Here is a 60,310-nt window from a genome sequence, read left to right as displayed (position 1 = left end):
CACAATGTAAAAGAGCATATTGTGATTTTTGGTGGGTGAGTTACAAATTGAGAAAGTGGATGCGTAAGGTAGGTTTAATATCAAATACTAGGTCAACTCCAGCAGAATGAGAAACAGAAATACACACTTAACAGACTTAAAACAAGGAAGCCATGCCTAGACGCAGCTATACCAACAGCCTTCTTGTCAATTTAACAGGTCCATGTAGCTGCTGTCAATTATAAGCCACACATTTACCACTGCATTTAGTCTGAACCCCAGAATAAGCAGGGGGACAACATTACACAGGTGAAGAAATTGTAGAAAAAACAGTACATCACAATACTTTTAAGTGTGTAATGGAGTTTGCCCAGGGCTCTCCAACCCTGTTCTTGGAGAGCTACCGTCCTGTAGGTTTTCGCTCCAACCCTGATCTAGCGCACGTGATTCTAATAATTCGCTGGTTCATAAGCTGAATCAGGTTAGTTAAATCTGGGGATGGAGCAAAAACCTACAGGAGGGTAGCGCTCCAGGAACAGGGTTGGAGAGCCCGGATGTATATGCTATCAAATCAGGAGAAGAACAAGTGAAGGAAGCAGCATAGGGAAAATGGGTGAAGGTAGGGTGAGTTTATAGAGATAACATGTAGAGTTCCAAAGTGTCTGAAGTTGAGGAACCATGGGGCATAGAAGGCATAATGTGGAATAAGGGGCAGCTAGAGAGGTGGTTGGCCATTGACTTTTCACTGAACCAAAATATAAATGCAACATGCAACAATTTCAATTATTTTACTCAGTTACAGTTCATATATAAGGAAATCAGTCAATTGAAATAAACTAATTAAGCCCTAATCTATGGATTTCACATGACTAGGAATACAGATATGCATCTGTTTGTCACAGATCCCTTAAAAAAAAAAGTAGGGGCGTGGATCAGAACCAGTCAGTACCTGGTGTGACCACCAGTTGCCTCATGCAGCGCGACACAGTTGATCAGGCTGTTGATTGTGGCCTGTGGAATGTTGTCCCACTCCTCTTCGATGGCTGTGCGAAGTTGCTGGATATTGGCGGGAACTGGAGCACACTGTCGTACACGTCAAACCAGAGCATCCCAAACATGCTCAATGTGTGACATGTCTGGGGAGTATGCAGGCCATGGAAGAACTGGGACATTTTCTGCTTCCAGGAATTGTGTACAGATCCTTGAGACATGGGGCTGTGTATTGTCATGCTGAAACATCAGGTGATGGTGGCAGAAGAATGGCACTACAATGGGCCTCCTGATCTTGTCACGTTATCTCTGTGCATTTAAATTGCCATCGATAAAATGCAATTGTGTTCATTATCCGTAGCTTATGCCTGCCCATACCATAACCCCACTGCCACCATGGGGTACTCTGTTCACAACGTTGACATCAGCAAACCCGCTCGCCCACACTACGCCTACCATCTGCCCAGTACAGTTGAAAGCGGGATTCATCCATGAAGAGCACACTTCTCCAGCGTGCCAGTGGCCATCGAAGGTGAGCATTTGCCCACTGAAGTCAGTTACGAGGCTGAACTGCAGTCAGGTCAAGACCCTGGTGAGGACGACGAGCATGCAGATGAGCTTCCCTGAGACGGATTCTGACAGTTTGTGCAGAAATAATGTGGTTGTGCAAAAGCCACAGTTTCATCAGCTGTCCAGGTGGCTGGTCTCAGACAATCCCGCAGGTCAAGATGCCGGAGTGGAGGTCCTGGGCTGGCGTGGTTACATGTGGTCTGCGGTTGTGAGGCCGGTTGGACGTACTGCCAAATTCTCTAAAACGACATTTGAGGCGGTTTATGGGAGAGAAATTGCCATTAAATTATCTGCCAACAGCTCTGGTGTACATTCCTGCAGTCAGCATGCCAATTGCACGCTCCCTCAAAACTTGAGACATCTGTGGCATTGTGTTGTGTGCCAAAACTACACATTTTAGCGTGGCCTTTTATTGTCCCCAGCACAAGGTGCACCTGTATAATGATCATGCTGTTTAATCAGCTTCTTGAAATGCCACACCTGTCAGGTGGCTGATTATCTTGGCAAAGGAGAAATGTTCACTAAGAGGGATGTAAAGAAATTTGGGCACCAAATTTGAGAGAACTAAGCTTTTTGTGCGTATGGAACATTTCCAGGATCTTTTATTTCAGCTCATGAAACATGGGACCAACACTTTACATGTTGCGTTTATATTTTTGTTCAGTATATATTTTTTCTCAGTATAGTTGACTGCTGTGGCTAGCCATAAAGGACTCGTTTTGAAAGTTGGATCATCTTATCCATTGAGGCTTTAAGTTCTTACACTATGATTTGGAACATTTAAAGCAACTGGGAAACTTCAATGGTAGGCGTTGTCACCTTAGCCTGCTACATAACTTCTGAGTGATAGGAAGCACCACTACCAATCAGCCTACACCACTGCAAACACCCGTCGTTACTATGACAACTAGTGTAGCCATGTCAGCAAATGACTGCTGTCTGAACACACATCCAATTTTGTCACTTGTGGACAGTCAGTATTCCAAAACGGATTTGAAAAACATTAAGGCCTGCAGTGTGAAAAAGGCATTAAGGCCTGCAGTGTGAACAAGGCTATAGTGCTGCTTGAATGTCTTCGGGACTGGGTCTATAGGTCAGGTAAAAAATTGAGGACATTAACAATCTGTGGCTTAGATTGAATTCAAAGTTGACAAATGATAAACTAAGCAATACGATGCAAACAAACTACTACACATATGAAAGACTGTACCACACAGGCCAGTACAATAGCCTACACAGGGAGAGGAACCTAAAGGCTCATACAGTACCAACCAATACCACTCACCCGGCAGACAGGGCAGGTGTGGACTAGTGCTGCCTTGGCTGCAGTCTTCTGCTCCCTCCTTAGAAGCCGCTGCCTTTGCATCAGTCAACAAATTCAACTTCAACATGAGAGTGGTGCATGCGTTATATATCAAGACCATCGAAATGACAATGTACAAATATAAAGTGGGCAGGGCTGGATTACCGAACGGGCACGCAGGGCACGTGCCCCGGCTCCCCTGAGCTCCAGGGGGCCCCCAACCAAATATAAATGTATGTTTTATTACATTTTTGGTTTGGGGGCCCCCGACCCAGATAGCATATGATAGCAAAATGTGAAGAATTGCAGGAAATTAGCTCAAAAACTGCAACATTTTCTCTCTGACCATTACAAAAAGTGTAGAATTGTTGGAAATTAGCTTTAAAACTGCTATTTTCTCAGCCTCATGACAAAATGTCTAGAATAGCATTATAAAACAGCAAAAATTTTCTATGCATGAAGTTAGCTGTTTTCCTCCCAAAAAGATGTTCCTTAAAAAAAACAGAGTTTGGTGCCCCGAGGCCCCAAATGCAGTAGTCTGGTCCTGAAAGTGGGTAGTGGAATCAATAGTATATACAGTTGAAGTCGGAAGTTTACATACACCTTAGACAAATACATTTAAACTCAGTTTTTCACAATTCCTGACATTTAATCCTAGTAAATATTCCCTGTTTTAGGTCAGTTAGGATCACCACTTTATTTTAAGAATGTGAAATGTCAGAATAATAGTAGAGATAATTATTTTTATTTCTTTCATCACATTCCCAGTGGGTCAGAAGTTTACATACACTCAATTAGTATTTGATAGCATTGCCTTTAAATTGTTTAACTTGGGTCAAACGTTTCGGGTAGCCTTCCACAAGCTTCCCACAATAAGTTGAGTGAATTTTGGCCCATTCCTCCTGACAGAGCTGGTGTAACTGAGTCAGGTTTGTAGGCCTCCTTGCTCACTCACGCTTTTTCAGTTCTGCCCACAAATGTTCTATAGGATTGAGGTCAGGGCTTTGTGATGGCCACTTCAATACCTTGACTTTGTTGTCCTTATGCCATTTTGCCACAACTTTGGAAGTTTGCTTGGGGTCATTGTCCATTTGGAAGACCCATTTGCGACCAAGCTTTAACTTCCTGACTGATGTCTTGAGATGTTGCTTCAATATATCCACATCATTTTCCCTCCTCATGATGCCATCTATTTTGTGAAGTGCACCAGTCCATCCTGCAGCAAAGCACCCCCACAGCATGATGCTACCACCCCCGTGCTTAACGGTTGGGATGGTGTTTTTCGGCTTGCAAGCGCTCCCCTTTTTCCTCCAAACATAACGATGGTCATTATGGCCAAACAGTTCTATTTTTGTTTCATCAGACCAGAGAACATTTCTCCAAAAAGTACGATCTTTGCCCCCATGTGCAGTTGCAAACCGTAGTCTGGCTTTTTTATGGCGGTTTTGGAGCAGTGGCTTCTTCCTTGCTGAGCGGCCTTTCAGGTTATGTCGATATACAGTGAGGGAAAAAAGTATTTGATCCCCTGCTGATTTTGTACGTTTGCCTACTGACAATGAAATGATCAGTCTATCATTTTAATGGTAGGTTTATTTGAACAGTGAGAGACAGAATAACAACAACAAAATCCAGAAAAACATAAATAGATTTGCATTTTAATGAGGGAAATAAGTATTTGACCCCTCTGCAAAACATGACTTAGTACTTGGTGGCAAAACCCTTGTTGGCAATCACAGAGGTCAGACGTTTCTTGTAGTTGGCCACCAGGTTTGCACACATCTCAGGAGGGATTTTGTCCCACTCCTCTTTGCAGATCTTCTCCAAGGCATTAAGGTTTCGAGGATGACGCTTGGCAACTCGAACCTTCAGCTCCCTCCACAGATTTTCTATGGGATTAAGGTCTGGAGACTGGCTAGGCCACTCCAGGACCTTAATGTGCTTCTTCTTGAGCCACTCCTTTGTTGCCTTGGCCATGTGTTTTGGGTCATTGTCATGCTGGAATACCCATCCACGACCCATTTTCAATGCCCTGGCTGAGGGAAGGAGGTTCTCACGCAAGATTTGACGGTACATGGCCCCGTCCATCGTCCCTTTGATGCAGTGAAGTTGAACTGTCCCCTTAGCAGAAAAACACCCCCAAAGCATGTTTCCACCTCCATGTTTGACGGTGGGGATGGTGTTCTTGGAGTCATAGGCAGCATTCCTCCTCCTCCAAACACGGCGAGTTGAGTTGATGGCAAAGAGCTCCATTTTGGTCTCATCTGACCACAACACTTTAACCCAGTTCTCATCTGAATCATTCAGATGTTCATTGGCAAACTTCAGACGGGCATGTATATGTGCTTTCTTGAGCAGGGGGACCTTGCGGGCGCTGCAGGATTTCAGTCCTTCACGGCGTAGTGTGTTACCAATTGTTTTCTTGGTGACTATGGTCCCAGCTGCCTTGAGATCATTGACAAGATCCTCCCATGTAGTTCTGGGCTGATTCCTCACCGTTCTCATGATCATTGCAACTCCACGAGGTGAGATCTTGCATGGAGCCAGGCCGAGGGAGATTGACAGTTCTTTTGTGTTTCTTTCATTTGCGAATAATCGCACCAACTGTTGTCACCTTCTCACCAAGCTGCTTGGCGATGGTCTTGTAGCCCATTCCAGCCTTGTGTAGGTCTACAATCTTGTCCCTGACATCCTTGGAGAGCTCTTTGGTCTTGGCCATGGTGGAGAGTTTGGAATCTGATTGATTGATTGCTTCTGTGGACGTGTCTTTTATACAGTTAACAAGCTGAGATTAGGAGCACTCCCTTTAAGAGTGTGCTCCTAATCTCAGCTCGTTACCTGTATAAAAGACACCTGGGAGCCAGAAATCTTTCTGATTGAGAGGGGGTCAAATACTTATTTCCCTCATTAAAATGCAAATCAATTTATAAAATTTTTGACATGCGTTTTTCTGGATTTTTTTGTTGTTATTCTGTCTCTCACTGTTCAAATAAACCTACCATTAAAATTATAGACTGATAATTTCTTTGTCAGTGGGCAAACGTACAAAATCAGCAGGGGATCAAATACTTTTTTCCCTCACTGTAGGACTCGTTTTACTGTGGATATAGATACTTTTGTACCTGTTTCCTCCAGCATCTTCACAAGGTTCTTTGTTGTTGTTCTGGGATTGATTTGTCTCTAGGATACAGAACGCGTCTCCTTCCTGAGCGGTATGATGGCTGCGTGGTCCCATGGTGTTTATACTTGCATACTATTGTTTGTACAGATGAACATGGTACATTCAGGCGTTTGGAAATTGCTCCCAAGGATGAACCAGACTTGTGGAGGTATACACATTTTTTTCTGAGGTCTTGGCTGATTTCTTTTGATTTTCCCATGATGTCAGGCAAAGAGGCACTGAGTTTGAAGGTAGGCCTTGAAATACATCCACAGGTACATCTCCAATTTACTCAAATGATGTCAATTAGCCTATCAGAAGCTTCTAAAGCCATGACATCATTTTCTGGAATTTTCCAAGCTGTTTAAAAGGCACAGTCAACTTAGTGTATGTAAACTTCTGACCCACTGGAATTGTGATACAGTGAATTATAAGTGAAATAATCTGTCTGTAAACAATTGTTGGAAAAATTACTTGTGTCATGCACAAAGTAGATGTCCTAACCGACTTGCCAAAACTATAGTTTGTTAACAAGAAATTTGTGGAGTGGTTGAAAAAATGAGTTTTAATGACTCCAAACTTCTGACTTCAACTGTATTACTGTGCTTGTGTGTGTGTTTATGGGTGTTTTGTGTGTGTGTGTTTGTTTAAGTTTGTGTGTTAAGGTTGTATGTGTGGGTAGTCAGTGCATACAATGCATTCGGTAAGTATTCAGACCCCTTGACTTTTTCCACATTGTTACGTTACAGCCTTATTCTAAAATGGATTAAATTGTTTTTGTGACTCAATCTACACACAATATCCCATAATGACAAAGCAAAAAAACGTTTTTTAGATTTTTTCCAAATGTATAAAGAATAAAAACTGAAATATCACATTTACATAAGTATTCAGACCCTTTACTCAGTACTTTGTTGAAGCGCCTTTGGCAGTGATTATAGCCTCGAGTCTTCTTGGGTATGACTCTACAAGCTAGCTTGGCACACCTGTATTTGGGGAGTTTCTCCCATTCTTCTCTGCAGATCCTCTCAAGCTCTGTTAGGTTGGATGGGGAGCATCGCTGCACAGCTATTTTCAGGTCTCTCCAGAGATGTTCGATGGGGCTCAAGTCCGGGCTCTGGCTGGGCCACTCAAGGACATTCAGAGATTTGTCCCGAAGCCACTCCTGCGTTGTCTTGGCTGTGTGCTTAGGGTCGTTGTCTTGTTGGAAGGTGAACCTTCGCCCCAGTCTGAGGTCCTGAGCGCTCTGGAGCAGGTTTTCATCAAGGATCTCTCTGTACTTTGCTCCATTAATCTTTCACTCGATCCTGACTAGTCTTCCAGTTCCTGCTGCTGAAAAACATTACCACTGCATGATGCTGCCACCACCATGCTTCACCGTAGGGATAGTGCCAGGTTTCCTCCAAACGTGATGCTTGGCATTCAGGCCAAAGCGTTCAATCTTGGTTTCATCGGACCAGAGAATCTTGTTTCTCATGGTCTGAGAGTCCTGTAGGTGCCTTTTGGCAAACTCCAAGCGGGCTGTCATGTGCCTTTTACAGAGGAGTGGCTTCCGTCTGGCCACCCTACCATAAAGGCCTGATTGGTGGAGTGCTGAAGAGATGGTTGTCCTTCTGGAAGGTTCTCCCATCTCCACAGAGGAACTCTGGAGCTCTGTCAGAGTGACCATTGGGTTCTTGGTCACCTCCCTGACCAAGGCCCTTCTCCTCCGATTGCTCAGTTTGGCCAGGCGGCAAGCTCTAGGAAGAGTCTTGGTTGTTCATAAGTTATTCCATTTAAGAATGATGGAGGCCACTGCGTTCTTGGGACCTTCAATGCTGCAGAAATGTGTTGGTACCCTTCCCTAGATCTGTGCCTCGACACAATCATGTCTCGGAGCTCTACAGACAATTCTTTCGACCTCATGGCTTGGTTTTTGCTCTGACATGCACTGTCAACTGTGGGACCTTATATAGACAGGTGTGTGCCTTCCAAATCATGTCCAATCAATTGAATTTACAACAGGTGGACTCCAATCAATTTGTAGAAACAACTCAAGGATGAGCAATGGAAACAGGATGCACCTGAGCTCAATTTCGAGTCTCATAGCAAAGGGGCTGAATTCTTATGTAAATTCGATATTTCTGTTTTTTATTTTTAATACATTTGCAAAAATGTCAAAAAATCTTTGTCATTATGGGGTATCTACTGTAGATTTATAAGATTTTTTTGTTTTTTTAAATCAATTTTAGAATAAGGTTGTAACATAACAAAATGTGGAAAAAGGGAAGGGGTCTGAATGCTTTCCGAATGCACTGTATAATCTCTCCGGTGCAAATAAATAGTATCTAAGGTGTAGGTCTGTGCAGGGAGACAGCTAGGTTGAGCTTTTCAGCAGTCTGATGGCCTGGTGGTAGAAGATGTCTCTGAGCCTCCGATACTGCTTGCCAGATGGTAACAGAGTGAACAGTCCGTGGCTTGGGTGATTGGAGTCCTTGACAATCTTTCAGGCCTTCCTTAGACACCGCCTGGTGTAGATGTCCTGGAGGGCAGGGAGCTCAGCCCCACTGATGTATTTGGTTGGCCGCACCACCCTCTGTAGGGCCTTCCGGTTGAGGGTGAGGCAGTTGCCATACCAGGCGGTGATGCAGCCGGTCAAGATGATCTCGATTGTGCTGCTGTAGAACTTCTTTAGACCCAAGCGCCCATGACAAATTTCTTCAGGCGCCTGAGGTTGAAGAAACGCTGCTACGATAGTGATGTGATTGGACCATGTCAGGTTCTCTGTGATGTGCACGCCGAGGAACTTGAAGCCTTTTACCCTCTCCTCTGCAGCCCCGTCCATGACAATAGGGGCGTGCTTCTCCCCCTGTTACCTGTAGTCTACGATCAGCTCCTTGGTTTTGCTGACATTAAGGTAGAGGCTGTTTCCCTGGCACGGCTCCCTACTCCTCCCTGTACACTGTCAGGCCCACCACAGTCATGTAGACGGCAAACTTAATGATAGTGTTGGAGTCATGTGTGGTCACGCAGTCATGGGTGTACAGGGAGTACAGGAGGGAGCTGAGCATGCACCCCTGGGGGGCCCCCGGGTTGAGAGACAGCGTGGCGGAGGTGTTGTTTGATTAGTAAGTTGATTAGACTTAGAGCTGGGCTGGGACAAAACCCTAAAACCCTAACTTAGAGTTACCAGACTCAGAAATTACAGCCCAAATAAATGCTTAACAGAGTTCAAGTAACACACATCTCAACATCAACTGTTCAGAGGAGACTGCGTGAATCAGGCCTTCATGGTCGAATAGCTGCAAAGAAACCACTACTAAAGGACAGCAATACTAAGAAGAGACTTGCTTGGGCCAAGAAACACGAGCAATGGATATTAGACAGGTGGAAATCTGTCCCTTGGTCTGATGAGTCCAAATTTGAGATTTTTGGTTCCAACCGCCGTGTCTTTGTGAGACGTAGAGTAGGTGAACGGATGATCTCCGCATGTGTGGTTCCCACCGTGAAGCATGGAGTAGGTGTGATGGTGTGGGGGTGCTTTGAGGGTGACACTGTCTGTGATTTATTTAGAATTCATGGCACATTTAACCAGCATGGCTACCACAGCATTCTGCAGCGATACACCATCCCATCTGGTTTGCGCTTAGTGGGACTATCATTTGTTTTTCAACAGGACAATGACCCAAAACACACCTCCAGGCTGTGTAAGGGCTATTTGACCAAGAAGGAGAGTGATGGAGTGCTGCATCAGATGACCTGGCCTCCACAATCACCCGACCTTTGGGATGAGTTGGACCGCAGAGTGAAGGAAAAGCAGCCAACAAGTGCTCAGCATATGTGGAAACTCCTTTAAGACTGTTGGAAAAGCATTCCAGCTGAAGCCGGTTGAGAGAATGCCAAGAGTGTGCAAAGCTGTCATCAAGGCAAAGGGTGGCTACTTTGAAGAATCTAAAATCTATTTTGATTTGTTTAACACTTTTTTGGTTACTACATGATTCCATATGTGTTATTTCATAGTTGTGATGTCTTCACTATTATTCTACAATGTAGGAAATAGTAAAAAATAAAGAAAAACCCTGGAATGAGTAGGTGTGTCCACAACCTTTGACTGGTACTGTATATTCAGAAAATGCACCTTGTACGAGAAAGATTCACACAGTTATCAAAACGTCACGCCAGGATAAGCCTACACGAAACACAGACCTTATTTAAAAGTGGTTCTAAAATACCCTATGGGAAAAATGAATGGTAAAAAAACAATTGGAATCATCCTGTGTTTGACCACTAGGTTTTATGGGTATTATGACTAATAATATGGTACTCTATGAAAAAGTTCCCATATTAATTTGTTGTTACATTTGACGTTTTGATAACTGTGTAAATCTCTCTTGGACAAGATTACTTTTATCAATATATTCGCCTGTATTTACCTTCAAAAAAGGAAATGCTAATTAGCTGCTAATGTGGCTACACATCACTCACCAGGGCCATGATGATCTGGACAAGACTGATGAATCGAGGCAAAGGTAAGAATCTCTGGATTAACTATCTAATGTTAGCAACATTTTTTAATAAATAAATTGGCTAAATTAGTTTAAATTGACAATTCTGTGAACTGTCTTGGGCAAGATTTACATTTACACAATATCTGTTGTCTGGATAGCTAGCTCATTGTTAGCTAGTTAGCAACATTAGCCTGGCTAGATGGCTACATTAGCCATCTATTTGTTTAGCCATTTAAATGCATGAGAAATTCATATAAATTAGTTTAGCTTGCTTTGACTTTTATAAACGAACAGTCTAGCTGGCTAGCTAACTAGCATTGATAATGTTTGTTTGTGTCTGTGGGTGAGGGGTGGGGTGGGGTGGGTAGCCTACTTCAAGTAGCTATTGATTTGTAGCTATCTTAGCTAGCTGTATTATTTTGGTCTGGCTTTTTGAGATGTTTCAGAGATGCTGATTAGCATCCTCATTTGAGTCAACATTGGTGCCTCAAACAGAGCATCATAACGTCATCAGAGTGCGATGAATGCTGAACGCTCGGTTTGTTGTTTCTGAAAAAGTGTTTTCTTGTGAAAAAAAAAAAGTTTACTAGCCTACCTGTTTAATTTGGATCCAGCGACGCGGTTAGCCTCAGTTGCTGGGACCAGCTACTATCTGTCCCGGGATACTGCAAAAGCTCCAACCCAACTTTGCTATTTTGTGATTATTTTGTTATTTATTTTTACTTTATTATCTGGATATGTATCCACTATGCATTCTTACCACCGGCAATAACTTTTGAACCTCAGATCGGCAGTTACTTACCTCAATTCCGCCTTCAACTTCGACTCATCTGCCCTGGGCTCTTTCTGTAATTGTTTTCTCATCAATCTACACACAATACCCCATAATGACAAAGCAAAAACAGTTTTTTTATTATTATCAAATGTATAAAATAAAACAAACTGAAATACCTTATTTACATAAGTATTCAGACCCTTTGCTATGAGACTCGAAATTGAGCTCAGGTGCATCCTGTTTCTATTGATCATCCTTGAGATGTTTCTTCAACTTGATTGGAGTCCACCTGTGGTAAATTCAATTGATTGGACATGATTTGGAAAGGCACACACCTGTCTATATAAGGTCCCACAGTTGACAGTGCATGTCAGAGCAAAAACCAAGCCATAAAGTGGAAGGAATTGTTCGTAGAGCGCCAAGACAGGATTGTGTCGAGGCACAGCTCTGGGGAAGGGTACCAAAAGATTTCTCCAGCATCGAAGGTCCCCAAGAACACAGTGGCCTCCATCATTCTTAAATGGAAGAAGTTTGGAACCGCCAGGACTTTTCCTAGAGTTGGCCGCCCGGCCAAATTGAGCAATTGGGGGTGAAGGGCCTTGGTCATGGAGGTGACCAAGAACCCGATAGTCACTCTGACAGAGCTCCAGAGTTCCTCTGTAGAGATGGGAGAATCTTCCAGAAGGACAACCATCTCTGAAGCACTCCACAAATCAGGCCTTTATGGTAGCATGGCCAGACGGAAGCCACTCCTCAGTAAAAGGCACATGACAGCCCGCTTGGAGTTTGCCGAAAGTCACCTAAAGGACTCTCAGATCATGAAAAACAAGATTCTATGGTCCGATGAAACTAAGATTGAAGTATTTTGGCCTGAATACCAAGCGTCACGTCTGGAGGAAACCTGGCACCATCCCTCTGGTGAAGCATGGTGGTGGCAGCATCATGCTGTGGGGGTGTTTTTCAGTGGCAGGGACTGGGAGACTAGTCAGGATCGAGGGAAAGATGAACGGCGCAAAGTACAGAGAGATCCTTGATGAAAACCTGCTCCAGAGCGCTCAGAACCTCAGACTGGGACGAAGGTTCACCTTACAACAAGACAACGACCCTAAGCACAAAGCCAAGACAATGCAGGAGTGGCTTCGGGACAAGTCTCTGAATGTCCTTGAGTGGCCCAGCCAGAGCCCGGACTTGAACCCAATCGAACATCTCTGGAGAGGCCTGAAAATAGCTGTGCTGCAACGCTCACCATCCAACTTGACAGAGCTCCTCAAATACAGGTGTGCCAAGCTTATAGCGTCATACCCAATAATACTCAAGGCTGTAATTGCTGCCAAAGGTGCTTCAACAAAGTACTGAGTAAAGGGTCTGAATACTTACACTACCGGTAGTGAATGTCAATGTGATATTTCAGCTTTTTATTTTTAATAAATTAGCAAACATTTCTAAAAACCTGTTTTTGCTTTGTCATTATGGGGTGATGAGGGGAAAAAACAATATAATCAATTTTAGAATAAGGCTGTAACCTAACAAAATGTGGAAAAAATCAAGGGGTCTGAATACTTTATCGATCCATTATCCCTGCACATTGTAAATATGGTACTGGAACTGACACTTACCATGTTTTTCTTATTTTTATATCTAGTGTGTTTTTGTTCTACCTTGTTATTTGTAGTATTACATTGTTATTGATTACTGCATTGTTGGGGTTAGGGCTTGCAAGAAAGGCATTTCACTGTACTTGTGCATGTGACATTAAAACTTGAAACTTGACACCCCAACACACACACACACACACATACAATTTACGCCCACACACACATAACATGCTCACACATGCATACAGATGCCACACACATTCACACACGCACACACACACCACATACGCTGCTGCTACTGTCTATTCTCTACTGTTGCCTAGTCACTTTTTAAAAACCTAGAGTCGATGTCCCCGCCCCCGTGGAAATCTAATTAGCATAATATAAAAATCCCCATAAAAATCTGTCTGTTTAAGCTAGAGATATGGGCTGTGTCTCAATCCACCGCATCCGCCGATGTAGACCTTCCGCATTTGCGGTAAAAGGTGGCGGAGCGATGTTTGTCAGACCAGGAGACATCCCGAAAATCAGTCTCCTCTCGAAAACGTCTGTAGCATCCGAACTATTATGAACCCTCTATGGAAAGAGGAAAGATGAGACTCTCATGAAGACAATGGTGTTTTCTGTTTTGCTCTACGACCCCAACAAGCGTCACGGGACTCATCTGATATTGGTACAGCCGATCTGCCAACTTCTGTCTGTAGCGTCAGAACAGTTTGGGCTACACACTAATATGACCCCTCTATGGAAAGCTGAGACTCTCATGAACACATACCTGTTGTTTTGCTCTAGGACACCCACAAGCCTCACAAGACTCGTCTGAAGGTAGCCCGGTACCAGTAAAACATTTTTATGGAAGTATATAGGGAAGTAGTTTAGTGCCTAAAAAAAATGATTAAATATGTCTCTATTTAGAAAATAAAAACATTCTAATCTTTCTTATATCTCTCAGATATAGGACAGACACTTCAAAGCAAACTTTGTTTTGATAAATGTTTTGACTATCTGTTTTTCCATGTATGAATCTGTTATTCATTGCGTTTCTATAGGCTAATAGCAGTAAGGCCAAATTCAGTGTTTCATAAAATAAAATAAATGTGATACCTAAAGGTGTCCTACAATTCAAAATCAAATATCTAAATGATCCTTGGTATTACCATCTTAAAACAATTCCTTATGCAGTGGCGTAAATTGCTTAAGTAGAAAAACTTTACAATTCTACTTAAGAAAGTTTTTTGGGGGATCTGTACTTTACTTTACTATTTATATTTTTACTTTTACTTTTACTTCACTACATTCCTAAAGACAATAATGTACTTTTTACTCCATACATTTTCCCTGACACCCAAAAGTACAGGACAGGAAAATGGTCCAATTCACACTTATCAAGAGAACACGTGGTCATCCCTACTGCCTCTGATCTGGCAGACTCACTAAATACAAATACATTGTTTGTAAAAGTATAGATGTCTGTTGGCCTCTGGCTATCCGTAAAAAAATGGAACAAGAAAATGGTGCCGTCTGCTTTGCTTAATATAAGGAATTATAAATTATTTTTACTTTTGATAATTAAGTATATTTGAGCAATTACATTTACTTTTGATACTTAAGTATATTTATAACCAAATACTTTTAGACTTTTACTCAAGTAGTATTTTACTGGGTATTTATTCCTCCTGTCACTATTTCTATTTTTTTGTTGTTGTCTTTTTTATATTTGATTTAAAAAATATTTGATTAGATTTTTTTTACCCCCTTTACTCCCCAATTGGTAGTTACAGTCTTGTCCCATCGCTGCAACTCCCGTACGGAATTGGGAGAGGCGAAGGTCGAGAGCTGTGCGTCCTCCCAAACACAACCCCGCCAAGCCGCACTGCTTCTTGACACAATGCACGCTTAACCCGGAAGTCAGCCGCACCAATGTGTCGGAGGAAACACTGTACACCTGGCGACCGTGTCAGCATGCATGCGCCCGGCCCGCCACAGGAGTCGCTACAGCGCGATGGGACAAGGACATCCCGGACGGCCTAACCCGGACAACGCTGGGCCAATTGTGCGTCGCCTCATGGGTCTCCCGATCGTGGCCAGCTGCGACACAGTGCCTTAGACCGCTGCGCCACTCGGAAGGCTATATTTGATCTTTAACTCTACATTGTTGGAAAAGGACCCATAAGTAAGCATTTCATTTTTGTTTACGAAACGTGAGAAATCAAATTTCACTTGTTTTTATTTCATTTGATTTGAAAATGTTGCAGTTTTACAGCTAATTTCCTGTAATTATTTTTTTTAATGTGCAATGGCGTATGACGTGTTCATATGCTATCTGGGGACCTGCAGGGATGTGTGGTAAGCCAGTGATTTGTAGTCTTGCATGATGTCTACTTTGATGTTAATTAGCATTTTTTAATCTGAATATATTGATAAAAGTCACCTTGTCCGTGAGAGATTTATATAGTTATCAAAAAATTAAGCCAGAGAAAGCCTACATGAAAACACAGACCTTGTTTGAAGTGGTTCTAAAATCCCCCATGGGAGAAATGGATGGTGAAAAAATGATTTGAACCCTTTCCATGTTTGACCGCTAGGGAAATTATTCTGGAATGCACATATTGCTGAAATTGAATGGACCTAAGGGTCCCAGAGATAAAATGTAGCATAGTTTTGTTTGATAAAATCAATTTTAATATTCAAATGTAGGAACTGGGTTCTACAGTTTGAACCACTGCTGTCTCTGGCTCCACACCCACCCCGCCCGGCCATCTAGATGTGTGAAAGTTAGTGTATAAGCTAATGATCCATCATGTATGACAGTCCTGGGAGTGTGTAAAGTGACATTTTGAATTACCATATAATTTTTGTATGTTCTCTATAGTTATGTACTTGAAATTGTATCAATTGACCAATTCGGCACATTTGGGCAGACTTGATACAAAATAGTCCAGTATTGCAATGCTTCACTGGATCAATCTGAAACTTTGCACACACACTGCTCCCATCTAGTGGACAAAATCTAAATTGCACATAACTGCAATATTATATTGTAGCCTTTCTCTTGCATTTCAAAGATGATAACAAAAAAACGTTTTTTTTGTGTGTTTTTTTTGTATTATCTTTTACCAGATCTAATGTGTTATTCTCCTACATTAATTTCACATTTCCACAAACTTTAAAGTGTTTCCTTCAAATGGTATCAAGAATAGGCATATCCTTGCTTCAGGTCCTGAGCTGCAGGAAGTTAGATTTGGGTATGTCATTTTAGGCGAAAATTGAAAAAAAGGGTCTGATCCTTAAGAGGTTAATTCTTCATACACAAACACAAATATTTTAACTCTGTGCCTAAATGCTATATTTTTATACTTGAGCTTGAATATCTATTAAAGTCTATAGAATTCCCCTACCCTCCTCTCCTTTCCTCCTCCCTTGTCTCCCTGCAATAATATTCTGACAACAAGTGGATAAGAAGAAGTAACATGGAGAGAGGGATACTATGTTAGCTAGCTGGCTATGGCTATCCAACACTGGAACTCTTCCAAGTCAAGGTAAGCTTTTGGTTCTATTAATTTATTGCCACCGGGCCCATCGGTGTAACTGCTAAACTGCTTTCTGACTTAACACTGTACTGCATAATAGTAGCTAGTGGGTTTACTAACACGTTAGTTCTAGTAGCTATGTTGACTATGACGTGACAACGATGTAGGCTGTGTGTAGCGGTTAGCGGTCATAAAATGAAGGTTTGGCTTGGAAAGGTTTTTTCGCCTGGTCACAGACAGCTGATGTGTTGTGCACTGAAGTCCACAAGCGAAGGGAAAAGGTGAGAGGAGGAGAGAGCTTATATACTTGCGATAAGGAATTATATATACAACGAGCAACGTGATCACGCTGTTTTTATGTGGCTGCTATGAAAGTGAACTACTGTGTTTGCGTGTGATCATGGGTGTATTCATTCCGCCAATTCTGTTGAAAAACATTTCTTAAATGGAACAAAACAGAGATAAAAATACCTGAATTCGTCCAATAGAAATTCACATTTGCAACTGTTGGACTAATGATTACTCCCTAGATCAGCTAGATGCAGGCAAGAGTGTGCAAGGCGGTATTGAATGTGGCACTGTCTGTACTGTCTGTCACCTTGAGTACTCAAAATTCTCTACACTGTAAACGTTCATTCATATGCTAGGTTGTAGTAACCTCATGATGGGTACAGGGGAAATTCGAGTATCATGTAGTAGCCTAAACCTGTCGATGTTCCATTGAGCTGGGTGAATGGAATAGGAATGACTGTCATCCAATATGCTGTAATAGAAATAAGGCCATGATCATAACAAAAATAATAATCCTCCCTAATCTGAAATGGCACCAACCGCCACTGGTTGGGAGGGGATGAGGGAAGACTAGAGAAGAGAAGAAGAGAGGAGAGGAGGAGGATACAAGATTGAGACGCAGCCCAGGGGCAGTCTCTTTGCAGCCCAAGCCCCGTTTTAAAACACGCACTCACGCACGCGCACATCCTCCCTTCCTCCAGTCTCCTCCGTGTCTAGAAGCGCCGTTAAACCGACAGGCTCCCGCCCATGGCACGCGACGGATGGGATTTTTGCATGCTTGATCTGTTCCCATCATTATAGCTGGTGTTATTTTGTTGATTACGGCAGATCGATCGCTTTGATTGGCAGGTAAAATCGGATTATTTGATTTCATTTTATTATAGACACGTTTATAAAAACATTGCATTTGAAAATCAACTACGGCTATAGGCCTGAGTGTTAAGGTCGTCCGGGAAGGATAAATAATAATGTATATCCTATAGGGGCTGATAAGCACATTTCATGTAAATAATTCAAGCACATTGTTTTGCTACGGGCGCTCTTTGTCTCATTCCCCTTCGTGCGTATTTATCGACGGAAAGCCGTATGACGTGATTATTATAGTCTTATTGGATAGAGAGCCTATAATATGATAGGCTTACATGATGTATTACTAATACACTATAACCTAAATGAGCCTATGTTCATCTGGTGCGTCGAACATGTTTATCTATTTTGAGGCTATATTGTTATAAAGCTTTATCATAGCAAATATGACTCCATGAAAGCGACACCATACTGTATCTTTAATCAGACAAGGGCACCAGCCAGCCCACTCGGTGATGATGCATGCTGCGCATGTTTACGCGGCCCCTCTATGGCGAGCTCCACGCGTTCAAACCAGGCCAGCCATCTGACCGTGCCTAATTAGACCTTGTGTGTGTTTGTGCGCGCGCGCGTGTGTGTGTGAGAGAGAGAGCGAGAGAGAGAGTAATGTTTACTGTTAATTTCTGATTGTTTATTTCACTTTTGTTTATTATCTATTTCACTTGCTTTGGCAATGTAAACATATGTTTCCCATGCCAATAAAGCACAGAGACAGAGACAGAGAGAGAGAGAGAGAGAGAGAGAGAGAGAGAGAGAGAGAGAGAGAGAGAGAGAGAGAGAGAGAGAGAGAGAGAGAGAGAGAGAGAGAGAGAGAGAGAGAGAGAGAGAGAGAGAGAGAGAGAGAGAGAGAGAGAGAGAGAGAGGAGAGAGAGAGAGAGAGAGAGAGAGAGAGGGGAGAGAGAGAGAGAGAGAGAGAGAGAGAGAGAGAGAGAGAGAGAGAGAGAGAGAGAGAGAGAGAGGTTTTGGGAAGTGGCCATGTAGGATGTGGTTTTAAAGGAAATTCCTCTGTGAGCAGGGTTGGGAACTTGAGTCTGTCAACAAGGGCACTGTCCACAAACAAACAACCCTTAACCCCTAACCTGTAAGCACTTATGTTGATCTGAACAAATTGGATAGGTATAAGCAATGTAGCAAAAACAATCTAACTTGCCTATAAGAGGGCAAGGTGGAGCTATTACCCTCTAGACTAGACCCCATCTATAGTTTACTGTAGCGTCTGCGGCCTGCCTGCTCCCTATAGATCTCTTAACCCGGATCCATTCTCAGAGCAACAGATCCCAGGCCCAATCCCAATAGATCAATATTAATCTGCTCACACAGTTGGCAGAGAGCTCAGAGCTGCCACACACTGCTGGTTACACACTGTATCAATGTATGTGTCTGTGTGTGTGTTTGTGTGAGAAAGGCGGAAGGAGGGAATGGAAGAGAAAGAGGGGAAGAGACAAAGGGAGAGGGAGAGAGAAAGCGAGAGGGAGAGAGAAAGCGAGAGGGAGAGAGAAAGCGAGAGGGAGAGAGAAAGCGAGAGGGAGAGAGAAAGCGAGAGGGAGAGAGAAAGCGAGAGGGAGAGAGAAAGCAGGAGGGAGAGAGAAAGCAGGAGGGAGAGAGAAAGCAGGAGGGAGAGAGAAAGCGAAAGAAAGGCCTCTCCAAAGTGATGTTCCCCAGTGAGGGGAGTGTAACCGTGGTGATGGCTGGCTGGGCGTCGGCCTGACTGGCAGGACTGATAAACAATTCAGTTAGAGAGAGAGAGAGAGAGAGAGAGAGCGGGAGGAGGCAGGAGAGGGGGAGGGGGTGGGTGAAGGATGGAGGTGGGTGCCTGAATCTTTAAGGAATGTACTGGTGTAAGAAATATGGCAAACAAGTGCACTTCAGAGAGAAGGTGGGGCAAACCAGAACCTAGCCGGGGAGAGGGAGAGAAAGGGAGGAGGGGGGAGTAAGAGATGGAGGGGGAGGGAGAGTAAGAGGAAGAATAGATCCTTCAGCAGAGGATTTTATCCCTCTAACCCCCACTCTCCTCCTTCACTCTCTCTCCCTCTTTCTCCCTCCTCTCTCTCTCTCCCTCTCTCTCTCGATCTTTCTCTCTTTCTTTAACCCCTAGAGCCAATGTCCGATCCCCAGTGCAAATCGAATTAACATAATACAAAAATCCCCATCAAAATCCGTCTGTTTAAGTTAGAGATATCTGTTTTGTTGCATTGGATGCGTCTCAATTTACCGCATCTGCCGATGTTGCCCTTTCGCATCTGCGGTGAAAGGTGGCAGAGCTACAGCGGTGTTTGACAGACCATGAGACATCACGAAAATTGGTCATCTCACGAAAACGTCTGTAGCGCCCAAACGGTTTGGCCTACAAAATATTATGACCCCTCTATGGAGTCTCTCAAGAACACGTACAGTACCAGTCAAAAGTTTTGACACACCTACTCATTCAAGGGTTTTTCTTTATTTGTACTATTTTCTACATTGTAGAATAATAGTGAAGACATCAAAACTATGAATAACACATATGGAATCATGTAGTAACCAAACAAGTGTTAAACAAATCAAAATATATTTTAGATTTTAGATTCTTCAAAGTAGCCACGCTTTGCCTTGATGACAGCTTTGCACACTCTTGGCATTCTCTCAACCGGCTTCAGCTGGAATGCTTTTCCAACAGTCTTGAAGGGTTCCCACATATGCTGAGCACTTGTTGGCTGCTTTTCCTTCACTCTGCGGTCCAACTCATCCCAAAAGTCGGGGGATTGTGGAGGCCAGGTCATCTGATACAGCACTCCATCACTCTCCTTCTTGGTCAAATAGCCCTTACACAGCCTGGAGGTGTGTTGGGTCATTGTCCTGTTGAAAAACAAATTATAGTCCCACTAAGCGCAAACCAGATGGGATGGCGTATCGCTGCAGAATGCTGTGGTAGCTATGCTGGTTAAGTGTGCCTTGAATTCTAAATAAATCACAGACAGTGTCACCAGCAAAGCACCCCCACACCATCACACCTCCTCCTCCATGCTTCACGGTGGGAACCACACATGCAGAGATCATCCGTTCACCTACTATGCGTCTCACAAAGACACGGCGGGATTGGAACCAAAAATCTCAAATTTGGACTCATCAGACCAAAGGACAAATTTCCACCGGTCTAATGTCCATTGCTCATGTTTCTTGGCCCAAGCAAGTCTCTTCTTCTTATTGGTGTCCTTTAGTAGTGGTTTCTTTGCAGCAATTCGACCATGAAGGCCTGATTCACACAGTCTCCTCTGAACAGTTGATGTTGAGATGTGTCTATTACTTGAACTTTGTGAAGCATTTATTTGGGCTGCAATCTCTGAGGCTGGTAACTCTAATGTACTTATCCTCTGCAGCAGAGGTAACTCTTGGTCTTCCTTTCCTGTGGCGGTCCTCAGGAGAGCCAGTTTCATCATAGCGCTTGATGGTTTTTGTGACTGCACTTGAAGAAACTTTCAAAGTTCTTGAAATGTTCTGTATTGACTGACCTTCATGTCTTAAAGTAATGATGGGCTGTCGTTTCTCTTTGCTTATTTGAGCTGTTCTTGCCATAATATGGACTTGGTCTTTTACCAAATAGGGCTATCTTCTGTATACCTTGTCACAACACAACTGATTGGCTCAAACGCATTAATTAACTTTTAATAAGGCACACCTGTTAATTGAAATGCATTCCAGGTGACTACATCATGAAGTTGGTTGAGAGAATGCCAAGAGTGTGCAAAGCTGTCATCAAGGCAAAGGGTGGCTACTTTGAAGGATCTCAAATCTATTTGGATTTGTTTAACACTTTTTTGGTTACTACATGATTCCATATGTGTTATTTCATAGTTTTGATGTCTTCACTATTATTCTACAATGTAGAAAATAGTACAAATAAATAAAAACCCTTGAATGAGTAGGTGTGTCCAAACTTTTGACTGGTACTGTACATGTTGGTTGTTTGGCTCTAGGACGAACACAAGCCTCACAAGACTCGTCTGAAGGTACCCCGGTACAAGTTGAAAAAATGAATGGAAGTATATATGGAAGTATATATGGAAGTAGTTTAGTGCCTAAAATAAAGGGTTAAATAGGTGTAAAAAAATATATTGTTTCCTGATCTTTCTTATATCTCTCAGATATAGGACAGACACTTCACAACAAACTTCCTTTCTATTTTTTTCTGGACTATCTGTTGTTCCATGTAGTGAATCTGTTATTCAATACGTTTCTATGGGCTAATAGCAGTAAGGCCAAATTCAATGTTTCATCAAATACTTTTTGAATATATATTTTGTTATACCTTAAGGGATCTTAAAATAAAAAATATCCTTGGTATGACCATCTTAAAACAATTCCATATGTTAGCTTTGCATGCCAAGGGAAGCCAGGCTTCCCCAAAAAATTGACAAAGAAAAATATTGAAAGAATCATATAAAATAATTTACCTTTTGTCTCTCTGTGTTTCATAATTTTCCTTCAGTTCGCAGGAGGTTGAATGTTTCTCACCGTAGAAAGCATCTGAGCGAGCGAAACAGCACCCCTCTGTCTCTGTATGTGTAGGCCATCTATCTGATGCTATCTGGTCAAAAAGAGTATGACATTGTTGCTGCCGGTAGCATTGAATGCAAGGGAAGCCAGTGAGCATTTGGCCTCCCTTAATTAAAAAAGTATAGAATAATTGCCAATCAGCGTTGAGCTAAACTGAATGAGCTCAACTGTGAATGGTCCTGGCGCACCAAAAAAAGGGTCAAGGGAAGCCAGTTTGGATTTGGCTTCACTCCAATCACATTACATCAACAGCAGTACGTCATTGACAGAAACATCTTGAATTGTTGCATCTCGTTATGCTTTGTGGACTTCACTGGACAGAAGTTGCTCTCCGGTTTTGTGATGAAACAAAGGTGTGGTTGAATTTATTCTGCCACTGTGTCTTCTTATTGTCTCGGCCTTAGGCCTATATATCACGGTCGATAGGCATATGAACTAACATGTTATAGAGTAAACAACCCAATTATGACAACACATAGGTTGTAATATGGCTTTTTTTTCTGGCTAGACTTCCCCAGTGATTTTACCCACGCAACGCTACTGAAGATAATCTTTGTTTTCATCACATACAGCCAGAGGGTGTGTGTGTGTGTGACACACTATGTCGAGTGACTATTGAGGGCACTGGTTTTGGGCAGTGTGAGTTGGATGTTGTTGTGAGGAGCTTGTGGGACGCAGTTCACAGTGGCAACAATATCCTCCATCAGAAAGAAGGGCTTTATGAATCTTGGTCCTTATCTACATCACTTCTACTTCTGAGTTGTTCTGAGTTGTTCCTCTCCTCCTAAACCTCCTCTCTTTTCTCTCTCAAAGCCATCTGGTTTAAACCACAGGAGGGATTTTCGCCATCATGCAGAAGGTAACACGTACACACACACACACGCACACACACACACATACGTCTTCCTCTGTGTAGTTCGAGGGAGGGGTTAGGTATGACTTATAATGTGTGTGTTTGTGTAGGTGGAGGGACGGCCAGCCCCAGGCAGCATATCCTCCTCCTTGCGGGGTCCAAGTGCTCCTGGCTCACCCAGCATCATGGTAAGACGAACACTCTCTCTCTCTCACACACACACACACACACACACACACACACACTGCACCAACACACTCTTTCTTGCTATCCTTCCAGGCCCGTGTGAATGACGAAGTGGTGGAGTACAGGGATCTTGCTGCTCTGCCCAGAGACAAAAGTATTCTACAGGTAGGGTCTGTGTGTGTTTGTGTGTGTGTGTGTATGTGTTTTTTGTGGGGTGTGTGTGTGTGTGGTTTATTGGTGCATGTGTGCATGCGTGTTTGAGATTCACCGCTGTCTGTGCTATTCTGCAGGTGGAGAGACCAGATTTGATGACCTACCAACCCCACCTCACCTTCTCACCGCTAGAAGCGCTGCGTACGCCCCGTAGAGAGGTACACACACACTTCGTGTTAGAGTAAGTAACTCATACAGGCTGTATAAAAAGGGAGGAGAGTGTGATGTGACTGTGTTCTCCTCTTCCTTCTTCAGAGATCCCTCTCTCCTTCCTCCATCTCTCCTCCTCCCTCTCCTGAGGTAAGACACTTCTGCGAACCCTCTCTCCTCTCCTTCTCTCCTCTCCTTCTCTCCCTCCCTTTATTTATCTTGTTGGGTAGGTCTTTCTTTTCATCCAGTTACCCAGCAGTAGTAACTCTCTCTCTCTCTCTCTCTCTCTCTCTCTCTCTCTCTCTCTCTCTCTCTCTCTCTCTCTCTCTCTCTCTCTCTCTCTCTCTCTCTCTCTCTCTCTCTCTCAGCTGAAGGAGTATAGAGAGGGGAGAGAGTCTCCAGGAGGCTCCACACTGCAGCTCCGAAAGACAGCCACCCCCCTACAGCAACACTTCCACAGGCCAGGTACACACAAACACACTTGCACACATGCACACACACATCTACTTTTCTAATTCTGTGTTTTATTTTAGATAATGGTGCCAACATCTACAAGAAGCTGCCTAATTTTAAACAGGGTATGGTATATTTGTGTGAGTGTGTTTGATGTGTCTAAGAGTGTGTGTGTGTGTGTGTCTAATTTTTTCTCTGCCTGTCTGTAGAGGTCAGCAAGCAGCACGTGATGGGCAGCATCATCCAGTCGTCTATGTTCCCAGCAGCTCAGAAACCAGACCCCAACCTGCCCTCAAAGATAGAGACAGAGTACTGGCCCTGTCCTCCCTCACTGGCTGCTATGGGTAACACATACACACACACACACACACCTGATTGGAGAGGTACTGGTAGTGTGTGGTCTGATCTCTCCTGTTGTTGCCACAGAGATCGAGTGGAGGAGGAAGAAGGAGGAAGAGGAAGAGGGGAAGGATGAGTTTGAAGACCTGACTGATGACGCCAAGACACTGCAGGAGCAGGAGCTCCATAAGGTAACTCTTCCCATTGATACCATCTTCGTAATGTATTATGTAAGTGCTTTTATAACGCCTTTTCAGGTATGTATAATGCATTATAATGCACAACATATTATCATAGGAAGTGTAACCGTCTTCAATAATCAATATTTGTTGATTGATGGTATGTATGTCTGCATGCATGTGTTTGCTTGTGTGTGTGTGTGTGTGTGTGGCGTTGGTGTGCCAGATCAAGTCTAACCTGGGCAGGCTGATCCTGAAGGAGGAGAAGGAGGAGAAGGAGAAGGCTCTACTTGGCATTGGACGCAGGAAGACTCAGTCACTGCCAGACAGAACACACATGCACACCAGTAAGTTACAGTCCAATGTGAGTGTGAGTAAGAACCTGATTCTGATTGGTTGCTGATTGGTTGCTCTGATTACTACAGGTTCCTCCTTGAAGTCCTCCTCCCGCTCAGGTCTGACCAGGGTGAGTATGTGTCTTTGCGTGCGTTGCAGTAGGTCAACGTGTGTGTGTGTTTGTGTGCGTGATGACTTATGCGTGTTACCTCTGTGCAGATGCAGTCAGCAGAGTTCGAGGGAGATCAGGGCAGAACAGGTAAGCTAGTAGCATGTGTTACAAAAGCACTTGTTGTAGTGAAGTAGGGCCCACACAATAAATTTCGCCAAAATATATATATTTAAGTCTATATTTATGGCCTTTTATATGTATGAATATAACTATTTCCCTCTCTCCTTTTTCTTGTCTCTCCCTGTCGTGTTATGCAGCTGAAGAGGTAAGGGTAGTGTTAGGCCGAGATTCATTCCGATATGCGCTAGATCTGCGTTATAGCATGCTTGACCTTTTAAAGGCAATTTCTAATTGAGCCGACGACTGCAGCGGTTACCTTGAATGCGATCTCCAGGAACGCAGGCGGTAACATTGCTTTTAAAAGCTGCATTGTTTCCAAGCACGATCGGATTGAATCCCGGACGTATTTTCAAAGCGACTCTTCCCTCTGCTCAAGTCATATCTATCTACCTACAATGCATTTTTGATTTCACTAACGGTCTGTGTGTCTAGAATGGAGAGGCACCACGGGAAAGGATGGACAGAGGAAACTCACTGCCAAGTATGCTGGAACAGATGGTGAGCACTGGTGAACACGCATCACGCACGCATGCAAAGACAAAACCCCACTAAAATCACAGTGAGATTTCTTTAAGATACTAAATGCTCTATTGCATGTTTAAAAAACAATACCCAGCCAGCACTGTTTTCTCCTCAGATCTATCCATATGAAATGCTCATAGTCACCCATAGAGGGCGCTGCAAGCTGCCGCCGGGCGTGGACCGTACCAGACTGGAGGTGTGTGTGTGTGTGTATGTACATATGATGTCATATGTGTGTTACTACTGAAATGTGTGTGTTAGTTTGTGTGTGTGTGAATATGTGTTACTAAGTGTTTGTGTGTTCTCTCCTCAGAGACACCTGTCTCCTGAAGACTTTGAGCGTCTGTTCGGAATGCCCATCGCCGAGTTCGACCGCCTGTCGCTATGGAAACGAAATAATCTGAAGAAAAACGTTCAACTTTTCTAGCAGGAAGTGACCTTATCCGTCAGACAGGAAACGGGAACCGCTGCACTGCCTAACGAAGAATACCCCACAACACCAAACTATCACGCCCTAGCTAACCATATATCCATGTCACATTCTAACTCTAATCCTATATCATATTGTAGACATATTATTCTATCGGTATGTTATTTCGTATCCTCTAGTCGCCACTGACAAGCCTGACCCTGACTCTAACCCTAACCAACCCTATCATATGCAATGAGAATCTCCTAGTATCTACTGCCTCCCCACCCCCATACACACAGACACAAACGCCTACACATACAATAATTATCACTGCTTTTAATACACCCAGAAACTGGAAATATTATTTTCATGATAAATCATTATCAGTGATTTTTTTAAATGTGATTTATGATTGACCGATTGGGATCTTTGTCTTCTGTAATGTATTAGTTGTTTTATTCATGTTAATGTATTCCTGGTGTTAACCATGATTGAGGTTGACTCAGAGATTATTTATTTGAAAATGATTGATTTTATTTATTTGAATATGATTACATCTCTTAGTCCCGCAAAACAGTAGAGCCTTCTTTTTTTTTCTGTGGTTCTTCTCAAATAAAAAAAAAAAGGTTCTAAAAGGTTGTGACCAGCAGGACATGCATGGCGTCAAGCACATCAGAAATTACTAACATTCCAATCCCACATCGAACCCAAGACCAGACCCATAACCCCTACCTCCCAACCCTACAGTGTATATGCTGAATTTAGAAAATGAATAAAATATATGAATAAAATAGTTGTTGTATTTTGTTTTAAATACAGCTAGGTTTTTTTGTAGTATGCTAAATGTATATAAAAAATGTTTTTCAACAAATTCTACGAGGTAACAAAATCGTTTCTTTTCAGTTTTTTATTGAATGGAGTGATACATCTACAGAAATCAGAGGCCTCGCAGTACAAGTACTTGACAAAAAACATATATTTTTTATTCAGCTATTAAGAAAAACCTTGATTAAACAATCTCTGTACATTCTGTGAGATATGTTGAGGAGCTGGAACAGAAGTCAGAAACAAAATGAGGCCCCGGTCCCCCTCTCCCACCCCCTCCACACCACGTCAACACCATTCTCTATTAACGCCCCCTCCACCCCCAATACCTCCACCCCCATCCAAAAACCCACACACTCCAAACAACCACTCGTCTCGCCTCTACTTAGTCATCATCCACCTACCACCATCCTCTCCACACACACACACACACCTTTCACTCATACCTCTCTCTCTCTCACACACACACACAATCTATTTTCTACTCCTCCACTGGTAACTGATTGACATCCTCAAAAAGAGACAACTCTCATCTTTACCTCACCCCTCCCCCTGGCTGATCTAGATATGACGCCTAATTCTACTTTTCGTAAAAATAAAAAATAATAAAAACAAAATCACATTGAGAGAAGGGAACATTTATAATGTACATATATAATATAAATGTAAATACTCTGTCACACTATCATTGGCATAAGAAAGGATGGATTTAACGCAATAGAGGTTCCAATCGATTTTTCTCGTTTTTTTTATTCAAGTGCTCTTGCTTGCTCTTTTTGGGTGGGACACGAACAGACACAGCAAATGTACTTTTAAACTTTATATCTTAGGCACCATAGCGTAGGTACTTCATATCTTAGATGAGTAAAGACCTTTATATGAGTTACAGCACAGGTCTTCCTTTGCCAAGCACACAAAGTAGTAACAGATAAAAATGTGATCTGAATATTATCCCAAATATCAACTCAAAATTACAAAATGGATTTGCCTTTTATTTAATATGGCAGTGATGCCCCAGCCTAGGGCCAGTCCACATAGCAATGTACATTGTAGATTGAATCGTCATGTATCATTTATAGAAATGTACACTGTAGATTTAATCATCATGTGTCATTTGTTCAGAGCCACTTTTAAACTGATGACATTAGATTCATTCTAGATGAAATAAATAAACATGGATGTTGGACTGATTCTCTGGAGGCCAAGTAAGAAAGACCCATCCTACTGCCCCTCAAAGAGAGAAGAGAGGGAGAGAAGGAGAAGAAGAGGGAGAAAAGAGAGGAGAGAAAGAAGAGATGAGGAGGAGAAGAAGAAGAGAGAAGGGGAGAGAAGAGAGCAGAGGGAGGGAGAAGAGAGTGGAGAGCAGAGAGAGGGAGAAGAGAGAGGAAAGCAGAGAGGGGGAGGAGAGAGGGAGAGGAGAGCGGAGAGGAGAGAGGGAGAGGAGAGCAGAGGGGGAGAGGAGAGCAGAGAGGGGGAGAAGAGAGGAGAGCAGAGAGGGGGAGAAGAGAGGAGAGCAGAGAGGGGGAGAAGAGAGGAGAGCAGAGAGGGGGAGAAGAGAGGAGAGCAGAGAGGGAGAAGAGAGAGAGGAGAGCAGAGAGGGAGAGGAGAGAGAGAGAGGAGAGCAGAGGAGGAGAGAGAGGAGAGCAAAGAGAGGAGAGCAGTGAGAGGAGAGCAGTGAGAGGAGAGCAAAGAGAGGAGAGCAAAGAGAGGAGAGCAGAGAGAGGAGAGCAGAGAGAGGGAGAAAAGGCACAAGAGAAAGGGAGAAGAGGGAAAAACAGAGGGAGACAGAGGTGGGCCAGGTGTCTAGGCCTGTGTGTTGGTCCCGTTCTTGTCGGGTGGGCCGCTGGCTGTAAGGTTGTTGGAAGGAGGATGAGCGTCTTGGCGGGGGGGCATCCTCTCATTGACCCTGTCCAGACCTCGGGCCTCCTCAAAGGACTGGATCTTATGCTGCGGGTTGAACCCTTGGATGGCTGGAGGAGAGAGATGTAGAGTTTAGCTTCAGTGCAGGAACCCAACACACACCACAGTTACAGGGTATAAGGAGGGTAAGGGGGATAAAACTCTAGGTTTGGTATGATGCTGGGTAAGGGTGGTATAGGGGTAAAGAGGAAGGATTAGGCTCCAGTTTAGAAGATACTAGGTAGTGGTTGGTAGGGGTCATAAGTAGTCTAATATGGTCATGTTTAGTCTCTAATACATGGACAACTAGTATAGTCTGATATTCTAGACTAGAGGGGTTTAAAATGCAAAAGGCACGCGCACATCTGAGCTATCTTTGTTGCAGGTGCATGGTAACAATTAAATAACATGAGGAAAAAGAAGAAACCCGCACTCTGCTCTTGCTAGTATCACTGTGATACTTTGACAGGGTTATCACTGTGATACTAGCAAGAGCAGTGTGCGGGTTTCTTCTTTTTACTCAGACTAGAGGGGTTTAGTTGTTAGATTTGGTGGTTAGAGGTAAGACACTTACTTCAAGAACATCAAGGCAGCATCGGCAAACAAACGAGAGAGAGAGAGATTGAGACCAGGTGGAGGAGAGAGAAAAAGAGGGAGTGGAGAGGAGCGAACTGGCATAAACAGTCTGATACTTTAAAGGTCAATAGCCTGATATTTTGTGTTACTAGTTAAGCTAACAAAAAATCTAGCATATGTTCCTATATGCTTATGAGAAACCCTGTTTACATGGTGGTTATGTAGATCAATACTGACTAAATGGGCAACATTTTACAAAACTGCACTTAACCCTGTCAAAAATACCAACACCCCCTAGCACCCCCGCGGAAATCGAATTAGCATAATAAAAAAGTTTACGCTAGAGATATGTTTTTTTTTTGCATTGGATACAACTCAAACCACCGCATCTGCCGACGTCGCACTTCCGCATCTGCAGTGAAAGGTGACAGCGCTAGAGCGGTGTTTGTCAGACCATGAGATATCCCGAAAATCTGTATTTTGGGCTACACACTAATATGACCCCTCTGTGCAAAGGTGAGACTCTCACGAAGATGTAAATGTAGGTTGTTTTGCTCAGGGATGCCCACAGGCCTCACAAGACTCATCTGAAGGTCCCGGTACCAGTTGTAAAAATTAATGGAAGTACAGTATATATGGAGACTGTTTAATGCCAAAAATATGGGGTTAAATAAATGTAAAAATAAAACTAAAAAAAACTTTCCTGATCTTTCTTCTGTCTCTCAGATATAGGAGAGACACTTCAGAACAAACTTCATTTTGATATTTTTTTGGGACAATCTGTTGTTCCATGTAGTGAATCTGTTATTCAATGCGTTTGTATGGGCTAATAGCAGTAAGGCCCAAAATAATTATTAATCAAATCATATTTTACATATTTTTTGGGGATACTTCAAGGGGTCTTAAAACTCAAAATCAAATAGCTAAATTATCCTTGGTATGACCTTCTTAAAACAATTCCATATAGCTTAGTAGAACCACCCCCCCTCCCCCAGCTTAGACAGGGCTTAGTCTCTGATGGGTTAAAGGTAGACTTGGTAATATGTATATAAACAACAATAATAAGCTCAAACTTTGGGGAGGGAGGAGGGGAGACAGAAAGAGAGCGAGAAAGAGAGATGAGAAATAACTTGCGTACCTCGTGCCTCTTCTGCCTCTACGGTAGCTGTGTAAGCGTGAGTAGTAGAGCCATGCCAAAAACATACAGAGAGAGAGTTAACATTACCAACAGAACCAGATCAGTGAGTAATCAATGCATTCAGTGTGTTAAACATCATCTATAGTCAGTGAATTATGTTATCAATGCATTCAGAGTGTTAAACATAATCTATAGTGAGTTACACTACATGGCCAAAGGTATGTGGACACCTCTTCAAATTTGTAGATTCGGCTATTTCAGCCACACCCTTTGCTGACAATTGTATAAAATTGAGCACACCGCCATGCAATCTCCATAGACAAACACTGCCAGTAGAATGGCCCGTATTGAAGAGCTTAGTGACTTTCATCGTGGCACAGTCATAGGATGCCACCTTTCTAACAAGTCAGTTTGTCAAATTTCTGCCCTGCTAGAGCTGCCCCGGTCAACTGTAAGTGCTGTTATTGTGAAGTGGAAACGTCTAGGAGCAACAACAGCTCAGACGCGAAGTGGTAGGCCACACAAGCTTACAGAACGGGACCACCAAGTGCTGAAGCGTGTAAAAATCGTCTGTCCTCGGTTGCAACACTCACTACAGAGTTCCAAACTGCCTCTGGAAGCAACGTCAGTACAAGAACTGTTCATTGGGAGCTTCATGAAATGGGTTTCCATGGCCGAGCAGCTGCACACAAGCCTAAGATCACCATGTGCAATGCCAAGCGTGGGTTGGAGTGGTGTAAAGCTTGCCGCCATTGTACTCTGGAGCAGTGGAAACGCGTTCTCTGGAGTGATGAATCACGCTTCACCATCTGGCAGTCCGACGGACGAATCTGGGTTTGGCAGATGCCAGGAGAACGCTACCTACCCGAATGCATAGTGCCAACTGTAAAGTTTGGTGGAGGAGGAATAATGGTCTGGGGCTGTTTTCCATGGTTCGGGCTAGGCCCCTTAGTTCCAGTGAATGGAAATCTTAACGCTACAGCATACAAAAATCAAAACAAATCTATATGATTCTGTGCTTCCAAATTTGTGGCAACAGTTTGGGGAAGGCCCGTTCCTGTTTCAGCATGACAATGCCCCCATGCACAAAGCGAGGTCCATACAGAAATGGTTTGTCCAGATCGGTGTGGAAGAACTTGACTGGCCTGCACAGAACCCTGACCTCAACCACATCAAACACCTTTGGGATGAATTGGAACACCGACTGCGAGTCAGACCTAATCGCCCATCATCAGTGCCCGACCTCATTAATGCTGTTGTGGCTGAATGGAAGCATGTCCCCGCAGCAATGTTCCAACATCTAGTGGAAAGCCTTTCCAGAAGAGTGGAGACTGTTATAGCAGAAAAGGGGGGACCAACTCCATATTAATGCCCATGATTTTGGAATGAGATGTTCGACGAGCAAGTGTCCACATACTGGCCATGTAGTGTATGTTATCAATACATTTAGAGTGTTAAACATCATCTATAGTCAGTGAGTTATTTTATCAATACATTTAGAGTGTTAAACATAATCTATAGTCAGTGAGTTATGTTATCAATGCAGTCAGTCAGTCAAAGATCATTCAACCCCATCCCCAACCTCCCCCAGCCCTCTCCCCTCTCAACCCCGACACAGGAGTAACAGGATTTACACATGACCATCCCAGTCACAGTGGTTAGTGCAGAAGGAGTGCAGGAATGTTCTGGGTTTAAGAGCTTGATCGAGGTTTAAAGATAACTTTGTAGGTTAAAGGAGAATGTGGATTAGGGATAGGTGTGTGTGTGAGTGAGTGAGAGGTAGTGTGTGTTCTGTGAGAGGGAGGGAGAGAGCGATTTAGTAGTGTGGGTGTATGAGTGTGTGTGTGAGTCAGAGAGAACGAGAGAGGGGGGGTGTGAGGAGGGTTTAGTCGGTTTGAGTGCAGGCAAAGGAGAAAACATGATGCCATAGTAATTCAGGTTAGAGTGTGTGAGTGTAGGTGTATGTTTGTATACGTACCGCTCTCCAGGGTCTGCCGTCCTCCAGACAGAACTCCCACAGGCAAGGCCCCAGTGGGGGTCAGCCCCTTCAGCTGTAACACACTCTCATTCTCCTCTCTGTCAACACACACAAATTCCATTTTCAAATTCAAAAGCATGGTTGTTACAAGGGAGGCGCCATACAAAGATTGAAAGCTGAACATAACCACGGCCAGATAGAATCTGTATGCAGGCCTTCTTATCAATACCTTTACAGAGGTTGATTACATCATCAATAAAGCCGTAGAGTCAAACACACACAAACACGTACCGGAGTACAGAAAAGACACGGGCCATTTTCCCGATCGCTCGGATCTTATTCCTGATCACCTCCTTCCTCACAGCAGAAGTTCCAGCTGAGAGAGAGACAGAGAGAGGGATGGAGAGAGAGAGAGAGAGGGGGAAGAGGTAAGGGACTGGTGAACTAAACTACCCTTCATAGTCATACGCACACCACGACACACACGCACACACTGGCAGTGTTCGAGAGCATCAAAACGCATGGGTAAATTGTGACGACTGATCTATAAATATTATTGAGTAGTTATTTATGATGCAAGATGATATGTAGATCAGTCAGTCAGTCTCGACTCACCTTTAAAGTCGGCCGCAATGTCGAACATGCGTGCACCCGCACAAACACGCACACAGCTCAGCTGATACTCAGCTGGCATGTGGCATCAATAGAAACTTTGATAAATTTCTGTTGTTGCACAATATCTTAAGAATGAATAGTGTTTATAGGGCGACTGCACTTCCTGATTTGGCCTCATTTTAGATTTGGTTCATTAAGAAATGCTAGTGGCCATGACTGAATTAAAACGGGAGTTGGTTTCGGGGTGTGGTTTGACGTGGGCGTTTCATGTGTACGTTCGCAGGTGGGAAAAGTTAGCCAAATTATTTTGCCAATTAGCTTCAGCAGGCTGGTGTGCGACCGTGGCAAAGCTGGTTTGATTTTGGATAGCCTACAGTGCCTTCAGGAAGTGTTCACACCCCTTGACTTTTCCCACATTTTGTTGTTACTGCCTGAATTTAAAATGGATTACATTTTTATGTTTTGTCACTGGCCTACACACACACACAATACCCCATAATGTTAAAGTAGAATTATGTTTTTCAAAATGTTTACAAATTAATAAGAAATGAAAAGCTAAAATGTCTTGAGTCAATTAGTATTCAACCCCTTTGTTGTGGAAAGCCTAAATAAAAAGTTCAGGAGTACAAAATGTGATTAACAAGTCACATAATAAGGTGCATGAACTCACTCTGTGTGCAATAGTGTTTAACATGATTTTTGAATGACTACCTTGTCTCTGTACCCCACACATACAATTATCTGTAAGGTCCCTCAGTCGAGCAGTGAATTTCAAACACAGATTCAACCACAAAGACCAGCGAGGTTTGCCAATGCCTCACAAAGAAGGGTACCTATTGGTAGATGGGTAAAAAAAAAAAAAAGAAGACTGAATATCACTTTGAGCATAGTGAAGCTATTAATTACACTTTGTACAGCCTTCATTCTTAGTAGTGAGCATTTTAATTCGTTGTCATGTCAAACACTGTATTAAAAGTGCTCACTATTATATTCTAACTATAGAATTAGAATAATAATTATATTTCCATGATTCCAATAGTTCACCCAAGTGTTTTGCTCTAAATCGCAAGTCAAATCGCAATTGCAACATTTGGTAAAAAATAAGGCCTAGATTGTTTGCCCATATCGTGCATCCCTACGTAGCAATGTGGAAATGATCTCAAATGAGTGCAGGAAATGCAGAAATATATGAAAATGCTGAATTGAACAGCATAAAACAATCATAATGTAGAAAGACCCATTGAAATCACTTAGAATATATGTGTTGCCACCCTAGGGTCACTAACTACTTATGTTTTTTTTAAACGTTTATTTTATATTTTTGTAATATCGCCCAGCCCTAAACCTATCCACGCATTTCAAGGCTGCGTTGAGCTAATGACTTATCAGTGACCCTGAATGTCTCTGTCAATCCTGTTAGCACTGAGGCGGTTTGTCCTAGTAGGAAGTCCACTGTGTGCAGCTCACCCTGCACCATCAGCTCAAACATAAATATCAGTCATGTCTACCTATAATAAGCCTCTCAGTAAAGCAATAAAAACAATCAAGAAACCCAGAAAAGTGCTAAAAATAGCCCACATTAACATACATTATGTAAGAAACAAGGTTCATGAAATCGATAACTTGCTAGTAACAGATAATATTCATATACTGAATATCTCTGAAACTCACTTAGATAATACCTTTGATGATACAGTAGTAGCAATACATGGTTTCAACATCTTCAGAAAAGGCAGGAATGCCAATGGTGGAGGTGTTGCCGTGTATGTTCAGAGTCATATTCCTGTAAAGCTTAGAGACGATCTCATGTCAAATGCTAATATGGCTACAGGTTCACGTGCCTCACCTAAAGCCCATTCTTGTGGGACGCTGCTATAGACCCCCAACTGCTAACAGTCAGTATCTGGATAATATGTGTGAAATGTTTGATAATGTATGTGATATCAACAGAGAGGTATTTTCTGGGTGACCTAAATATTGACTGGCTTTCATCAAGCTGCCCACTCAAGAAAAAGCTTCAAACTGTAACCAGTGCATGCAACCTGGTTCAGGTTCAGTCAACCTACCAGGCTATTTACAAACAGCACAGGAATGAAATCATGCACATGTATTGATCACATCTTTACTAATGCTGCAGAAATCTGTTTAAAGCAGTATCCAAATCCATCAGATGTAGTGATCACAATATAGTAGCCATACCTAGGAAAACCGAAGTTCCAAAGGCTGGGCCTAATATAGTGTATAAGAGGTCATACAATACATTTTGTAGTGATTCCTATGTTGAAGATGTAAAGAATATTAGCTGGTCTGTGGTGTGTAATGAGGTGCAACCTGACGCTACACTTGACACATTTATGAATTTGCTTATTCCAGTTAGTAAATAAGCATGCACCCATTAAGAAAATGACTGTAAAAATGGTTTAATCCCCATGGCTTGATGAGGAATTGAAAAATTGTATGGTTGAGAGGGATGAGGCAAAAGGAACGGCAAATAAGTCTGGCTGCACAGCCGATTGGCAAACATACTGTACATTGAGAAATCATGTGACTAAACTGAACAAAAAGAAGAAACTTTACTTTGAAACAAAGATAAATTATATAAAGAATGATAGTAAAAAGCTTTGGAGCACCTTATATGACATTTTGGGCAAAAAGGCAAACTCGGCACCATCATTCATTGAATCAGATGGCTCATTCATCACAAAACCCACTGATATTGCCAACTACTTTAATGATTTTTTTCATTGGCAAGGTTAGCAAACTTAGGCATGACATGCCAATAACAAATTCTGAACCTACACATCCATGCATAACTGACCAAAGTATGAAAGACAAGCATTGTAATTTTAAATTCCGTAAAGTAAGTGTGGAAGAGGTGAAAAAAATATTTTTGTCTATCAACAATGACAAGCCATCGGGGTCTGACAACTTGGATGGAAAATGACTGAGGATGATAGTGGACGATATTGCCACTCCTAATTGCAATCTCTTCAATCTAAGCCTACAGGAAAGTGTGTGCATACAGGAAAGTGTGTGCCCTCAGGCCTGGAGGGAAGCAAAAGTCACAGTAAATAGATTAATAGATTTTCAGCATGCTTATAGGGAAGGGCATTCAACATGTACGGCACTTACACAAATGACTGATGATTGGCTGAGAGAAATTGATAATACAAAATATTGTGGGAGCTGTTTTGTTAGACTTCAGTGCAGCTTGACAATATCGATCATAATCTGCTGCTGGAAAAAAACTTGTGTTATGGCTTTACATCCCCTGCTATATTGTGAATTGCGAGTTATCTGTCTAACAGAACACAAAGGGTGTTCTTTAAAGGAAGCCTCGCCAACATAATCTATGTAGAGTCAGGCATTTCCCTGGGCAGCTGTCTAGGCCCCTTACTTTTTTCAATCTTTACTAATGACGTGCCACTGGCTCTGAGTAAAGCATGTGTGTCTATGTATGCTGATATGTATGCTGATGACTCAACACTATACTTGCTACCACAGCAAGTGAAATCACTGCAACACTTAACAAAGAGCTGCAGTCAGTTTCAGAAAAGGAGTCCTAAATATTTCAAAACTAAAAGCATTGTATTTGGGACAAATCATTTACTAAACTCTAAACCTCAACTAAGTCTTGTAATGAATAATGTGGAAATTGAGCAAGTTGAGGAGACTAAACTGCTTGGAGTAACCCTGGAATGTAAACTGTCTTGGTCAAAACACATTGATGCAACAGTAGCTAAGATGGGGAGAGGTCTGTCCATAATAAAGCACTGCTCTGCCTTCCTAACAACAAGGCAGGTCTTACATGCCCTAGTTTTGTCACACCTGGATTAATGTCCAGTCGTGTGGTCAGTTGTCACAAAGAGGAATTTAGGAAAATTACAATTGGCCCAGATAAGGGCAGCACGGCTGGCCCTTAAATGTACACGGAGAGCTAACATTAATAATATGCATGTCAATCTCTCCTGGCTCAAAGTAGAGGAGAGATTGACTTCATCATAACTTGTATTTGTGAGAGGTATTGACATGTAGAATGCACCGAGCTGTCCATTTAAACTACTAGCACACAGCACGGCCACCCATGCATACCCCACAAGACATGCTACGAGGCGCACAGTACTACATAGAGCCATGACTACATGGAACTCTATTCCACATCAAGTAACTCATGCAAGCAGTAAAATTAGATTTTAAAAAAACAAACAGATAAAAATACACCTTATGGAACAGCGCAGTGTGAAGAGACACACACGATAACATACGAACTATACACATCGATTTTGTGTTGTATATACAGTGAGGGAAAAAAGTATTTGATCCCCTGCTGATTTTGTACGTTTGCCCACTGACAAAGAAATGATCAGTCTATAATTTTAATGGTAGGTTTATTTGAACAGTGAGAGACAGAATAACAACAACAAAATTCAGAAAAACTAATGTCAAAAATTTTATAAATTGATTTGCATTTTAATGATGGAAATAAGTATTTGACCCCCTCTCAATCAGAAAGATTTCTGGCTCCCAGGTGTCTTTTATACAGGTAACGAGCTGAGATTAGGAGCACACTCTTAAAGAGAGTGCTCCTAATCTCAGTTTGTTACCTGTATAAAAGACAACTGTCCAAAGAAGCAATCTATCAATCAGATTCCAAACTCTCCACCATGGCCAAGACCAAAGAGCTCTCCAAGGATGTCAGGGACAAGATTGTAGACCTACACAAGGCTGGAATGGCCTACAAGACCATCGCCAAGCAGCTTGGTGAGAAGGTGACAACAGTTGGTGCGATTATTCGCAAATGGAAGAAACACAAAATAACTGTCAATCTCCCTCGGCCTGGGGCTCCATGCAAGATCTCACCTCGTGGAGTTGCAATGATCATGAGAACGGTGAGGAATCAGCCCAGAACTACAAGGGAGGATCTTGTCAATGAAAACAATTGGTAACACACTACGCCGTGAAGGACTGAAATCCTGCAGCGCCCGCAAGGTCCCCCTGCTCAAGAAAGCACAAATACATGCCCGTCAGAAAGTTTGCCAATGAACATCTGAATGATTCAGAGGAAAACTGGGTGAAAGTGTTGTGGTCAGATGAGACCAAAATGGAGCTCTTTGGCATCAACTCAACTCGCCGTGTTTGGAGGAGGAGGAATGCTGCCTATGACCCCAAGAACACCATCCCCACCGTCAAACATGGAGGTGGAAACATTATGCTTTGGGGGTGTTTTTCTGCTAAGGGGACAGGACAACTTTACCGCATCAAAGGGACGATGGATGGGGCCATGTACCGTCAAATCTTGGGTGAGAACCTCCTTCCCTCAGCCAGGGCATTGAAAATGGGTCGTGGATGGGTATTCCAGCATGACAATGACCCAAAACACACGGCCAAGGCAACAAAGGAGTGGCTCAAGAAGAAGCACATTAAGGTCCTGGAGTGGCCTAGCCAGTCTCCAGACCTTAATCCCATAGAAAATCTGTGGAGGGAGCTGAAGGTTCGAGTTGCCAAAGCGTCAGCCTCGAAACCTTAATGACTTGGAGATCTGCAAAGAGGAGTGGGACAAAATCCCTCCTGAGATGTGTGCAAACCTGGTGGCCAACTACAAGAAACGTCTGACCTCTGTGATTGCCAACAAGGGTTTTGCCACCAAGTACTAAGTCATGTTTTGCAGAGGGGTCAAATACTTATTTCCCTCATTAAAATGCAAATCAATTTATAACATTTTTGACATGCGTTTTTCTGGATTTTTTTGTTGTTATTCTGTCTCTCACTGTTCAAATAAACCTACCATTAAAATAATAGACTGCCCACTGACAGAGAAATGATCAAACGTACAAAATCTGCAGGGGATCAAATACTTTTTTCCCTCACTGTATGTGGTAGTAGAGTAGTGGCCTGAGGGCATACACTTAATGTGTTGTGAAATATGTTGTGTAATGTATTGTAATGTTTTTAAAATTGTATAACTGCCTTAATTTTGCTGTACCCCAGGAAGAGTAGCTGCTGCCTCAGCAGCAGCTAATGGGGATCCATAATAAATACAAATACAAATACTGAAACCCTGGTTCAGTCTGCTTTCCACCAGACACTGGGAGATGAATTCACCTTTCAGCAGGACAATAACCTAAAACACAAGGCCAAATCTACACTGGAGTGGCTTACCAAGAAGAAAGTGAATGTTCCTGAGTGGCAGAGTTACAGTTTTGACTTATATCTACTTGGAATTATATGGCAAGTGTGTAAATGGGTGAAATGTTTTATTTGATTTTATTCAGGCTGTAACACAACAAAATGTGGAATAAGTCAACAGTTATGAATACTTTCTGAAGGCACTACATCTCCGGGGCTAGTTAGGGACCGTCAATAGAATACACAATGTAAATGAGACAATATTTTCACGTTGGAACACCTTTCAGTTCTCATTAAATGCTTTCAAAATGTGTATATGAATTTCTAAAATATATAGTTGGTTTGAGGTTTTTAAGTCATTGTGTAATTTACCGATGGTCCCTAGGCTAAATTTACCACAGGCATTACGATAGGGTCGCGTGCAGCTGCACTCCGAATTGATCATTACTTGTGTGCTGCCAGCTGGGGGCATATGGCCAGGGTTGAAACAAACCCAACTTTCATTTATCTTGTGATACTGTCACATCCACAAATCTCACAACACTCCGTTTTGGATGAGACTGACTTTATGACCAACATTTTCCTATTTACACTTTGTAGTCAATTCTGACAGTAGAATAAATGTTTCTGACTCATATCAACATCACATAGGACGTTTTCTAAATGAGAAGTTGGTTTTTAGGGGCAGTTGCTCGTTAAAAGCAGACCTTCAGTCTCAAACTTACAATGCTTGTAACCAGAGGAAGAGGCGAAGCGAGAGGTTTCACTCTCGCCAAAATCTGTCCAAAATAAGCCCAATTCGTTTCTATGGGCTTATCTTGGACCTAAGCTTGTCGCCTGCCTTCCCGCCTTTGAGACAACGACTCAAGGGCAGAGTCATGAGCATCTCGTCAATTTTAGGGATGTGCACGGTTCTTTGAATATTTGAACGGATGCTAGTATTCGAATACTTGTGTGAGTATACATTTTAGCAAGAAAAAAAATGATAGGCCTATTTAAACACTGAAAATAATTTTTCTAATAAAAATGTTAATATTCATGTGACATAGTACATGAAAAAATTTAGTTTTTACAATGTGCACGGTGCGCCCCATAAAAAGACTGATGACCGGTAGCCTTCACGTATGTAGCTTGTTTTTGTTGGCCAATCAAGGGGGCAAAGAGGCTCAATGTGTAGCAAGTGGAGTGAGAGTTTACTAATGCAATGCAATGCAAGATGGAATAGAATTACAGAATTAAAAGTTACAGAAATTAGAAGGAGTAGGCTACAACAAGCAACCAACAGGTAGGCTGTTGTTTTATCTGATTGGGGTTGGGGAGAAAGTGCAGCATGTGGCCTCAATTAGCCTAGCTAACTAGCTGAGCTAGCTTCTCTAGGCTACTCCAGCCAAGACAGGCACTGTTAAATGGGATTATAAATTACATTGTGGCTGCTACAAGTTAGCTAGTCTAGGCTGTAGCAGAGTTGCGCTCTCGCTTTCTCTCTCATAAGCTACAAACCGGCCCAGCTGCAGCGCGCTAGCCTTTATCCCTCGGCAGCAGAGCTCAGGTTAAAAACGTACGTTTAAAAGAGTCACATGTATTTCGAATATCCGGCAAAAAATGAATGATTCTATTCCAATAGTGAAATGATTTAAAACCCCCATCCCTAGTCATTATATACAGATCTTTATTTTAACTACCCTAGATCTGTCTATTTACCTTCACATCTATTGTTGCTCTGTGATGAGCAATAATGCACTTCAGTCAAAAACAACTTAACTTCCTTAAGTTTCAGTTCCTCTTTGAAGAAACATGTTGCTGCTATATCAGCCTTTCTTCATAATTTACTTACATTGAAAGTCAATATAAAAGAGTTCTTAATAGTGTGTGTGTTTTTTTACCCTCGCAGGTGTCGTCTCCTTCAGACATGAGCTCGTCGTCAGAGCAAATGTTGAGCACGTTAACCAGCATCTCTGTCACTGTAGGAACATACACAAGGTTACCACACACACCATTATTACACACACACCCCATTATCTCACAGGTCAGTTTTGCAAAGGTAACATGGAGCCCAAAGTTATCACATACACACAAAATAATCTCACACACACAAGGTTTTCACACACACTGACCTTTCTCGCCTACGAAGGGCAGGGACCAGGTGAAGACGTCCATGAAGTTGGGCAGCCAGTAGGGGTGGGGGGAGCAGTTGAACTGGCGGATGTTCATCACATTGTTCTCATATTTCAGCACCGCCGCTACAAGGACACACACATTATCCATCTACCCTGTGTTGCCATCGTTTCTACTCTGTTGTCATGGTTTCTACCCTGTTATCATGGCTTCTACTGTGTTGTCATGGTTTCTACCATGTTGTCATGGTTTCTACCCTTTTGTCATGGTTTCTACCCTTTTGTCATGGTTTGAAATGGAGTGTGGACTTGGTCATTTGTTTACCTTTGTTGTTGTACACGTCCAGGTAATTCGGAGCAGAGAAGATCGTGATCAGAGAAGGAAAACCTGTCGTCTGGCTTTTCCTGTACATTCTATACCTGAAATACACATTCAACAGGAAATATAAAGTTTATATCACAAAACAGTATTATATTACTACTACTACTACTACTACTACTACTAATAATAATAATAATAATATTATAATTAATTCATTAATATTATGGATAATACTCACCCAGCGTCCTGGGCTTCATGTGCTCTTATTACTGACAACAGATTATTGTTCATCAGAAAGTCACATACTGCTGGGTAACTGTAGAAGTAGGAGCAGCCTCTAACAGAGTTATGAGCAAAGTGTTCCTGGGACTTCTCAGAGCCGTAGTCTTCTCCAGGGTCCGACCACAGCAGGTCACACATGGGTCCGAACGCAGGGGGCTCCTTAAACCGATCCAGCTGGTCAACACAGAGTTAAACAAAGTTTATCTACAGGGTTAATCCAGTTAAACACAGTTAAATAACACAGGGGGATCATTAGACCAGTCAAAACACTTAATAACATAGCCAGCTAAACCAATTAAAATGATTAAGACAGAGTTAGACAGAGTTAACCCAGAGCAGGCCAGGAGTTAGAGGTCAGGGGTCATACCTTGCGTATGTCGTCCAGGCAGGTGATTTCGGGGCTCAGGCCTCCGTGGACACATAGGAACTGCTGGTTGAGGAGCGCAGCCAAGGGAAGGCAGTCAAACGCCTCCATACACGCATCATACACACTCTCAGAGTACTTTATCTTACCTACAACACAACAAAGAGGACATTATTACTATTACACCCATGCCCCCAACCACACAGGCGCACACACACACAGAACCACCCACAACAGGCGCACACACACTAAATACACAAGGACCACTCACACTCCTGTTTAAAGGTGAAGTACTCTGTGAGATGTCGGCACTCATGGTTTCCTCTGAGTAGGAACAGAGTGGTGGGGTGGTTGATCTTCAGAGTCCACAGGAACAACACACACTGAAGATAGAAAGAGTGTGTGTGAGATCCCTCTCATTATGCTAACGTTAGTATCATAATAAGAATCATAGCTATATTGCTAACGATTGCATAATAAGAATCATAGCTATATTGCTAACGATTGCTATGATTCCTATCGTAATGCTAAGTTGCTAACATTAGCTATGATTCCTATCATTATGCTAATGTTAACCATGATTCCTATCATGATGCTACCGTTAGCTATGATTCCTATCATGATGCTAACGTTAGATATGATCACCACAGTTAGGATAAAGGCCAACTTTCCCTACATTTTCCTCCACGTGGGCCAGCCCCCTAGAAGTTAGAGTTCTAGACAACGAGCTTCAGTTCCTCGCCATTTGAGTGACAGCTAGCAAGATGCACACAGAGCAGAACGAAAGAGAGCGCAATGACGTGGTGCGCATATCTTTACATACAGTATGTGACGTAGCACGCAATTTTCAGGGACCACTTGTCTCTAAAGCGCTACTTTCAGAACTACTAGCTTAAAGGATTACAAAAGTACCCGAGTATCTCTTTAATTCATTAGAATACATGCTATTTACAGCCTTCCCACAATATGTTTTAAAGTGGGACACAAAACCCAACAGTGTGTGTTAGGTTGGGGAGGGTAGTGTGTGTTTGTGTTTGTCTGTGTGGGGGAGGGCGGTGGTACTAGCTAGTGTGCTTCCTGTCTATTTAAAGACATGCTCCTAAGCCCTGCGACTCAAGGCTGTGTAACAGGCCACGACTCTAAATGTCAGATGAAACAGCAGATGCTGAAACACAAACTGACCTCGATGCTGAAGTATCCTCGATCGACATAGTCCCCCAGGAACAGGTAGCGGGTGCTGCTGGGCGAGCCGCCCACCTCAAACAGCTTCATCAGGTCAAAGAACTGGCCATGGACATCCCCACACACTGCAACAGACACACACGTTAGAGGTCAGTCTGTCGGAAGATGTTAGGGGTTAATTAGAGGTTAGGGGTTACCTGTAATAGGTGCTTCCACCTCCAGCATGCATTTCTCTTGTCGCAGGATGTTGGCTCCATCAGTGATGATGCGTAGAGCTGCTTCCTCCTCCAGGCGGCCCTCCTTAACCAGATGGCTCTTCAGCACTTCAACACTGGGCTTCCCGTCTACATACAAGTCCTTTACAGTCAGCCTTGAGCCAGGGGGGTAGGGCACCGCTACAACACAATACAACAACATTAACATACAGAACACACACTACTAACACTAACTAGCTAACTACTGTAACTAATTGGTGCACCCTCTAGAATCTATTGGTCAATTGACCTCAGGACCCCCTCCATCCACCCTCTAATGTATCTATTGGTCTATTGAACCCCAGGACACACCCTCTGGAGATCTCAGGGTGCCCATCCTTTCACATGAAGATGTTTTGGCTCTAGAGAAAGACAGAGAGCGTTTATGATTGTGTTGCATGGCTGAGTGAGTGGGTAAGAATAGAGCTTTGCATTTGCATTAGGACTGGTAGAAATGAGGAAGCTCAGGTTTGACTGGCAAATAACCATCTCTATCTGTCTATCTCTTCTGTCTGTCTCCGGGCTATATTAAGGTGTTAAATCCTAGCCACATGAATAATCTACCATTCATTCATTCACTAGAACCCAGTCTTTTATGTTACCGTTGGCGTGGCACCAGGTATTGCATCCATAATTTCCGCTATGAAAATAGCAAACTATAATATTTATTCCCTTCGGCCCAGTGATCTAGTTAGTGTAAAACTTCAAAACAGAAGCAGGTCACACAGACAGACTGAGCAATCATGTCATACTAAACTAGTTCATCATATCTAACCCATACACCACATACTCTACACTGGTTCATCAAATCCAGAGTGACTCCACACTAACACACTAGTCCCGGGCAGAGCTACTATACATGATAGGGCCCAGGGCAGAACTCCGTGTCAGGGCCCAGGGCAGAACTCCGTGTCAGGGCCCAGGGCAGAACTCTGTGTCAGGGCCCATATCCATACATACATGTATGAAGACAGCGTCATTACACAGGCAGAGCAATGCAGCTGGCTGGCCTGATCAGGTTACCATCGGTAAATAAACCAAAAGGTCAAAACGTCAACCCTCACACACCTCTGACCAAAACTGATTATTGATCGCAGCCAATTATTTTAAAATGTCTGTCACTAATCAAAATATTAGCATGAGAGATGCCAACTTACTATTTTATTTTCCGTGCTATAAAATATATTTAAAACTACTGGTAACATCATCAGATTAAGCACATTTTGATTTACACAAGTGAATCAAGTATGTGTTTATCATTATTTTATTATTTTTTTTACATGTAATTGAAATTGTACTATGACAGCTAAAAGCTGAATTAGAGTAGACTAACACATACAAGAAACATTTCAATTAATAAGATGAAATACAACAAAATCAAAACATAAGGGGTTTGAATGGAGGTAGAACGTTCTGAGCGGTGGAGGGAGGGGGGAACATCTTGGTCACATTCACAGCCAGGGAGGTCAGTGGTCATATCAGAGTCATGCCATAGACCTATGTATGAGTGTGTGAGGGCTAGCAATGTGATCGTGTGTGTAGCCTAGAGCTGTCTGTAGGATGATGGTTAGCCTGGCAGCGTCTGAGAGATGCAGGTATAATGACCTCATCAGCTTTATGCTCCTAAGCGCCACTTACCCATTGAGCCTATCACTCACTCACACACTCTTTGGGTCCACAACAAAGGACATTGTCATAAAGCCAGAGGTCACAGTTGTTGGAGCAACTCAGTCCACTACTTACTCCTCATCACTCCCTGTGGCCTAACCCCAAGTCCATGAGTCCTGTTGTTATTTTCATAATATAGATCAAGGTTACAATTAGGGTTAGATCATGCTACACACAGTACCTGCTACCATCCATAAATATACCTGCTACAGCTGAGACAGAGCATTATCTATGCACTGTTAGGCCTGCCATCTGCATGCTGTACCATTCAAGTCCATTACAAATAGAAGCAGATACTTCAAAAGCAAATGTTGCAATTTGATAGCAATTCCACCCCCCCTAATAGGCCGCCCAGGCTGTAAATCAAAAGACCCGCTCCATGGCACTCAATCCACTGACAGTCATTCAGCATATGCTGCAGGAACCCTGTGTGTTTGTGTGTGTAGACCATCACACACACACACCTCACCGGTCTACTGAACCAGACATACATCAAACAGACAGACACTTGCGAGAACACACACACGCTTCCTCCAGTTCAGTCAGATACAACAAAAATATAATCAAGCTAGGACTAGGAGGCTCAAAAACATTTGACTACCTAGTTTGTTACTCCAAGATTGGTGGCCAAATTAAGTTATTTGGTGTCAAATATTTACTAGCGAGCTGCTTGACATTATATCATAACATGACATGTCCTCTTACTATTACTGCAGGCTAACAAACTAGCAAGGGATGCTAGGAAATAAACAGATGCCATATTATCCCACTTGCTCCAACCAAGCCAAATACAGTGAACAACAATGATCTAACTAACTAGTAAGCACGAAGCATATTTTCCTTACTGGTGCATCGACTACAGCCAAGCTAGCTAGCTAAATTAGTTAGCTTGATTGCTAGTTAACTAGCTAGCTGTATTAATCGTGTAGATAGCTAGCTAGCCAACGTTAAATTCCCTGCAACCACTTGCTGAATTAAAAGAGATACGATTGCATGCATACCTTTAATGGGCCGCTCCGTGGTGGACAGTTTGATTGGCGTTTGGTCTTTCGTCACCGACATCTCGGCGTATCTGCCCCAGCAGGAAACAGCTAGCTAATGGTGTGAATTCCTCGGCGTAGCTAGCAGGCTAGCTGGTGAAATGAGCTAGCCGTGCTGCTAGCTAGCTAGCTCGAACAGCACCTCCGGATCCGCAGCCTTCCTCTACGGCAGCGGGCTAGCAGACTGGGGCAGTGCAGATCAACTAGGCAGGAGCGTAATTTAGTTAGCTAGCTATATATGTGGCGGGGGGAGGGAAAGGGGAAGATCACTTTAACCACTAAATTAAAGCTTTTTTCCTGCCTTGTCTCTCTGCCCTGCGCTGCGGAGGTAGCTACTAGTCAGATGCTGTCAATTTCTGTCAGATGAATCGACCGCTCCAGTCCAGGAAACGATTTCCAACCAATCTCACTGTCAGCCAATTTGCTCAGGTTTACACACCGCGCATCAGTTCATGTCTTAATTTCATCTGTTTGTTCTTGGCTGTACCTCATTTGGTCCAGGCCTCTAGGTTTGGGTTTCAGTCGTGATCAAATGTATCGTCCAGACTCTGCTGTCGGATTACTGTAATCCACCACAAACGGATTTCCTACAACATGGCTGTGTCTGTCTAACGCATGGTGTTGTGGGTAGTGTAGTATTATTGTCATGCCGGGACACACCTATGGGACACACCTATGGGACACACCTATGGGACACACCTATGGGACACACCTATGGGACACACCTATGGGACACACCTATGGGACACACCTATGGGACACACCTATGGGACACACCTATGGGACACACCTATGGGACACACCTATGGGACACACCTATGGGACACACCTATGGGACACACCTATCTGCATGTAGGCCGCCCACACACACACACACACACTGGTTTTCCTTCAATACCAACATATTATTGTTTACTTGAGGTCAAGTTTCTTGAAAATTTACCTTCGTGCACGCTGTTAAGGTTGTTTGGACATTTTGCTCTGATGGTATGTATACACTATTTTTTATGCATGGGGTGGACATGCTATTGGAGACTATATGTTTTTGGACATACCGTACCTACATACCTAACCTGCTGTGTCACTGTCCCTTCACCTCTTTTCTTCACCAGACAATTCACCTCTCAGAACAGTTGTGTTTTAGTGAATATACTCCTCGAACACTAGATGTCGCTAGCCACTAGTGATGTAGGCTACAGTACAATTACATTTACCTGACTCATAAAAATAATAATATGATAATATGCCATTTAGCAGACGCTTTTATCCAAAGCGACTTACAGTCATGTGTGCATACATTTTTACGTATGGGTGGTCCCGGGGATCGAACCCACTACCCTGGCATTACAAGCGTCATAATCTACCAATTGAGCTACAGAGGACCACATGCAAGAAACTGCTCTCTAGTGTCAGTTTTTTACTATTTAAAAACACATTTAAATCCACCCTGCCCCTAGAAAGAGAAAAACGACATGTATGATGTTGATTGAAGTCTTTATTGTATTGGCTCAAATTACACATAGAGGTCCCAAGTGATCGGCCCCAGGCGCTGCACAGCTCATGAGACCTCCACATGACCATGAGTAGGCCTATTACTCTCCCCTCAGCGGGTTAGCTTGGGCAGACTGATGACAATGGGGGGCAGAGTGTAGGCACTGAAGAGAGGGTTGTTTATACTAGGGTTCAAGCCGTAGTTATACATGTTGAACATGTTGTAAGGGTTGTAGTAGTTGGGGTATGTGTTTTGGGGGTCGTAGGGGTTGTTGAAGACAGTCCCTGGTCTGGGCACAGGGAAGTAGATGGTCTGGGTGGTAGCTGTAGTGCCAGGGGTTTGGGCCAATGGAGCTCCAATAAGGGTCGGACTCTGGGAGAGAAGCCATCATCAACGATATGATAAATAAATAATGAGCAAGACTTTTCCCAACACCCCCTCCTCCTAAAATATAATACAACTACTCCACTTTGGCCATGTAACTATAGAAATGCTTTACAGTATGAAGAAGAAGACATGGCAATGTTCTCTTACCTCAACATGTCCACTCTTTTCAGGTTCTTGTTGATCCACCTATAATATTATAAACAGAATATGTATTTTATACACTTGTGTCCCCTGGTATCAGACAGATAGCAATACTCAAGTGATTAGTTATTAGTCAGAATCCATTAGATTTACTGGAGCAGCAAGACATATACTGAGAAGACCCAGCACCAAAGCTAGTGTCCTCATGTTGTTTCTTCAGTGAGTTTGTTCTGTGAGAAGCACAATGACATACAGACTTACTGACAATGATCTGTTGTTGATTACTATACACCTTTACGATTTTGTGAGAAGTATATATGAAAAGTAATTTATAGAGAAGATAGGGTATCTTACCTCTGCTGGATAAGTTAGCTGCATAATTACCTGGATATCAACAACAGTATGTTTGAGTCTTCTCAACATAAGTCAATATAAATGCTTCAGTGGCACAATAACATCCAATCAGCTGCGACCCCAACCTCATCAGGAATGATGGTTTCACTAACCACAGCACAACAGTGTGATGAAACACTAAACCGATCGATGTAATAAACAAAAGACAAATAAAGTGTACACATAAAGTATAATATCTTCTCCTCACAGCTTAATGATTTGAGGTTATTGTTTGTAATCCTGTCATTACCAAAATATTGAATCTCAGTATGGAGTTAATATGGGCTACAGTTGTTCCTCTATATCAGTGGTTCCCAACCTTTTTCGGTTACTGTACCACCAAGTACATTTTGCTCTGCCCAGAGTACCCCTGAAGTACCCCCTCATGTGCATTTGACCAGGAAGCCTATGGTCTCATGAGTCTTCTCAAGGAGCCCCTGTGGATAGGCCAAGTACTCCCAAGGGTCCTAGTACCCCTGGTTGGGAAACACTGCTCTATTGGGAATCCAATGGTGTCTACTCTATAGGATTAGCTAAATATTTTTAGCATAAAGCACTTGGTAAAAGATTATGAGGGCTTTGAGGGGTATGATTAGAGGTTCGATAAAAGCAGAATAGTATACTTGTACTATATTGAAAAATAGAAACCACTATGAAATCCACCAACATGATCCAATCCAAATGTCAACATTTATAATGAAACATATAAAGCCGCTACCTAGACATTATGAAAGTGAGGTGGACTTCAAACCAACCTCATTTATTTTTTCCACAATCCCACATTACAATTGAACCCACCAGAATCAAGTCTAGACTTTATCATCACAGCATTGCTCCACCCTTTCTATGATACGCTCACCTCAGATAATACATCAATACTGTGTGTTATTACATGTCCTACACTATTGGAAACCCCCCAAAAAACAATTAACATTTCAAAAACATGAATCAAGGGGAGACATCTTTAATTTCATAATAACTGATCAGTGACTCATATTGAATTAAACGATGGTGGGACTTTGTTTTTGTGGTGAAACTAATTAAACAGATAACAGGGCAGTGATCTGATTGAATAGCTCAGAATAGGTGAACCATTTATATAAGCCCACTAAGATGTCAAATTGGAACTTCAAGTTGTAGGATACACAGTCATCTAACGGTAAGCTTGGATTCATACTCTTTGAACATTTTGTAGATTAACTTTATTCATTGTAAATGGCATGTCAGGTAATTCTGTCAGGTAATTGTGATAGGTGAGTTGAAGGAGTCAGGCGCAGGAGGGTAAATCACAGAATAACAGGATTTATTCCGGAAAACAGAGTTACGCAGTAATGCGTCAAAACAGTCCAGTGCGCAAAACAGGCGCACTGGAACCAATGAGGCACACGGGAAAATAACTATACGATACAAAATACAAGGAGCTCCACCGAGATACACGATCCTCACAATAAACAATCACACACAAAGACAAGGGGGCAGAGGGAACACTTATACGGGTACTAATGAGGAGATATGAACCAGGTGTGTGTAATGAACAAGACAAAACCAATGGAATGATGAAATGAGGAGCGGCAGTGGCTAGAAGGCCAGTGACGACGAACGCCGAAGCCTGCCCGAACAAGGAGAGGTGGCAGCTTCGGAGGGAGTCGTGACAGTACCCCCACCCCCTTGACGAGCAGCTCCAGCAGCGCGCCAACACCTGCCTCGGGGACGGCAAGGAGGACGTGGAGCAGGGCGAGACGGATGGCGACGGTGGAAATCCCGCAATAGGGAGGGATCGAGGATATCCCTCACCGGAACCCAGCACCACTCTTCCGGACCGTACCCCTCCCACTCCATGAGGTACTGAAGGGCCCCCACCCAACGCCTCGAATTCAGGATGGAAAGGACAGAGTATGTTGGGGCCCACTCGATGTCCAGAGGGGGCGGAGTAACCTCCCACACCTCAGACTCCTGGAGCGGACCAGCCACCACCGGCCTGAGGAGAGACACATGAAATGAGGGGTTAATACGATAATCTGGAGGGAGTAATAACCTATATGTCACCTCGTTTATCCTCCTGAGGACTGAACGGCCCCACAAACCACGGGCTCAGCTTCCGGCAGGGCAGGCGGAGGGGCAGATTCCGGGTCGAGAGCCAGACCTGATCACCTGATACCAAGACCGTGGCCTCACTGCGGTGGCGGTCAGCTTTGGCCTTCTGGCGACGCACGGCGCACTCGAGTTGGACGTGAGCAGCGTTCCACATCTCCTTCGCGCACCGAAACCAGTCATCCACCGCAGGAGCTTCGGTCTGGCTCTGATGTCACGGTGCCAGAACCGGCTGATAACCTAAAACACATTGAAAGGGCGATAGGTTAGTGCAGGAGTGGCGAAGAGAGTTCTGAGCATATTCTGCCCATGGCAAGAACACTGACCACTCCCCCGGCCGGTCCTGGCAGTAGGACTGCAGGAACCTACTCACATCCTGATTCACCCGTTCCACCTGCCCATTACTCTCGGGGTGAAAACCAGAGGTCAGGCTGACCGAGACCCCCAAACGTTCCATGAACGCCTTCCAGACCCTGGATGTAAACTGGGGACCCCGGTCAGACACTATGTCCTCTGGCACCCCGTAGTGCCGGAAGACATGAGTAAACAGGGCCTCCGCAGTCTGCAGGGCCATGGGGAGACTGGACAGAGGAAGGAGGCGGCAGGTTTTTGAAAAGCGGTCCACAACGACCAGGATGGTGGTGTTACCCTGAGAGAGGGGAAGATCAGTGAGAAAGTCAATACACAGGTGGGACCATGGCCATTGTGGAACTGGTAAGGGCTGTAACTTACCCTCTGGGAGGTGCCTAGGTGCCTTACTCTGGGCACACACCGAGCAGGAGGAGACATACACCCTCACGTCCTTAGCCAAGGTAGGCCACCAGTACTTTCCGGTCAGGCAGCGCACTGTACGCTGGAGGGGGACATGTGTGCCCAATAGATCAGACGGTCACAGACAAGAGACGGCACGTACTGCAGCCCAGCGGGACACTGAGGTGGAGATGGATCTGTGCGTAACACCCGCTCTATGTCCGTGTCCATCGCCCATACTACCGGCGCCACAATACAGGAGGCCGGGAGTATGGGGGTGTTGTCTATGGGCCTCTCCTCTGTGTCGTACAGCCGTGACAGTGTGTCTGCCTTCACGTTCTTCGTACCCGGGATGTATGATAGAGTAAAACCAAACCGGGTGAAGAATAGGGCCCACCTGGCCTTGCGAGGGTTCAGCCTCCTCGCTGCCTTAGCAACACTCTTAGCCTTAGCAACTCTATGGGAGCCTATGTGTCCACACACTATCCATACCTCAGTGGCACCAACATGCCTCCCTTTGTTATCAACCTTGGGTCTGGGAAGAAACTCTCATAAAGATAGATGATTGGTGTAGCATCTCTTTAGAAACACACGGTCCGAAGGGATTGGAGTTCACTTTGTAGTGCTGATCTCGGTTTTATTTATCAGTATCTCATTTAGAATGCTCAACTGTTTTTGTTGTAAGGCAATATCCCTGAATCTCTCTCCCTGAGTTTTGTATCCTCAAAATATATAAAAGAAGAGTAATCTGTTAAGTAAAATAAGTATGAATTGAAAATATATCCCCCGCATTTGAGTGTATGATTTTGTAATGCTATGCATTGTACGTCTCTGTGTTACTGTGTTTCTGTGTAACAAGAGGGTGTAGAATCACAGAGCATCAATATTACACTATATCTTAACATTGTATTAACCCCTGGCCAATCATTGTGTTGATCTTAACATGTCATTAGTTGTTTGTACATCTAATCAGGATTTCCTTCATGATTGTAATCTTCAATCATCATCTATAGATGTAGGCTACTACAGATTTCAACCCGCAGACCAAATTAAACAAAATGGAGGATAATATTGTGTTTTTACCCAAATATGATCTATTATTTTGACAAGATAGCCGAGTGACCGCTCTAACAATGGAAATGTCCTCAGTTATTGAAGGCAGGCGAGGTTAGGTGGGACCATTCTAGCCAATGAGTGGGCAGATATGCGTGAACAACAGGCATAGCTAAGTGTTTTACTCAAATATCAGTACATTGTAACAGCCTAAACATTACGAAACCTCTATTTGATCAAATAAGCGTAATGTAATTCAACACTCTCTCATAGACCATACACAAAAGGGCTTATCTCACGTGGACAGATTTTGGGCAGAGTAAATCCTCTCACTTCGCCTCTTCCTCTCTGTTTTACCTTAGACTTACTAGTACATTACCATACTGTGAACCACCCTGGATGCAACAGGTTGGGCAAGATTAAACTTGTTAGTCAATGTATCTGACATTATAAAATGAAATTGCTCAACCAACCATGATTCTTCATTACATAGATTTCCCTAGATCTTTTAAGCTCTATTTTAGATTGCTACCTTTTTGACTGCTCCTTGCATGAGATTATGGGAAGATTACAGCAACTATGACTGGACTTAATTGACTATTAGTCATTCAGTCTCAATACAATACATGTTTTTATGGTTGACAGGATACTGACAAGGCATGTCAGTTCAACGTCTAGTTTTGATTTACATTTGGTTGAGTTGTCCTAATGTTTTGTACACTCAGTGTATATCAGCCTCATTTGAGTGTATGATTTTGTTACGCTATACGTGTGTGTGTGTAGTCAGAGGGTCTGTAGGACCACCAAGCAACCACAGCATTACCCTGTATCATGTTTTCCTAGCCCCAACCCTGGCCTAGCATTGAGTTGATCTGATGTCATCAGTTGTTTGTTCGGATTCAATTATTGATTAGTACTCCAGATTTCAACGCACAGACCAAATCAAACAAAATGGAGGAGAATATTGTTGTGTGCTTACCACATTATCATACTGAGTATCACATTGGATGCATGTCACAATCGTTGAGAGACAGGTCAGACCAAGGTGCAGCGCGGTATGCGTACATGTTTATTAATAAGGATAGACACTAGACAAAATCAACGAAAACGTGAAGTCCTATGGGCTATACACGAAACAAGCCAAAAAGGAACACAAACAAGATCCCACAACCCAGGCAGAAAAACTGGCTGCCTAAGTATGATCCCCAATCAGAGACAACGAGCGACAGCTGCTGGGAACCACACCCGGCCAAACATAGATATACAAAACATAGAGTTTCACACCCTGACCAAACTACCTAGAGAATAACAGTCTCTCCAGGTCAGGGCGTGACAGTACCCCCCAAAGGTGCGTACTCCGGCCGCACCAACCTGACTCATTAGGGTAGGGTCCGCATTCAGCCGCGGAGGCAGCTCCGGGCGTGACGACCTCTCCCTCTCTGCCTCCCCGTTGCACCCCTGGTCTGGTCTGGACCTCGGTGCGATGCTTCCCCTCTCCTTCCTCCCACAATGCACCAAGCCCTGTCTGGACCCTGGTGTGGGAGGCCCCGAACCTGGAGAGGGGCTGACGTCTGGGCCTGGATCAGCAATCCTCTCGCAATGCACCAAGCCCTGTCTGGACCCTGGTGTGGGAGACCCCGACCCTGGAGAGGGACCGACGTCAGGGCCTGGAGTGGAGCCGCTGATCGGAGCTGAACTGGACCCCGGTGGAGCAGACTGCTCTGGCTCCGGAGTGGAGCCGCTGACCGGAGCTGGAATAGGCACCGGTGGAGTGGAGCCGCTGACCGGAGCTAGACTGGGCACCGGACTGGATACGCGCACCACTGGTTTGGTGCGGAGAGCAGGTACGGGGCGTACTGGACTGTGGAGGCGCACTGGAGGTCTGGAGCGTTGAGCTGGCACAACCCGTCCTGGCTGGATGCCCACTTCCACACAGTACGTGCGTGGCGTTAGCACAGGACGCACTGGGCTGTGCACGCGCACTGGCGACACAGTACGTAGAACCGGCGCAGGATATGCTGGACCGAGGAGGCGTACTGGAGACCAGGGTCCTCTACCAGCCAATATCTCCTCCCAAGTCCAAAATGACTTCCCCACCTGTGTCCAGGGTGTCTGCTGCTCCTGGGCACGCTGCTTGGTCCGTTTTTGGTGGGATCTTCTGTCACGATCGTTGCGAGACGGGTCAGACCAAGGTGCAGCGTGGTATGCGTACATGTTTATTAATAAGGATAAACACTAGTCAAAATCAACTAAACAAGCCAAACATGAACACAAACAAGATCCCACAACCCAGGCAGGAAAACTGGCTGCCTAAGTATGGTCCCCAATCAGAGACAACGAGCGACAGCTGCCTCTGATTGGGAACCACACCCGGCCAAACATAGAAATACAAAACATAGAGTTTCACACCCTGACCAAACTACCAAGAGAATAACAGTCAGGGCGTGACAATGCAACAGTCAGGTTGGGCAAGATTGAACTTTTTAGACAATCTTACAAAATCAAATTGCTCAACCAACCATGATTCAAATGTACATTAGTAAGAGGTTTGAACTATTAGTGAATTTATAGATACAGGACAGCTACCTAACTACCTTATTTGGCAGCAATACACATTATGATCTTGTTGCCATTTACAGGTAGGCCTACAATTTTTAATTTTTCTGAAACTATAACTGTACTTAATTGACCATTCAGTCATCAGTCTCTATCACACAACAAATTCGTTTGATTATAGTTGACAGGATATTTTAATATGCCATTTAGCAGACGCTTTTATCCAAAGCGACTTACAGTCATGTACAGTCATGTACAGAGGATATGACAAACAAATATGTTTCATTGTCACACATACCAGGGTGCAGTGAAATGTGTTGTTTTATTATCATCACTAGTTTGAGCTAGTTAAGAACCTTCAGGCTGGAACCTGACAAATCAAATAGTTGAAACTATGTCAAATAAAACCACAGTGTTGTTTTTAGCAAATATATAAATCCTTCTAGTGACAGACATGGTAGCAGCTTTTCCCATTTTCAGTTGTTTCAACACATTGGATCTCTTCAACATAGGCGGGGCTGCCTAGCTGATTTATTATGTTGTTTACACTGGTGTTTTTTCCATTTTGGAGTTCAGAGAGGAACATTTTCAGTGATGAAATGACAGACGGGTGTTACACACAGTCAGAAAGCCTATCCTACTGTATTCGGAAATGTCCGGCCAAGTCATCCTCCTGCAACATTCCTAGGATTAGATAGCTGCCCAACCCTTGGTTTACTCATTGGCACTGGCTATATTAGCACCAGTTTTGGATGTCTGTCCATTTTATGGTCTCCTTCACAGTAGGCTCATACAGGACAGGAACTCAGAACATAATTGTAAAAGAGATGGAGCTACTGAGGACTGCACTTCTTGTTGTGTTTATCACAACAGCATTCACAAAACCGGTAAGTGGGTGAACATTTGATATTTTCCTTCTTTTTCCAGAATTAGTAGTAGTAGTGGCTAGGGGCGCAACTTTCCCTGGGAAATTGAATCCCCCCCAGTTTTATAATTGGAATGTGATACAGAACGAGGAAAAGGTGTGCTTTAGGACCATGCGGACGCCTCCGAGCGGTCGGGTAGGCTGTTTGGAGTGTTTATCTGACTGGATATAAGAAAGAAATAAAAAACTATTATGTCCCCCCCACTTCTAAAACCAAAGTTGCGCCCCTGTTAGTGGCTATCATTACAGTATTTTCAGGTGCTGTTGTCTTGTGTTTTGTTCACTCCACAGTTTGGCAGGCCTGGACACCACAATGGCCATAAAGCATCAAATTCATTGCAATGGTTGAAATGGTATGAGCGGGGCCACTCTTCTGAGGATGTCATCAGACACAGAAATGAAAGAGGCCTTGAATCACCAAAGTTATTTGATTCTTCAGAATCAATGGAGTCTTCCTCGGAATCCAATGAATCTTCAGAATCCAACCAGTCCTCGGAATCCAACGAGTCCTCAGAATCTGATCAATCAAGTTCAGAGGAGATCTTCCCTGAGAGGACGACAGCTGTACCAACTGCTTCAACCACAGTGAACCCACCCACTGCTGCCATGTCAACTATCCCACCAGTGACAGAAATGTCCACGAATGGGCCAATCATCAATGAAACAACACCTTCACCAGGGGACATTACTGCATGTGTCACTGAGGACATTATAACTCCCACTCCAGCGACTCCCCCTCCAGAAACTCCCCCTCCAGTCACAGAGAACAGAGGAGACAGTCTTTAAATGTTTATACATATTAGTCAGAATTCAAACAAAATTATTCCAAAGAATTTATATCATTGTTTGTTTTATGGACCATTTACTTGAAGAATATATTTAAACCTTTGAATGCATTTATAGCTTTTGTTATCAGCTTCAGAATAGTACTATAGGTAAATTCCCAAATGGAAAAGGATAATGAAAAACAAATAAGAATCTTGTATGGCAAAATAAGATTTTTTATCTGGTAAGATTTTGTATGTTTTGTCAGTATATGTCAGTAGTGTATTTGTATGTCTTAACTTATATTACTAATATGACATACACAATTCACTACATGATTGTGGTGAATTTTCTACATCAGGGGTCTCCAACCTTTTCTAGTATGAGAGCAACTTTCTTTTATAGCTTTCAAATAGGCACATTCTTCTCTTTTCCTCCACCCTGCAATTCTTTCCTAGGTCCTTGGTGTACAACATATGTTTTCTGTCAATATACCAGGTAAAAGAATGGTTAATAAACAACTCTAAAGGAGCTCCATAAAATGCTATTTCGTATTTTCCTGAATTCTGTTTTCTCTGTTAGTTTTTTCCTAGTTTGGGATTTCCTTCATTTTTTAAAACTTTCAATATTACAATTATTTATAGAGAAACAACGAAAATTGATGTTCTGAGTCCATAACAATTCTTAAATCACATTAGAAGATCATTTTTTAGTTATAAAAACAACAAAAAAATTTCGATTTTTTGTGTAATTACCCTTTAATTGCGCAACTAGCAAGAGTTGGGATATTGGGAGAGCCGGAATGTCACGATCGTCTAATGAGGGAGACCAAAGCGCAGCGCGTTGAGCGAACATGACTTTATTAAATTAAAGTACTCACTACAAAAAACAACAAACAATGACGAATCGTGAAGTCCTCAGTTACAATGACTGACAAGGAACAAAAACCCACAACCCCAAGGTGAAAACACACAGTATAAATATGGCTCCCAATCAGAGATAACGAGCCGACAGCTGACACTCGTTACCTCCGATTGGGAGTCACTCAATACAAACATACAACAACCTAGAAATAGACACAACAGAACTACCAATATTGAAATAAACACATAGAATGCACACACCCTGGCTCAACATAACGAGTCCCAGAACCAGGGTGTGACAGTACTCCCCAAAAGGCGGGACTGCGACCAGCACTCAAAAACCCCAAACAGGGAGGGCTGGGCGGGCATACCTCCTCGGTGGCGGTTCTGGCTCGGCCTAGACCACCACCCTCCGATACACCCCACAGTACCCCTGGTCCTGTCTAGCCCCACTGGCCGGAGCCGACTGACGACACGCGCCCCTGGCTTGTGTGCGTGGAACAGGAATGGACCGGGAATGGGCTGGCGACGCGCACCACAGACCTGGTGCGGAGAGCAGGAACGAGCCGGACAGGGCTGACGACACCCGTAGGCCTGGTGCGTGGAGGAGGAACGGGCCTTACCAGGCTGACTTCTCGCACCCCTGGCTTAGTGCAAGCGAGTGGCAGGAACAGGCCGGACCGGGCTGGGCGGCGCCACCGTAGGCTTGGTGCGAGTGGCAGAAACAGGCCGGGTCGGGCTGGCGACGCACACCGTAGACTTGGTGCGAGTGGCAGGAACAGGCCGGACCGGGCTGGCGACGCCGCACCGTGGGCTTGGTGCGAGTGGCAGAACAGGCCGGGTCGGGCTGGCGACGCGCACCGTAGGTCTGGTGCGTAGTGGCAGGAACAGGCCGGGTCGGGCTGGCGACGCACACCGTAGACTTGGTGCGGGTGGCAGGAACAGGCCGGACCGGACTGGCGAACGCGCACCGTAGGTTTGGTGCAGTGGCAGGAACAGGCCGGGTCGGGCTGGCGACGCACACCGTAGACTTGTGCGGGTGGCAGGAACAGGCCGGACCGGGCTGGCGGCCCTTGCCACCGAGACTTGGTGCGGGTGGCAGGAACAGGCGGACCGGCCTGGCGACGCACCGTAGACTTGGTGCGGGTGGCAGGAACAGGCCGGACCGGGCTGGCGGCGTACACCGTAGGGCTAGTACGTGGATCAGGAACCGGCCGGGCTGACTGGCTACGCACACCGTGGGTCTGGTACGTGGAGCAGGAACAGGTCGGGCTGGACTGGCGACGCACACCGTGGGCTTGATGCGTGAGTAGGAACAGGCCGGGCTGGGCTGGCGACGTTCACCGTAGGCTTAGTACGTGGAGCAGGAACCGGCCGGGCTGGACTGGCGACGCACACCGTGGGCTTGATGCGTGGAGTAGGAACAGGCCGGTCCGTACTGGGAACACACCACTGGCTTTAACTGGGGATCAGGAACGGCCGGACCGGACTGGTAACACACATCAGTCTCTCACGCCAAGGTGCCGCAACAACTTCCCTTCCTCTACTGGGCCAATGGCTCCCGTAATCCGACATAGCCTTCTCTCACATCTCCCTGTGGCAGCCTCCTGCTGCCCAACCGCCAGCCATGTGCCCCCCAAAAAACTTTTTGGGGTTGCCTCGTCCCTCCGACGATGGCCCTGCCGACGCCTTCGTTGTTCCTCTCTCCGTCGCCTCTCCACTGTCTCGCTCCATGGACGCGATCCATCCCCCCAGGATTTCCTCCCAAGTCCAGGACCCTTTTCCGTCCAAAATCTCCTCCCATGTCCAGACCTTTGGAGCTGGGTCCTGTTGCCGCTTGACACGCTGCTTGGTCCTCTTATGGTGGGTTTTTCTGTCACGATCGTCTAATGAGGGAGACCAAAGCGCAGCGCGTTGAGCGAACATGACTTTATTAAATTAAAGTACTCACTACAACAAACAATGACGAATCGTGAAGTCCTCAGTTACAATGACTGACAAGGAACAAAAACCCACAACCCCAAGGTGAAAACACACAGTATAAATATGGCTCCCAATCAGAGATAACGAGCCGACAGCTGACACTCGTTACCTCCGATTGGGAGTCACTCAATACAAACATACAACAACCTAGAAATAGACACAACAGAACTACCAATATTGAAATAAACACATAGAATGCACACACCCTGGCTCAACATAACGAGTCCCAGAACCAGGGTGTGACACGGAAGAGAACGGGCCTAAGGTATTCTGGGCAGAGCAACATTTTGAGCCAGGCTCCTTTCACGAGATCGTAGACGCACAGTTCTTTTTAAAGGGCTCCGAAGTTTATCAACAAATATTCAACCAGGAGACAATTGAACTTTGCTATTGGGGGGTTCCCCAGGTAGCGAGGGGAATGGCGTCCCTTGAGAGGGCAAGAACGAGATGTCTGTCAGGAGAAGTACAATATAATCATAGGAGCCGTATACTTGGAATACAGAGTAGAAATGGAGG

At 43.8% G+C, this 60,310-nt stretch overlaps 2 protein-coding genes and 1 long non-coding RNA gene across 5 annotated transcripts; 2 read left to right on the top strand and 1 right to left on the bottom strand.

Annotated features, from left to right (window-relative positions):
* The first annotated feature begins 17,352 nt into the window (after nt 1-17,352).
* LOC121582221 (dematin) lies at nt 17,353-26,805 on the top strand. The gene is made up of 17 exons (XM_041897886.2): nt 17,353-17,526; nt 22,891-22,936; nt 23,041-23,118; nt 23,210-23,281; nt 23,407-23,487; nt 23,585-23,629; nt 23,848-23,944; nt 24,013-24,057; nt 24,142-24,276; nt 24,359-24,462; nt 24,677-24,797; nt 24,876-24,916; nt 25,006-25,045; nt 25,216-25,223; nt 25,511-25,576; nt 25,716-25,796; nt 25,914-26,805. Exons 2-17 carry the CDS (start codon nt 22,928-22,930, stop codon nt 26,025-26,027), a joined length of 1,137 nt encoding a protein of 378 aa, XP_041753820.1. The 5' UTR covers nt 17,353-17,526; nt 22,891-22,927; the 3' UTR covers nt 26,028-26,805.
* Nucleotides 26,806-28,553: 1,748 nt separating this feature from the next.
* LOC121582220 (serine/threonine-protein phosphatase 2B catalytic subunit gamma isoform) lies at nt 28,554-46,977 on the bottom strand. 3 transcript variants are annotated; one of them, XM_041897883.2, is made up of 13 exons: nt 46,357-46,977; nt 43,631-43,828; nt 43,434-43,558; nt 42,523-42,634; nt 42,255-42,400; nt 41,844-42,061; nt 41,609-41,703; nt 41,284-41,409; nt 41,053-41,130; nt 32,720-32,804; nt 32,429-32,526; nt 30,451-30,477; nt 28,554-28,807 (listed from the first exon to the last, which is right to left on the bottom strand). In XM_041897883.2, exons 1-13 carry the CDS (start codon nt 46,415-46,417, stop codon nt 28,641-28,643), a joined length of 1,536 nt encoding a protein of 511 aa, XP_041753817.1. In that variant the 5' UTR covers nt 46,418-46,977; the 3' UTR covers nt 28,554-28,640. The 3 variants fall into 3 exon arrangements, with proteins under 3 accessions (XP_041753817.1, XP_041753818.1, XP_041753819.1); XM_041897884.2 differs by having other exon boundaries at nt 28,554-28,798; XM_041897885.2 differs by lacking the exon at nt 30,451-30,477.
* A 9,029-nt stretch (nt 46,978-56,006) lies between these two features.
* On the top strand, nt 56,007-57,495 carry LOC121583246. Its single transcript, XR_006003470.1, has 2 exons — nt 56,007-56,145; nt 56,475-57,495. It is a non-coding gene; the product is annotated as an uncharacterized LOC121583246 (long non-coding RNA).
* Nucleotides 57,496-60,310: the final 2,815 nt, after the last annotated feature.

Source organism: Coregonus clupeaformis, chromosome 15, assembly GCF_020615455.1.
Source record: "Coregonus clupeaformis isolate EN_2021a chromosome 15, ASM2061545v1, whole genome shotgun sequence".
In the NCBI taxonomy this organism is placed as follows: Eukaryota; Metazoa; Chordata; class Actinopteri; order Salmoniformes; family Salmonidae; genus Coregonus; species Coregonus clupeaformis.
Note: the sequence above shows the minus strand (reverse complement) of the source record. Positions and strands in the feature narration are given on the sequence as shown.

Bases quoted from the DNA above. Each gene is read 5' to 3' on its own strand.
- LOC121582221 (XM_041897886.2), top strand. The intron at 25,577-25,715 runs GTGAGCACTGGT...TTTTCTCCTCAG, and splicing joins CAAGTATGCTGGAACAGATG to ATCTATCCATATGAAATGCT. The intron at 25,797-25,913 runs GTGTGTGTGTGT...TTCTCTCCTCAG, and splicing joins TGGACCGTACCAGACTGGAG to AGACACCTGTCTCCTGAAGA.
- LOC121582220 (XM_041897883.2), bottom strand. From the start codon at position 46,417: ATGTCGGTGACGAAAGACCAAACGCCAATCAAACTGTCCACCACGGAG. The intron at 42,401-42,522 runs GTGAGTGGTCCT...GTTGTGTTGTAG, and splicing joins CTTCACCTTTAAACAGGAGT to GTAAGATAAAGTACTCTGAG. The intron at 30,478-32,428 runs GTACGTATACAA...ACGCTTACACAG, and splicing joins ACGGCAGACCCTGGAGAGCG to CTACCGTAGAGGCAGAAGAG.